This window comes from Pimephales promelas, chromosome 4, assembly GCF_988280905.1.
Source record: "Pimephales promelas chromosome 4, fPimPro1.hap1.1, whole genome shotgun sequence".
NCBI lineage: Eukaryota > Metazoa > Chordata > Actinopteri > Cypriniformes > Leuciscidae > Pimephales > Pimephales promelas.
In genome coordinates this window covers 3,893,864-3,965,952 of record NC_142772.1, presented here as the reverse complement: position 1 = coordinate 3,965,952, position 72,089 = coordinate 3,893,864, and the positions used below count along the sequence as shown (strand labels likewise).

General features: G+C 37.1%; 3 protein-coding genes across 6 annotated transcripts; 1 reads left to right on the top strand and 2 right to left on the bottom strand.

The window, feature by feature from the left end:
• The first annotated feature begins 37,310 nt into the window (after positions 1-37,310).
• mtif3 (mitochondrial translational initiation factor 3) lies at positions 37,311-41,207 on the top strand. 3 transcript variants are annotated; one of them, XM_039662302.2, is made up of 4 exons: positions 37,311-37,519; positions 38,124-38,587; positions 38,676-38,824; positions 40,028-41,207. In XM_039662302.2, the coding sequence occupies exons 2-4, from the start codon at positions 38,125-38,127 to the stop codon at positions 40,262-40,264; spliced, it is 849 nt and encodes a 282-aa protein (XP_039518236.2). In that variant the 5' UTR covers positions 37,311-37,519; position 38,124; the 3' UTR covers positions 40,265-41,207. The 3 variants fall into 3 exon arrangements, with proteins under 3 accessions (XP_039518236.2, XP_039518238.2, XP_039518237.2); XM_039662304.2 differs by having other exon boundaries at positions 37,311-37,642; XM_039662303.2 differs by lacking the exon at positions 37,311-37,519 and adding an exon at positions 37,527-37,631.
• gtf3aa (general transcription factor IIIAa) lies at positions 39,856-47,962 on the bottom strand. The gene is made up of 9 exons (XM_039662300.2): positions 47,764-47,962; positions 47,456-47,556; positions 47,285-47,381; positions 46,213-46,301; positions 45,975-46,048; positions 44,826-44,906; positions 43,297-43,526; positions 40,815-40,862; positions 39,856-40,701 (listed from the first exon to the last, which is right to left on the bottom strand). The coding sequence occupies exons 1-9, from the start codon at positions 47,884-47,886 to the stop codon at positions 40,363-40,365; spliced, it is 1,182 nt and encodes a 393-aa protein (XP_039518234.2). The 5' UTR covers positions 47,887-47,962; the 3' UTR covers positions 39,856-40,362.
• An 8,387-nt stretch (positions 47,963-56,349) lies between these two features.
• wasf3a (WASP family member 3a) lies at positions 56,350-69,499 on the bottom strand. 2 transcript variants are annotated; one of them, XM_039662548.2, is made up of 10 exons: positions 69,038-69,499; positions 68,226-68,424; positions 66,824-67,000; positions 64,547-64,681; positions 63,744-63,897; positions 61,632-61,749; positions 61,205-61,398; positions 60,044-60,307; positions 58,653-58,954; positions 56,350-57,070 (listed from the first exon to the last, which is right to left on the bottom strand). In XM_039662548.2, exons 3-10 carry the CDS (start codon positions 66,954-66,956, stop codon positions 56,913-56,915), a joined length of 1,458 nt encoding a protein of 485 aa, XP_039518482.2. In that variant the 5' UTR covers positions 66,957-67,000; positions 68,226-68,424; positions 69,038-69,499; the 3' UTR covers positions 56,350-56,912. The 2 variants fall into 2 exon arrangements, with proteins under 2 accessions (XP_039518482.2, XP_039518483.2); XM_039662549.2 differs by lacking the exon at positions 68,226-68,424 and having other exon boundaries at positions 69,038-69,498.
• Positions 69,500-72,089: the final 2,590 nt, after the last annotated feature.

Here is a 72,089-nt window from a genome sequence, read left to right as displayed (position 1 = left end):
AGTTCATTAAAATTGAAAAATTGATTGATTTAATAATTAAAAACTACAAATATTATATTATCTGAACCACATAAATTATCTAAGTTGATTTGACAGATGATATATAACAAATCGTGTGTTTTTTTTACAGTGCTGATCCTTGACTCTGTGCTAACTTCATCTATAATATGTTATCTTTTTAAAAAATGTATATTTAAGAAGCAAATGAGAATCGTTAAAATTACTGAATATGTTTTAAGACAAAGGTTTTGTTCAAGGTAATTAAAGCAACCGTTTTTGATGAATATGTAAAAGTATTGGTGTAAAAAGCGCCCCAAAGGTTCAAAAATTAACATAATACAATTTGTTGACATGCGTGGTTAGATTCAGATGATAAATAACATATATTAAGTTGGGTGTCCACTTTCGAGATATCACGGTATTTAGAATGAAACCATTATATTTAAAAACGGTAGCCTATAATAAAATGTAATTGTTGAAATATATATAACGAAATATATATTGTTACTACTGTAAATGTATATTCAATTATTATGGGTTTCAGTATATTTACTTTTTAAAATAAGTTTGTTTCTGTGTTTTTTTTAAATGTTTTAATGACAGTATATTTATTTAACAAAAAATGAATTGTTTTATTTATCAAAATACACAGAAAATAGTAAACACTTTGCTAAAGTGATTGATTTGTATGCATTAAGATTATTTTAGCTCAAGTATTAGTACACTCTAAACACTGCTGGGTTGTTTTAACCCAAATGTTGGGTTAAAAAAATGTAATTTAAAATTTGATCCCAACTTCAACTTTTCAACTGTACATTTTTTAATTACATTTTTAACCCAACATTTGGGTTTGTCTATGTTTGACCCAAATTTGGGTTGAACCAACCCAGCATTTTTTAGAGTGGATAAATAGGCTAATTTGTGTCTGGTGGGAAAAAAGTCTACCTCATACACTCAAATTTGGGTAAAATATAGACAAACCCAAATGTTGGCTTTAAAATGTAAATAAATAAAAAATTACAGTTGAAAGTGAAAGCTGAAGTTGGTTTAAAATTTTAAATGGCATTTTTAACCCAACATTTGGGTTTATCCATACACTGTAAAAACAATTCAACATATTTTCTTTTGTCAAATCAACTTAAATAATTTATTTAGTTGAGATAACTTATTATTTTGAGCTTCTGATGGTTAAATTAATCTCCTAATTGTATTAACTCACTTTTTCCAGTTCAATCAACTTAAAATTTTAAGGCAACCAGATTATACTTTAAATTAAACCAACAATATTTTTTTACAGTGTATTTGACCCAAATTTGGGTTAAAACAACCCAGCATTGTTTAGAGTTTAGATTTATTTTCACACACAATCTGTTGCTCATAAATATTCAAAACAAACATTTCTGCAATCATACACTGTGTAGTGCCCTTTGTAATCTAGCCCTATACTCTAAAATAGTTTCGCTTGTTTGAATTTGAGTCATTGCAGTTTCCATGGAGAAGCACCTGCGATCTCTTTATCAGCAGTGAGTGCTTCTGCTCAGGGAAGCTCATCCTCATTTGTACTCTCGACTGGAGACCGACAAATAAGTTTGACCTCCGGGGAGGAGACGCACACTGCCCTCCAGAGGCGCGCAGGGGAACTGCTGAGGGGGACAGCACGTCGCGCAACAAGGCATATTTCATTAATATACACTCATATCAATCGTGGATAGTGTGAAATAATCGGAACAGTATTCGTGATGATAGGCGTGGTTATTAAATAGCCTAATTTGGATTATTGTAGGCCTATTATTTGGCTATATCATCTGCAGAGAGCCGCAAAAAATTACCAACACATTAATTCAGTTTATGAGTTTATGATACGCCAACACTCTAAAAAATACTGGGTTGTTTCAACCCCAATTTTTGTCAAATATGGACAAATCCAGCCGTTGGGTTACATTTTTAAATTACATTTTTAACCCAACGTTTGGGTCTCTCCATATTTGACCCAAAATTGATTTACAACAACCCAGCATTTATAGAATGAACAAAGTAATCTTTGATTGCGCTTGTTTTAACCTAATTTGGGTCAAATATGGACAAACCCAGCCATTGGGTTAAATTTATAAATTGCGCTTTTTAATCCAACAATTGGGTTTGGCCATATTTGACCCAAAAATGGGTTGAAACAACCCAGCATTTTTTAGGGTGTAGTTTTTACATTTCTAAAAATTGTTTTTAGAAAGCTTCATTAACTGTGACCACTGAATCAAGAGAATAAATTATTAACACTTTAAGGTTTCATTGGTTAACAACAAGAATTAAAAATAGCCTAACTTCTACAGCATTTAGGCTAATGAGGTTTAATTAATTTCAACATTTACTATTACACTCTAAACAATGCTGGGTTGTTTCAACCCCAATTTGGATCAAATATGGACAAATCCAGCCGTTGGGTAAAATTTTTAAATTACATTTAACCCAACGTTTGTCCATATTTGACCCAAAATTGATTTACAACAACCCAGCATTTTTAGAATGAACAAAGTAATCTTTGAGCGCTTATAAGCACATGTTTTAACCCAATTTTGGGTCAAATATGGACAAACCCAGCTGTTGAATTAAATTTATAAATTGCATTTTTTTTTAATCCAACAATTGGGTTTGTCCATATTTGCCCCAAAAATGGATAAAAACAACCCATCATTTTTTACATTAGTTTTTAATGTTAGAGTGTAGTTTTTACATTTCTAAAAAATGTTTCTGAATCAAGAGAATACATTAGTAACACTTTACAACAAGAATTAAAAGTAGCTTAACTTCTACGGCACTTAATGAGTTACTATTACACTCTAAACAATGCTGGGTTGTTTTAACCCACATTTGGGTCAAATATGGACAAACCCAGATGTTGGGTTAAAAATGCCATTTCAAATTTTCAACTTTCACTTTCAACTGTATTTGTCTTAATTACATTTTTAATCCAACATTTGGGTTTGTCCATATTTGACCCAAATTTGGGTTGAAACAACCCAGCATTTTTTAGAGTGTAAAATCAAGTCATATAGTGCTTGTTAATTAATGCATGAACTGATGAACCTTATTGTCAAGTGTTACTATAATAACTCAAACAAAGCAAGAGAATAGTTATGTTCAATTGTTCAAACAATAGGCTAACCAACAAATAAATGTATCGTTGATAATCTCTCCCCTCATGAATTGACAAAAGTTGCAGATATCAATAATAAACCCCCTCTAGCTGCTCGAGTCATGCCTGGGGCTCTTCTGGGACGTTTTGTTCTGCAGGCCTGCAGCTGCCAGATTCACCCGGCTCCTTTTTCACACCATTTGTTTTCTCCCCTCTCAATTGTGAGTAATAAAATAAAATTAAGTGAGCATTAAGTTCATTGGGTTTGGGGGTCAATGGCTTCCGTATGGTGTGAATTATTCATGGTTGGAGACTGTATTGGTAAAGAGACAGGTTGAAGTGCATGCTGGTCCTGTTGCCCCCACTTGTCTGTGTGGAGGGATCTGTCGTGAGCTAACAGTGAAACAGGATTTAGAGTCCCACTGGGATTTGGCGGAGCCGGACGGGGCGCTGTGATGTCTGTGGTCCCCCTCCTGGATCCAGCCCTGGGGCTATGACACAGTCTGCAGGTTCCCCTGCTTTCATACGGGACGGGACGGCTGCTGAAAAGGTCTGAACGGTATCTTTCATGTGCTGCTCCTCCGCCACCAGCCCGAGAGACCGGTGTTATATTGTCATATCGCACTAGAATACATCCACAACCAAACGCCAGATGGTAAGAAAGACACGCGTTAACATCAGATGGAAATAATCTTGTTTTTGTGCATCCATGACATTATTTTAGTGTTTCAAAATATGTCTAGTTGCATTTCAAAATGCCCCAATAATGATCATTTAATGGTGATTAAAGCTTTAATTCTAAGCAAATTAAATTATGTTAATTTATGTAATATCAAATTGCAAGGTATGCTAAATGTATCACATGCGCACACAGTCGTGCATACAAGTATTTCGGACAACTTTTTTGACACTAAAAAAAGCATGTCCGTCGGTAAATAAAATAAACCAAGTGAGGTTTATTTACAAGAGGGATCTGACCACTTATGACCATTTCTTAAATTTAAACAATTCGATTATAATAATAAATTTGGTTTATTATTATGACCACTTATAACCATTTCTTAAATTTAAACAATTCAATTATAATAAAAAATTATAATAAAATTATATAATTATATTATATTATTATAAATTTTTCATATATATATATATATATATATATATATATATATATATATATATATACATATTATATATATATATATATATATATATATATATATATATATATATATATATATAACCCTATAGGGCTGTTACCAAATGAATGAAATCAGTACCAACAAAATACGTTATTGCGGCACAGAAGCATTTACACAAGCTGTTTAATGCAGTTTATGAAGACGTTTGCACAGCAATTAAAAAAAATGCATAAATAATAATATAATTATTAATAGACGATGAATAAGGGTCTTATCAAGCGATTTAAAAAAAAACGAGCGGTCGTTTCACTTGATAAGTCCCTTATTCATCGTCTGAAATCGTTTAAAGCCCTTTGAGCAGTTTGCACTGAAAGTGTCATTTGGACCTTGAACCGTTTGGTTCCCAATGAAGTCCATTATATGGAGAAAAATCCTGGAATGTTTTCATCAAAAACCTTAATTTCTTTTCGACTGAAGAAAGAAAGACATGGATATCTTGGATGACATGGGGGTGAGTAAATTGTCAGCAAAAGTTCTTTTAAAAGTGGACTACACTTTTAAGTAATTCGCTTAACCGGTTCATTCAAAACGCATATTCATTCAGTAACACCTATGTTGCCCGGAGACACATCGGTTCTGCTGCTTGGATTTTGATGCTATTTTTTGCCCCAAGCCCCTGTTCATTTCCAACCCTGACTCAAACACTTTTCGGACATGAAAAAAAATATAAACTGTCAAATGAAGACAAAAAGTATTTGTAAAAATGTCCACAGCTAGGACATCTGTGTGAACGTGAGAACTGACTTAATACATCCGCTGACAATCAGATTCAAAGCAAAAGCGAATATCAGACAGAAACCTAAAATTAGCTCTGAAAAAAGTTTTAGAATAATTAGTTTGCCAAGATGTTGCTTGGTTTTATATTTTGTATTTAATACAATAACATTTTGACGTGTGTCATAAATGTTCACACATTTGGGGCAATATATATATATATATATATATATATATATATATAAAGTAGACTAACACTCTAAAAAATGGGTTGTGTCAACCCAAATTTGGGTTAAATATGGACAAACACAAATGTTTGGGTTAAAAATATCATTCAAAAAATTAAAAAGTTGAAAGTGAAAGTTGAAGTTGGGTTAAAAATTTAAATGACATTTTTAACCCAACATTTGGGTTTGTCCATATTTGACCCAAATTTGGGTTTAAACAACCCGGCATTTTACAGAAATTAAGTGACATATTTTTAATACACTCTAAAAAATGTGGTGTTGTTTTAAAGCAATTTTGGGTCAATTATGGACAAACCCAAATGTTGGATTTAAAAAAAAACTGCAATTAATAAATTTAACCCAACAGCTGGGTTTGTTCATATTTGAATCAAAAGCATTTTTAATTTTTTCATTTTTAAAAATGAAACTGGTAATGTCCTGATATCCTTGCTAGTATACAACCAATATCAAATTAACTAGGGAGCCAACATTACTTTTTAAACTTCCATCGTATTAACAGATCATGCCAAAGATTTTAATATCTCATTGTGAATTTGAATTGCCATTTGATGTGAATCCATTTGTTCTGGTACAGCAAGGATTGAGAAGTCATCTTTCCCCCCCATTCTGTGTTAAAAGCTCTGACATATGCTTCAAAGGGGGTTTGTCTTTATCCATGGAAGTTAGTTTCCAATTCAGTGGACATTTGGTCCTTAAAAAAATGGTGGGTCAAACCAATGAATTTAATGAACTCTCCAACACAAAGAAAGTGTTTTGCCATTTGAACCCTCATAAAGGCGGATAGGCAGGTCAGCAAAGTTCTTTCAAGAGGTTTGTACACATATGTGACAATGTTGAGAATGCAGACCTCTTGAGTGTCTCCATTGACAAGACTGTTCAAAGTGTCGAGGACGGCAGTGATGGTCCTGTCATCCGAGGTTTGACTATTGTTCTCCCAATTTGAGCCAGTTCCTTTTTCACTACCCAAAAAACACTCCCGCACAACAAAAGTCAAGGAATGCAAACCACATTTTCCACTTCTCAAGAGTGACTGGCCAAGCAAAACCAGTCTGAGAAGCTCTTCAGATGGAGCGTACAGAAAACTGTGTTCGACTTTTCTCATCATTTCACTTTTTTTTTTATTTCCCCCTCCTCTGTTTTCTTCCCCTAAATCTTCCTTTAATGGCCTGTCCTGCTGCATCTTCCCTCTCTTGTTCTTTCCCTCTTTTGGGAAGAGATGGTGGGAGGAGTAGAGAGAGAGTGATCAAAAGGGAGGTACAGGAAAGGAATAAAGGATGACGGATGGGAGGGAGTTTGATTCGTATCACCTGCTATCTGATGTCCATGTTTAAAACAATAGATGTTTACTGTTTTTAACATGTGCTGTTGTTACTTTAAGAGCTGTTTCTGTTATTTCTAATACATATATTGTAATATATCAAGTTGATTTAATCTTTTTTTGATTTAATTTACCAGATTTAATTTACTTATTTTGACTACAAAAAAAATGTTAATTTTGATGCGTAACACGTTAAGTGTTACTCATGTGTCACTCAGTGTTACTAACGTGTTACGACTCAGTTACTCACGTCACTCAGTGTTACTCAGTGTTACTATACTGTGACTCAGTGTTACTGACATCACTCAGTGTTACTCAGTGTTACTATACTGTGACTCAGTGTTACTGACATCACTCAGTGTTACTCAGTGTTCCTATACTGTGATTCAGTGTAATTCACGTGTTACTCACGTCACTCAGTGTTACTATAGTGCGACTCAGTGTTACTCATATGTTACTCACATCCCTCAGTGTTACTCACGTCATTCAGTGTTACTATAGTGCGACTCAGTGTTACTCATGTCACTCAGTGTTACTCACGTCATTCAGTGTTACTATAGTGTGACTCAGTGTTACTCACGTCACTCAGTGTTACTCACGTCATTCAGTGTTACTATAGTGCGACTCAGTGTTACTCACGTCACTCAGTGTTACTCACGTCATTCAGTGTTACTATAGTGCGACTCAGTGTTACTCATGTCACTCAGTTTTACTCACGTCACTCAGTGTTACTATACTGTGACTCAGTGTTACTATAGTGCGACTCAGTGTTACTCACATCACTCAGTGTTACTATAGTGCGACTCAGTGTTACTCACATCACTCAGTGTTACTATAGTGCGACTCAGTGTTACTCATGTCACTCAGTTTTACTCACGTCATTCAGTGTTACTATAGTGCGACTCAGTGTTACTCATGTCACTCAGTTTTACTCACGTCATTCAGTGTTACTATAGTGCGACTCAGTGTTACTCATGTCACTCAGTGTTACTCACGTCATTCAGTGTTACTATAGTGCGACTCAGTGTTACTCACGTCACTCAGTGTTACTCATGTCACTCAGTGTTACTATAGTGCGACTCAGTGTTACTCACATCACTCAGTGTTACTATAGTGCGACTCAGTGTTACTCACATCACTCAGTGTTACTATAGTGCGACTCAGTGTTACTCATGTCACTCAGTTTTACTCACGTCATTCAGTGTTACTATAGTGCGACTCAGTGTTACTCATGTCACTCAGTTTTACTCACGTCATTCAGTGTTACTATAGTGCGACTCAGTGTTACTCATGTCACTCAGTGTTACTCACGTCATTCAGTGTTACTATAGTGCGACTCAGTGTTACTCACGTCACTCAGTGTTACTCACGTCATTCAGTGTTACTATAGTGCGACTCAGTGTTACTCATGTCACTCAGTTTTTCTCACGTCATTCAGTGTTACTATAGTGCGACTCAGTGTTACTCATGTCACTCAGTGTTACTCACGTCATTCAGTGTTACTATAGTGTGACTCAGTGTTACTCACGTCACTCAGTGTTACTATACTGTGACTCAGTGTTACTATAGTGCGACTCAGTGTTACTCACATCACTCAGTGTTACTATAGTGCGACTCAGTGTTACTCACATCACTCAGTGTTACTATAGTGCGACTCAGTGTTACTCATGTCACTCAGTTTTACTCACGTCATTCAGTGTTACTATAGTGCGACTCAGTGTTACTCATGTCACTCAGTTTTACTCACGTCATTCAGTGTTACTATAGTGCGACTCAGTGTTACTCATGTCACTCAGTGTTACTCACGTCATTCAGTGTTACTATAGTGCGACTCAGTGTTACTCACGTCACTCAGTGTTACTCACGTCATTCAGTGTTACTATAGTGCGACTCAGTGTTACTCATGTCACTCAGTTTTACTCACGTCATTCAGTGTTACTATAGTGCGACTCAGTGTTACTCATGTCACTCAGTGTTACTCACGTCATTCAGTGTTACTATAGTGTGACTCAGTGTTACTCATGTCACTCAGTGTTACTCACGTCATTCAGTGTTACTATAGTGTGACTCAGTGTTACTCATGTCACTCAGTTTTACTCACGTCATTCAGTGTTACTATAGTGCGACTCAGTGTTACTCATGTCACTCAGTGTTACTCACGTCATTCAGTGTTACTATAGTGTGACTCAGTGTTACTCACGTCACTCAGTGTTACTATACTGTGACTCAGTGTTACTATAGTGCGGCTCAGTGTTACTCACATCACTCAGTGTTACTATAGTGCGACTCAGTGTTACTCACATCACTCAGTGTTACTATAGTGCGACTCAGTGTTACTCATGTCACTCAGTTTTACTCACGTCATTCAGTGTTACTATAGTGCGACTCAGTGTTACTCATGTCACTCAGTTTTACTCACGTCATTCAGTGTTACTATAGTGCGACTCAGTGTTACTCATGTCACTCAGTGTTACTCACGTCATTCAGTGTTACTATAGTGCGACTCAGTGTTACTCATGTCACTCAGTGTTACTCACGTCATTCGGTGTTACTATAGTGCGACTCAGTGTTACTCATGTCACTCAGTTTTACTCACGTCATTCAGTGTTACTATAGTGCGACTCAGTGTTACTCATGTCACTCAGTGTTACTCACGTCATTCAGTGTTACTATACTGTGACTCAGTGTTACTATAGTGCGACTCAGTGTTACTCACATCCCTCAGTGTTACTCACGTCATTCAGTGTTACTATAGTGCGACTCAGTGTTACTCACATCCCTCAGTGTTACTCACGTCATTCAGTGTTACTATAGTGCGACTCAGTGTTACTCATGTCATTCAGTGTTACTATAGTGCGACTCAGTGTTACTCACGTCACTCAGTGTTACTATACTGTGACTCAGTGTTACTATAGTGCGACTCAGTGTTACTCACGTCACTCAGTGTTACTCACGTCACACAGTGTTAATGGAATGTTTTCATCAAAAACCTTAATTTCTTTTCGACTGAAGAAAGAATGACATGGATATCTTGGATGACATGGGGGTGAGTTTTTAAAAGTGAACTACTCCTTTAAGTCAATTTTACGTAATTTAAGTTGAAATGACCTAAACATCCAAGTTTATTGTACTTAATATAAGGCTGCAACTATTTTTAAACTACTTAATCTACTAACCTAAACATTAACACCTAACAATAACCTAACAGCCTACTAATACTCTAATGAGATGACATTGCCTAGTTACTTACAGTTAGTAGATTATGTAAAATGGGCCATTGAAATAATGTGCAACCCGTTTTATAATTTCCCAAAAAAATCAAATAGTTCACCCCTCACGTATGTTATCGCGTCCGTCAAAAGTTGGAATATTAGGACTAAAAATGCTTTCAACATGCTGTCTGTTATAACATACATATTACATAACACATTTGTTGTTCTCTCTCTGAAATTGAATCGGAATAATCAAGAAAGAAATACTTCACTGCATTCTGTAGAGAATTAACACCAATCTAATTAAAAAACTTTGCCAGATATTGAACATTGCTCAATGTTAGTCATTGCTCAATAAGCACAAACTATACTGATTCTGACATTCCCGATTTGAATATTTTCAATAATTTTCTGTTTTTGACTGATTTTTTTTTATTATAATTTTGGCAATAGATAAATTCATCCAATTTGACTCTCATATGCTGATGTAATAGGCTATATTATAACCTCGACAGCTTTTTTTCAAAATGTAGTTTAATCACTATATCTTCTCAGTGGTTTGAAAGGTTAAGGTAATTATCAAAGTTTGGTAAATCTTTTAATTTTCCAATAAAATATGATACATTTTTACATGGTTTGTTACAAGGGACAGTTCACCCAAAAAATGAAAATTCAGTCCTAATTTACACAACAGAAAAAAGAAAGTCATACAGGTTTTCATTTCATTTTAAGTTTACCTATCCTTTTTGAGTTATTCTTTTCATGCTATTCAACATGTTTTGCATGCACATTTTTGAAAAATATTAGTTAAAAAATTGAATTATTTACAACAAAACCAATCGTTAAAATGAACAGAAACATGAATCTTTTTTTTCCATTGTACCGTGAGCCGTGTTGTTTGCTTGACTAAATGTGAAAAAGTCCTAAAAGAAAGACTAAATATAAAAAAATCATTAGGAATCACTAAATAAAAGCGATGTTGTGGTGCCGTCCATCTCAGCGCAGTGCTATAGCTGGGTCGTGTATCGGAGTCTACACACGGACAGCGGGTTGAAAGCTTCTCTCTCAGGGTAATAAATGAGAAATCTAAAAAGCCCCATTTGCATGTGCAATAAAAGCACCCTGATTCATTTTCATAACCCAATATCCCCTTTTCTTCCCAAATCTCCATGGAGTGTTTTGTGTTTTAGGGCTGTCTTTTGTTTAAGTTTTCCTTTGATTTTTTTTCCTCCCTAGTTTCTTTCATTCCCGCATGTGACTTTTCCCCCTTTACTAATGACCAGGGCAACCGCTCTCTCTCTCTCTCTCTGTTGAGTTATGACAACAGGCGGTGTTGCAGAGAAGGCCTGTGCTTGGGGTATAAAATTTGTTGGGTGTGTTTTTGTGTGGCTGCGGTATGAACGGGTCAGTGGGCAAAAGCAGAGGCTCCCTGCCTTTCTGCAGATGCGCTCTATTGAGGGGTCGACACGCGGCGGGACGGCGGGCCGCTGACGACCCCCTCCTCCTCTCCATCACCCTGGAAACCAGCTTTCAGTGGACCAGAGCAGACCAGGGGTGCAATGACACAGACCCAGATCCAGATGAAACCCGAACGGACCTCTGTGTGCCAAATAATACCCCATTTGTACCCAGTTTGTCTGACATAACAAGAGCCGCCGGCATCGCCACGACAGCTCATCATGAGAACGTCAGACCTTATAAATGAGTATTGTATCGGGCGGCCACCGTTCTCATGCATAGACCACACCAGAGAAACAACACACAGAGAGTACTGTCCACTTCACAAACAAAACAAACGACCCTTTAACTGACCCTAAAACCATTAGTAAAAAAAAAGTTTTGGCAAAGCATAACATCTGAATGGAAGCAATAGAGTAATGTGAGTGAATCATATAATTCACTAGTATTGCACACAACACACCCCAGTGCCCCCTAAAACAGATTGTGTAATTGCATTGGAAACAAAATGACTTAAGGTGGTTAATAGTTTAAGTCTGTTCACAGGTATCCATAGCATCACATTAACTATAGAAATGTTCAGTTTTGACAACAAAACAGAGTCTATTTGTCTTACTTATGTGTAGAGTGTTGCAAGGATTATCCTGGAAACGAGTTAGCATTGTAGCACATCATCTTGAAGTCAATGGGTTTTTGGTTAAGAGCCTAAAATAAGGTTGTTTTTTGTTGTTTTTTTACATCATCTGTCTTGAAAAAGGTGGTTGCTAACAAGTGTCTAAATGAGACTACTTTAGAGGGGACATTAACAGGTAGACTCATACACACTCGCTTTCTCGGTCCATTGTGTTTATAATTCTGTTCTCGCAAACTATTATAACTCAAACGTTCAGAGAAAAAGTTTTTAAATACAGATGGTGGTGATGTTGAAGTCATGTGACAGTGGTTTAGTTTGCTTATTGCCTACTTTAAAGTCCCCCCTGTGGTGAAAATCAAGCTTTGAATGTTGTTTATATGTGTATGTGGTGTTTTTAATTTGCTTTGAGAAAAACATTGTGCAAATTCATGTCAACACCATTACTGAGTTTTTTTCCCCCTTAAAACTGCAGTGAACTATGGAAGCTTGTTTCCGCCACAGAATGAAAAATAAAAAAGGTAATTGTGACTTTGTATCTCACAATTCTGACTTTATTTCTCACAATTGCGAGTTTACATCTCGTAATTCTGACTTTATTTCTTAGAATTGCGATAAAAGTCGCAATTGCGTGATATAGAGTCAGAAATGCGTGATATAAAGTCAGAACTGCGAGATATAAAGTCAGAATTGCGAGATATAAAGTCAGAATTGCGAGATATAAAGTCAGAATTGCGTGAAAAAAGTCACAATTGCGTGTTATTAAGTCAGAATTGCGAGATTTAAAGTCGAAATTGCGAGATATAAAGTCAGAATTGCGTGAAAAAAAGTCGCAATTGGGTGTTAAGTCAGACTCAGAATTGTGTGATATAAAGTCAGAATTGCGTGAAAAAAGTTGCAATTGCGTGTTATAAAGTCAGAATTGCGAGATAGTCAGAACTGCAAGATATAAAGTCAGAATTGCGAGATATAAAGTCAGAATTGCGAGATATAAAGTCAGAATTGCGAGATATAAAGTCAGAATTGCGTGAAAAAAGTCGCAATTGCGTGTTATAGTCAGAATTGCGAGATAGTCAGAACTGCGAGATATAAAGTCAGAATTGCGAGATATAAAGTCAGAATTGAGTGATATAAAGTCAGAATTGAGTGATATAAAGTCAGAATTGAGTGATATAAAGTCAGAATTGCGTGAAAAAAGTCGCAATTGCGTGTTAGTCAGAATTGCGAGATAGTCAGAACTGCGAGATATAAAGTCAGAATTGTGAGATATAAAGTCAGAATTGTGTGTTATAAAGTCAGAATTGCGAGATTTAAAGTCAGAATTGTGTGTTATAAAATCAGAATTGCGAGGTTTAAAGTCGAAATTGCGAGATATAAAATCAGAATTGCGTGAAAAAAAGTTGCAATTGGGTGTTAAGTCAGAATTGTGTGATATAAAGTCAGAATTGCGTGAAAAAAGTCACAATTGCGTGTTATAAAGTCAGAATTGCGAGATATAAAGTCAGAATTGCGTAAAAAAAAGTCGCAATTGTGAGATATAAAGTCAGAATTGCGTAAAAAAAAGTCGCAATTGTGAGATATAAAGTCAGAATTGCGTTATATAAAGTCAGAATTGCGAGATATAAAGTCGAAATTGCATTTTATAAAGTCAGAATTGTGAGATATAAACTATTCTGAGGGGAAAAAAAGTTAGTCTTTTTCTCCCCTTAGAATTGGCCGGATAAGTCACAATTGCTAGTTTATATCTCACAATTCTGAGAAAAGAAGTCAGAATTTCGACATATAAACTCGCAATTATGTGTTATAAAGTCAGAATTGTGAGATAAAAAGTCTCAATTCTGTCTTTTTTTCTCGCATTTGCGACTTTATTTCTCACAATTCTGACTTCATATCTCGCAATAGTGAGATAAAAAGTCGCATTTATTATTATTTTTTTATTCAGTGGTGGAAACAAGCTTCCATATTGAACCAATCAGGTCAATGTGTGATGTCAACGAGTGGATCTCTGATCTCTCTGACTCATTTGCATATTCATAGAACTGCATGAGGCAATGGTGTAGAGTAACATTCAAGCTATTTTAAGGTATGAAGAAAAAAATATATTGAAATATGTAATTTTGATCAAAGATGCATTTTAAGGGATAAAATGATTGACTACAGGGGGACTTTCAGCTTTTTACTTCAGCTGATTGTATTTAGGCTTCAAAATTCATTAAATCTGTGTTCAGTTGCGAATATTATCATGATGGAAAAAAACATGTAAGAATCATAAGGTTTTTTTTGGTCACAAGTTATTTTCTGTGATAGTCCAAAAGCTAATGAAAAAAAAAAACCTATTAGGAAAACAAGCCATCACTGCAGATCTCTATTGTTTTTTATTAATATTTATTAAAAAAAAAACACTTGACAGTGTTTTTCAATAAAATTACATGTAATGTGATGTTAAACCATTCCCAGTTTTAAATATGATATGGCAAATACAATTAACCAATAGGCTCTATGCACGAACCCTGCTGACGTGTGTCCGAAAGAATCTCAGTCAGCGTCTTTACTTCCGGAAGCGCGTTCTGCAGGTCAAGTGTATAGCGGCAAAACTTTAATAAAATCCGTTTTCTCAGAAACGGAGACAACGATTTTAGAAACGCTGATTCGATAGTCTAATTTCGTACGATATGAGAGAATACTAACCCTCAAAGTTGTTGATGTAGCTCAAAATATATAATTTAAATAACTTCTCTTTTACTCTAGTGTGACAGCTAACCGCCTCACAGTGTTGTTAACATCATTCACGTTAACCGCGGGACGTTTTTATAAACAGCAAGTGTAATTTGACACTATCTCCACCTAACGCAAAACCGGCTTCTGACCACAGACTGACGCAGCACCGGATGTAACTGGGCGTGCTGAGACAAACCCGGAAGCGATCGTGCATAGAGGCTATTCACCTTTGGCTAAGCCACGCCCTAGAATGTAGATTGACCAATCACAGCGCAGACAAGAACGAGCTCCCACACACTTTTTCATAGCTCTCCATTGACTTTGAACACAGGCGTCTCATATTTTTGGTCTCGGCAGGCTATTACGTCGTAGTTTTATCAAAAATATGGTTAAACGTTGTGCCTCGGGCATTTGCAACACAGATACGCGTTTCCCAGAGAGGTCGGAGGGGGGTGTCCGTTTTTTCCCTTCGCAAAACCGAAGTAAAATCCTGACAGTGACAAGTGTCGTCTTTGGATTAACATTAAACTGTGTGGACGTCCTCAGTCAGCTAAACCCCGCAAAGATCAACAAGCACATCTTTTTTTACTTCTAACATTACTGTGAGTGTGAAGTTATACTAGTTAGACCGTTTTATAATGTTTAGGTTATGATTTCGGTTCTCATACCGGTTGTTGATACGCTAGCACACGCTGCTGCTAATAAATACAACGTCATACTCGTGTAACAACGTGTAATAACGATTATAGAAGTGAATAGAGACCTACCCAGCTTTGCATGAACAGTGTTGCTCCCTGATATTGTTAGTCCCAGCCTCCGTCTCCATTAGTAGGAAATGCAGTGGTTCATTTTTTGACTGTGACCGGTAACGTTATGCTTTTGCCTCTATTTTGGATGCCTTGTTGTTTCTTGCCTTTGTATGTCTTGAATATAGCCTTCGAACGCATATTGCAGACCCTTTTGCCTACTTCTATCGGACACTTTATTTGCTGCTTTGATAACATTTCAGCAGGAAGAGCTGTCACAGCATAAGCCATGCAGAGCGCAGATGAAGTTTAACGGATGTAGCAACAGTAACTAAGGGGGGGCGGGGCTTAGCCAAAGGTGAATTAACAGGTGTTCACTGTATCATTTTTTACAGTGAACCATGAGAGAAAACCATGCTTAAAAAGTGGATAACTTTTTAATTTAGTTTAATTGTATGTTAATGTGTTATTTTAATCTCACTTTTTTAAATAGCCTTAAAGGGTCAGTTCACCCAAAAATGAAAATTAAGTCATTAATTACTCACCCCCATGCTGTACCAACCCCGTAAGACCTTCGTTCGTCTTCGGAACACAAATGAAGATATTTTTGATTAAATTTGAGAGCTGTATAACTACCACATTGGCTCCTAAGGGACTGGCTCTTGACGGCCCAGAAAGTCAATGAAGAAAATGTTTAAATATCCCAAGTGACTACCGTGGCTCAGCTATATGTTTATCAAGCGACGCGAATACTTTTTGTGCGAAAAAACAAATTCGACTATTCGACTATTCCTTTTCTTCCTTGTAGGCCAGAAACGAGATTTCCACGACGCATGCGCAAGAATTGCTATCTGCTTACACTACTTCAGATCGCAATTCTCGCGCATGCGTCGTGGAAATCTAAGGAAATCTCGTTTCTGGCCTACAAGGAAGAAAAGAAATAGTCGAATAAACTCGTTATTTTTGTTTGTTTTTTCGCACAAAAAGTATTCGCGTCGCTTGATAAACATATAGTTGAGCCACGGTAGTCACTTGGGATATTTCAACATTTTCTTCATTGACTTTCTGGGCCGTCAAGAGCCAGTCCCTTAGGAGCCAATGTGGTAGTTATACAGCTCTCAAATTTAATAAAAAATATCTTCATTTGTGTTCCGAAGACGAACGAAGGTCTTACGCGGTTGGTACAGCATGGGGGTGAGTAATTAATGACTTAATTTTCATTTTTGGGTGAACTAACCCTTTAAATAACTTGAATTAAAGTAATGTAAAAGCATATGTTGTCATAACTTATTGACCATATATGATTTTTTAAGTTGCTACAGCGATTGGTTAATAATAAGCTAGTATGGCTAATGAAATATATTACTGAAGACTTTAATATTGTGATTTCTGTTATTTATACATGCAATTATTTTAAACATTGGTGTATTTTGTCATATTACTGATGCCTCCTTTTTAAAAAGCAATGAGCCATGAGATGATATGTTACAGTATTTAACCATGGGTTTTATGGATTTGCCACCTGTAAAATCACGTGGGTCAGTCTGTTACAGTTATATGCAGGGCAGGTTACCATTAGCAAGGCTCTGAGGTCAGTTGGTCAGAGTTCAGCTTTTCTCTCACCCTTCGCTTCAGACACACACACACACACTCTCTCTCTCTCTTTGGGCAGGTGCAGCCCCTGAGAGAGAGGGATGGAGGCCCTTTGCCTCTCCCACCTCTTCACGCTGCTCAACCGCAAAATAAGAGGGGTGTGAAAGGGTGCACTCCAAAAAGCCATCACCTGCTCCCTACAATTTGACCAAACACTCGCTTAAATATGCACAGACATACATCCACCAATCCCTACTCACCAAGAGCTGAGCAATCACACTTCAGATTGGCAAAACATTAACACACACACACACGGTCACGGACATGAGTTAAGGAGCGACAAACCAGGACAAACAAGAGGAATCTTGGTCCCAGTTCAGACGGACCTTTTCCAAGGTCATTTTACACAAGCAACTGTATAATAGCATGATATAACTTGGTAAAAGTTGGTTTAAATGTTTTTTGTTTGTTTTTTTACAGAAAAATCACCAAACTAAATCATTAAACCATAATTAAACTAAACTCAACAAACATTTTTTAAAGGGATAGTTCACCCAAAAATGAAAACTCTGTCTGTAATTACTCGCCCTCATGTTGTCCAACCCCATCAGACTTTCGTTCATCTTCAGAACACATATTAAGATATTTTTGATGAAATCTGAGAGCTGGATCACTCCTCCATAGGCTTCTTAAGGGATCGAAACTTGCCGGCCCAGAAAAGTAATTAAAGACATCGTTAAAATAGTCATTAAAAAGTTTATCAAGCGACGAGAATATTTTTTGTGCGCAAAAAAACAAACAAAAATAACGACTTTATTTCAACTATTCATGTCCTTCTCTGTGGACCTCAAGTCAGGTTTAACAGCGTATGATATGTTGTTGTACGTCACATGACCAGCGTCGGCCAATAGTGAGCCTATGTGTGACGTAGCTCTACGCAATTAAACTAGTTTAACTAACTAGAGGCCCAAAGGGAAGGAAATTAATGGTTGAAATAAAGTCGTTATTTTTGTTCGTTTTTTGCGCACAAAAAATGTTCTCGTCGCTTGATAAACTTAAGATTGAGCCACTGTAGTCACTCGGACTATTTTAACGACGACTTTAATAACTTTTCTGGCCCGGCAAGTTTCAATTCCTTAAGAAGCCTATGGAGGAGTAATCCAGATTTAATCTAAAATATCTTAATATGTGTTCTGAAGATGAACGAAGGTCTTACGGGGTTGAACAACATGAGGGTGAGTAAATACTGACAGAGTTTTCATTTTTGGGTGAACTATCCCTTTAAGAGCCCATTATTATTTGAGCATTTCCATGACCACTATACTCACATGTTTGTATTGTTATATTGCTGTTTTCTGTCTCTTTAAAGAAAAAAACATTTAATGTGACTCAACTCTGACTATTCTACCTGTTGTTCTTCATCCTGTATTATGATATGTAGTTTCATTATAGCACTGGTAATCCAGATTAGCTAAATTGCAAAAGTTTGTATCTGGATCAGCGTTTTTTCAATCTAATAGCACTATGAAAAACCAGCACAAAAGTATAGATGGATAACCTGATCTTGTATAGCAAAACATGAGATTTCCACTTTTTAAAAAACTGGGCCCAAGAGTTACAAACGAGAGAAATCAAAAAGATATATGAAATTTTCCTGTGTTGGTTCTACACACTCTAAACAATGCTGGGTTGTCTTAACCCAAAATTGGGTAAAATTAGGGTTGGGTATCGAGAATCGAGTATCGATTGGAACCGGAACTTTTCGTTTTTCCCGGAATCGTTCAAAAGTTAAAATTTCAATTCCTAGTTTCAATATTCACAGTCCGCCGAGCGGAAGAAGAAACCGCTGAACAACACCAACGAAGAAGCGTCTACCGGAAGTGTTGGCATAACCGCGCGAGTCGAACATGAGTAGCTTACGTCGGCGGTCCAAAGTGTGGCTTCACTTTTCTAAAAATGAACGAAATCTCAGCAAAATGCAAAATTTGTGACAAGTATTTGTGACAGAAGGAGTATTTCCTTCAGAAAGACCGTTGGTTAGCAAGGTTAGCTAAACTTTTTTGACCCTGCCTCTTAAAAGAATCAAAATCGAGAATCGTTAGGAACCGGAATCGAAACAAGGAATCGGAATCAGAATCGTTCAAATTCAAACGATACTCAACCCTAGGTAAAATATAGACAAACCCAAATGTTGGGTTAAAAATATCATTTAAAATTTTAACCCAACTTCAACTGTACACTTTTAAATTACAATTTTTTTAATTGACCCAAATTTGGGCTGAAATAATCCAGCATTTTTTTAGAGTGCAATAACAAAACACACTCTAAAAAATGCTGGGTTGTTTTTTTAACCCAATTTTGGGTCAAATATGGACAAACTCAAACATTGGGTTAAAAATGTAATTTAAAAAAAAAAAAATGTAACCCAATGGCTGGGTTTGTCCATATTTGACAAAAAAATGGGTTAAAACAGCCCAGCATTTTTTAGAGTGCATAATTTGCAAGACTCCTACAATGACTGGTTTTTAAGGTGAGGTTCTGTTGAAAAACTGGCAATCAAAACAAGCAGCAAAAAGTCAAACACCAAAGACTTCAAAGAGGCCATTGCCGGCAAGCACATCTGAATGTCTGAAATGGACTTCACTGTCATGTCTATAGTCTTAACCGAATGATGGGAGAGAGAAATCAGGACAAATGAGGTCGCAAATGCAACATTTGCAGATATGGGAAGTCATTCTTCAATTCTCCATCTAGAAAACACGCAAAGAGCCGCATAATACTGCGACAAACCTTTTTAAAAACTTGAAATCATCAAACCCCAATACAATTGACCAGAACGCTCACTTAAATATCAAAGTCTTCAAAGTCCTTGTCGCCAGTGTGCACGCTTCGAGCATCCTAAATTTACATTGGTCATGGCCATAGAGTTGGCTGAATCGGCTTTCCAAACGATGGACGGGAGCTAAAGAGAGCGAGACGAGGAGAAACGAGGAATCTCGGTTGCAAATGCGCCAGACGGAGAGATGGGAGGACGTTTTCCAAAAGGTACTTCTAAAATACACACAAACAGCCGCATAATAAGCACCGAGAGTCAGAATCTTCAGCAAAGACGGCCAAAAAGCCAAATATCAAAGTCTTCAAAGAGCCTATTGCTGGTATGCATGCTTTGAGCGTCTGAAATTTACATTGGTCATGGCCATAGAGTTGGCTGAATCGGCTGTGAGAAGAACAGAAAGCTAAAGAAGGAGGTGAGGGAGGTTGTGCTTTGACTCCTCGCTCCTCCCAGCTGCAGCCCAGCTGCCCCCCCTCCATTGTGGCAGTGAGTGAGTGTGTCCTCCCGTTTAACAGTGCTGGAATGTCGCTCCGCCACACCACTGATGGATGAGACCTTGTTTCACACTCCTCCGCCCCTCCCTCTGAATGCTTCTTTCTCTCTTTTGGACCCTCTCTCCTTTCATCAGACTCTTTTATTGCTGGACCAATAAAAGTCACCCATCCTTCACTTTTTTGCGTATTTGAGTGTGCGTGTTGTGTCTTGGAGATGAGGGCTGGACGGAGAGTGTGTCCTGTGCATACAAACACCTACACGAATTCATGAAACGAAAACTCAAGGATAGAAGCCCTGTTAAAGGGATAGTTCACTTTGAAATTCAGTTTTGGTATGTTTTAGGGTTCCCCTCAAGGGCATCCAAGATGTAGGTGTCTTTGTTTCCGCTGTATTTTCAATTTTGATATTTTTAGGTCAAACCGTTCTTGTCATATAATGGAGGTCTATGGTCACCACCTCAAAGAGCATGCACAGAGAAGTCCAAATTATACATGATTTAATGACTCGTAAATGTAAGTACACATTGATGGCATAAGACACGAAACGAGCGGTTTGTGTGAGAAAACGAACAGTATTTATATCGTTTTTACCTCTTGTAATCACAGTCACGTCCAAGTGATCTGAGGGCGCGGGAGCGTCGGTCTATGCATGCGCCGGAAGTGATCTCTCGCGCGTGTACATTACTCATTGTTTACAAAGAGATTTCGGAAGTCTTTCCTTTCACTGTGGAGATCTAAACATATTTAGATATACGGAAAATCGCAATGGAAGACGATTTCAATATATCGAATAAATAAGAGAATTTTTTTCACAACCGCGCGAGAGATCACTTCCGGCACTTTCCAGCGCTTACGCAGACCGATGCGCCCGCGCCCTCAGATCAGTTGGACGTGGCTGTGGTTACAACAAGAGGTGAAAACGATATAAATACTGTTCGTTTTCTCACAGAAACCGCTCGTTGCATCAATGTGTACTTACATTTCATTAAATCATGTTTAATTTGGACTTTTCTGTGCGTGCTCTTTGAGGTGGTGACCATAGACCTGCATTATATGACTGACAGACAAGAACGGATTGACCTAAAATGATCAAAAAAGAAACTACTGAAAAAAAAGACACCTACATCTTGGATGCCCTTGAGGTAAGCTAAAACATACCAAAAATTAATTTCAAAGTGAACTATCCCTTTAAGTATTTGGATACTTAACGATACTTGGATACTTGGATACCAAAAAAAATGTTGTGTAACACCGAAATGGTGTTAGATGTACCATCTATCGACGTGGATCAGCATGATTGTTGAGTTTTATACAGTAAATTACTTTTTTCCTTTACCAATTTAAAAAGATTCAACTTGGGCATCACTGCACATGACTTTCTCTGTCATCAAATCTTTCTACGCTGTGAATGTATACTGAACACTATAAAAAAATGGTGGGTTGATCTAACCAAATTTAGGGTCAAATATGGACAAACCCAGCTGTTGGGTTACATTTTTAAATTGCATTTTTAATTCAACGTTTCTAGAACGTTTAATCCAACGTTAGTAGAAAAGGAATAGTTTTGTAAAAAAAAAAAATAAAAAAAAATGTGTTTTTACATCATTACATTGTTTGTATTGTATACATAGTATACAAATGGCAAAAAAAATTAAATCCGATTTTTTTTTATTATTATAAATATATTATTATAGGACTTGGTTAACAAGAAAATGAAACCAAGACTCTAAAACTAAACAATGTTTATATATATATATATATATATATATATATATATATAAATATATTTAGCCTATTTAAATTTTTAGGTTTCAGTCAATTTTTCTATAACTTGTAAAAACAGATAAGAGAATAATGTTGGATAAAGATGCTTAGAAAATGTTTATATTTTGCATTTTGTATGCATACTAAAAGGTGTTTAGTGTAAATCAGGGTTTTCAGGACTTCAGCAGCTCCAGGAAACTTCCACCTGAATCAAACTATTGTACAAAGATTCTCAACTGTGGTATGAAAGAAATAGGGAATGGTTTGATATACTATTTACTTTTCACAATATGTGTTTAAACATGGCCAAAAAGGCATTTCCCCCACAGTGTATCTACAAATTGTCTCTAATTTGCGGGCAACTTAAAAATATTGAAGGTAAAGACATGGTAACATTGTCATAATATCCCATATTTCATAGAAGTATTGATATTTCTTTCCTTTTCACTTATTATGTCTACATAATATGTCCTGGTGTATGAAACTGATGAAAGTCTCATAACAGACAGTCATATTCTGACTTGTTGTTGATGTTACACAATAGGAAAATTAGCCAGATTTAAATAATCAGCAAAATATTTAATTTAGTCATTCAGTCATATTAAAAGACCAAGGAGAGGGAGATGTCATGTTGAAACCTCCAAACATTCGGTATCTCTGAAAAGCCCCGAATGTGCTCTTTACAGGACTTTAAACTGTGGCTTATATGGTCTCAAAGAAATGTTCAAAAATGTAATATCCCCACAGTAAAAAAAAAATATTTCTTGTCAAATCAACTTAGATCATTTATGTGGTTCAGATAACAAAATATTTTGAGTTTCTGATGATTAAATCAATCTCCTTCATTGTATTAACTTAATTTTTCAATTTCAATGAACTTAAAATTAAGGCAACCACGTTACTTATTTTTTTAAGTTAAACCAACAATATTTTTTTAGAGGAAAAAGAGGGTCACAGGAACCTTTTTGGCATTTAGGGTTTTATATAAAACAATTTTTTTTCCCTATAGGTGTACTTTTATGTTTTGTCAATTGGAATTTGTTTGTTCACAAAGTGCAAAATGCCTCAATAGTCAAATTTTCATTATCCGAATCATCTGCTCATGCATCCATCATTAAAATACTTCTTAGAAAACCATTACGAGTCTTCACTGTAAAAAAAACATATTTTAATGATTTGTAAATCACAACATTTTTTCTATTGTCATATCAACTTAAATAATTTTTGTAGTTCAGATAACATAATATTTTAAGTTTCTGATGATCAAATCAATCTACTCAATTTTTCCATTTCAATGAACTTAAATTTTTACGGCAACCATCATTTTTTAAGTTAAACCAACAATATTTTATTATAGTCCATCTCATGAGTGTATCATGCAACATATTTCTCAATCTGTACAAATTTTAACAGTAGCACAAACTACTGAATGCATTTTTTTTACTCGATTTGGTTAATAGCAAAAACGCTTAGGAAATGCTTTATGAGCAAATGTTACTTTTTTTTACCTAATGCATTGAAATTCATACATTTTAAGTGTGGCTTAAGTACTGTTTAGGGCCATAGAATACATCTATCTAAATATGAACCTTCATATACCCTGATTAATTCAAATTGTCACGCACAATTAAAAACGAGGTCTTATACCATTCAGTACAATCCACAAGAGTTTAAATCGTTTATGTAAAATCATCATAACATTCAAATCTAATGCTTTGGCCCGGTGGGCGACTAATATGCTGAATTCAGCTTTGCTGGGCTTTAATGTGGCACCGGCGTGACCCTCTGGATATAAACGGTGTTTTATTGAGCATCGGGTCGGTACTATTGGCTGACAGATCCGCTGGGAAGTTTAAAGAGAGTTGTTTAAAAAGTATTATTAGAGAGCGGTTACACAACACACAGCTCACAAGTGCACAACATTCCCACCAGAGTCAAAGCACTCGTATCAGTGAGTCACACTGAACCAACAGCCTCAGAGTGCACACACACACACACACACACAAAGACAAAAATACATTTGCAACATGACCACATGAAGCCATATAGAAACATTATAGACAAATGTAATGCTGAATGTTATATATTACATATGCACGCTATTCTATAACAAAAATGCCACTCTTATTAAATTATTAATAACATATTATTATTAATGAGTAATAATAGCAGGCACTTTGGCAGAATGTCTTCTGTTATCACACTCTAAAAATGCTGGGTTGTTTTAACCCAACTTTGGGTCAAATATGGACAAACCCAAACGTTGAGTTAAAAATGTAATTAAAAATGTAACCCAATGGCTGGGTTTGTCCATATTTGACCCAAAGTTGGGTTAAAACAACCCAGCATTTTGCCCTACGATTTTGAAAAACTGGCTTTTCAAAAGATGTTAAGCCTTTAGACATCTGTTAAATTAATAAATGTCTCATTTAGGCGTAAAATACAAATGCAAATGATTGATTTGGGATAGGTTTAAGTCGGCAGTGAATCAGTGCAGATTATTCCAAAATAAAAGTTTGTCTTTGTAATATTTCAAAATAAATCAACTTAAAACAAAAGTGTAAGAGTGAAAAAAAAATCATCACAGAATTCCTACAATCCACTGCTACTCGGTTTCTTGGATCTTTGTCACGTCTTTTTCTTTTATTTATTGTAATTGAAATCCTTTTATTACGTCTTTTATTTTATTTAAAGGAATATTATAAAAGACTAACAGGGTGGAACATGAAGTTAAGGACAAAAACATTCTTGATAACCAATTAAATATAGGAGTACTTGAGCAACTATTTACTTTACTCAAGTATTGATATTGAATACTCAAAAATATTGTATGTTATACTCAATAACATTTACAAGAGAGAATACCCTTTTAGTCTTAGCAATTTAAGACATTAAAAGTACAAAATTGCAAAAGTTAAATGCGAGTTTATTTTCATCAGATGTTTTTGCTGGACTATTGTAGTTCATCCCAAGTCAAACATGATTTAATAGTTTGTATCTGTACTTCCTATCCTTTCAGTACCTCTTCATTGCATCTTGATGGAGAAATAAAGCAAACTAGATTTATTTTTGATAGCTGCAGTCCGGATTCTCATATCTTCTTTAGTAAGTGAGATTAAAATAATTAGTGTGTAAAATCAATGGATTACTTTTTAAGAACGTTTGAAACAGTGACAAACGTGAGGTCAGAGTTGCTTTTAAATGTATGAGGTTTAATGCCATGGGTAAAAATTAAAGTATGAGTAATTTGAATATTATAGTTCAGTATATAAAGACTAACAGCATGTGATGAGACGTGTAAAAATGCACAGCATTATAGGAATTACTCACTATATTTGTGAACAAGTAAACAATTTTCCATGAGATTCATAATGCATTTAAGATCACAATGACAAGCATTCATAGTCTTTGACAACATTCAAAACACTGACGTGTGTGAGCATTCTTGAGAGAAAATTATAATAAGAAAAATTGAGAATTAAGTAGAGAATGAAGTAGATAATTTGAGTCTAATTAAGATAATTAGAACTATTACAACCCACTTTAAAATGTTGTGGGTTGGTAATTAGACTAAGCACTTTTTCATTTTACATTTTGTGTTGTATTTAAATGAAATGCAAAGAAAGGTGGGTGATAGATGATATTTTTAATGATATTAATGGAAAATATCTTCATTTAATTTCACCTTTTCATCTCTTTATTTAACCATTACTCGTGAAATACACAGTAACTTTTGAATTTGAATAAAGCTCATTTTCGTGCTAAAATCATCCTTGCCAATAATGATGAACCCTATGCATTATCAAAGATTTAATGATAACATTTGAACGGCTCCATTTAACCAGACGTTAGCCAACTACTTATATTACAAATATTTTTCTGTTATTAAAACAAACTACAATTCATATAGCCTATAGACAACATGTAAAACTGCAAAAAGATGCAATGTAAACTCCTCTAAATTAAATAAATCCTTTGTGAAGATCTGAACGCATGGAAACATTTTACAATGCGATTGTGTTTCTTTAATAATGTCTTTTATAAAAGTTAAACAAATGTGTGTGTTTGATTCAGTCAAACTGAATGCAACTACGTCGCCCCCTGTTGATAAACCAAAGCCACAGCAACAGCAGGTCCCGGATCGTGGGACTCTGTTGAAGCTAATAATGCTTGCAGTCATCTCCGCAGGACTGATTCACCATTAGGGCTACTTTGCTGTAATGTCATTTTAAATTATTGGGGGAAAGGTTCCAGCATCCCCGAAACAGCTGCATTAGTGCGCTAACAGCACTGAAATACACACTTGACAGTTCTCATCCACATCAACATCAGCAGCAGCAGCACCAAAGTAATCTGACAACATCTGCTACTACGAATATCGTAGTTTTGCGATAGTGTCTATGTGTCAGTATGCATATCTCTTCGTGAGTGAGTGAGTGAGTGCATGAGCGCATAACTGCACAAGAAGACATGCGCGCGCGCGCGCGTGAGCGTGTGTTTTTGTCTGTCAGTCAGTGCAATCCTTATAAAACCACTTGAAGCAGAGAGAAATGTGATTGGGCATTAGAAACATAAAGGGGAAACAAGGGCAGTAATGAATTTAGGGAAAATGAACCCTAATGGCACTGGCATTACTCGTGTTCCATATAACAAATTATTGGAAATTTGACAAGCACACCAATTTAACTCCTCATGTCTGCCGGGAGCTCGACGGACTCCTCTTCGCCTCGCCACAGCAAGACAATTTCGGCTCATTTTCCTATTTATAACAATAGAACCAGCCATTAAGACAAATTAATGTCATTATCAAGCCCCTATGAAAATGACAACTACCGGCGTTTCGAGCAGCTTTAGTGGCTATTCACGATAATGAAATCCGCTGTACAGCTACTGAAAAGAAACACTCCAAGTAATTATTTTCTAGTAGCTTGTTTGTCTGCCGGCCGTTCGTTTGCTTTCAGCTCAATTATCGGTGCGAGCGGTGGCGTGGAGGCGCGGAGAGAGCGGTACGGGCCGCCGAGAGAGAGGCCTAATTGGGCAATTACCGTCCCGTTCCAGGGCTTTTAGCTCGAGCTGAGTGGGGAGAGCGAGCGCGCGGCCCGCAGTACTCCACGGACCCACACACACACACACAGAGCGCGCGCGCACTCAGATACTCACACAGACAGACGCCAACAGAGAGTGAGACACGCGAACGCCATCATCATCATCACCATCATCACCACACCCACATAAATGTCTGCATAGGACGCTGATTATGAGAACCCGTGTCAGGCGAAGTAAACTTGCGTTTCACTTTCAAAAAAGCCGTTTTGCAACAATAATGTATATGAAGGAACTGTAGCCTATTACCTGACATTCACTGTAAAAAAACTGCAGTTAACTTAAAGGGTTAGTAAATGCCCCAAATGAAAATTATTCCATAATGTAGGCCTACTTACCATGAGGCGTATATGATTTTCTTCTTTCACCCCAAAACAATCGGAGTTAAAAAATAATATATATTGGCTCTTCCATGCTTTATAATGGGATGGGAGTAAATGGTACCTTAGATTAGCCCAACTTCTCTCTAAAGTAGGCCTATGTCGACTTCTACGCTCATTTGGTCATCATAAAAATTATTTTTTTAAAAAATTCTTAAAATTAGATCTGCCTCCACCCAATAAACAACAGATGGATCAAACCCTGATAGACTGCGTCATACTAATTTTCTTTTTCAATAAGGAGTAGTTCACTTTTAAAAATAACTTTTGCTGATAATTTACTCACGCCCATCATGTCATCCAAGAGGTCCATGTCTTTCTTTCTTCAGTGGAAAAGAAATTAAGGTTTTTGATGAAAACATTCCAGGATTTTTCTCCACATAATGGACTTCAATGGGAACCAAACGGTTTAAGGTCCAAAAGACACTTTCAGTGCAGCTCCAAAGGGCTTTAAACGATTCCAGACGATGAATAAGGGGCTTATCAAATGAAACGATCGCTCATTTAAAAAAATAAAAAATAACAAAGTTTAAGTTTTATAAGCTCAAACTAATCTTTTCCAGAGTCAATTCGTTCATTCCGTTCGTCGAATAAACAAATTTACATGAAAAAAGATTTGTTCATTTTGAACAGGAGAGTAACGAATGCGCATCACAGAACAGAGCAAGGCGACAATTTGAGCTTATAAAACTTAAACTTTGTTATTATTATTTTAAATGAGTGATCGTTTCACTTGATAAGACCCTTATTCATCGTCTGGAATCGTTACCACAGGAGGTCTGTAATAATAATTTGCACAAGATAAGAAATCTCAGTAAAACTAGCATGTATTAATTCAATTCAGATTGGATTATGTTGGTAATAGGCCTAACACTAAAAGAAGTTGACCGTCTTTTTGATCTGAATGGTATGTGGAAAACACCTGAGTTTTGCCACAGACTTGACGTACATCCCACCGCCTAGAAAAACGACGTACATCCCACCGTGGAAAACTACTTTTAAACAGGAAATGACGGAATATTTACGTACATCTTTACAGCGGTATGTAATTAGTATTACCTGAGGTCATTTTTCCTGACCTTTTTCCAGAAGGTTAAAGGAGAACTCCGGCGCAAAATGAACCTTTGGTCAAATAAAACATCGGTGCCTAGTCGACCGTTCTCTGAGATTTGTTTTCATGATAATCGAATGTAAAGAGTTTTATCTCTAAAAACTGTTTAGCATGTACGCTAGGGCATAGATGAAAAATAAAATCGCTAGTTTATAACACTAACAAGGCTCAAAATAGCCCCACACTAACACAGTAACATAATGAGGGTCGGGGTCCATACATGCAAACCGAAGCATTGAGAACGTTGTAAGTGTACAGACCGTTTAATAAGAAGATACTTTATAAAGACAGTCCACTTCGCGTATACAGACTGGAGCCATCTTTGCAAAACAGTCTCGACAAGTCAAACCATGAACGCCGTTCATACAGTTCAGAAGTTCGATGGCACAGCGTTCGTGGTTCGACTGGTCGAGACTGTTTTCCAAAGATGTATACGCGAGGTGAACTGTATTAATAAAGTATCTTCTTATTAAACGGTCTGTACACTTACAAAGTTCTCAATGCTTCGTTTTGCATGTATGGACCCTCATTACGTTACTGTGTTAGTGTGGGGCTATTTTGAGCCTTGTTAGTGGTATTAACTAGCGATTTCTTTTCACTTATTATATCCCCCTATATACTAGTGTCATATGCGAAACAGTTTTAGAGATAAAACTCTTTACATTCGATTAACATGAAAACAAATCTCAGAGAACGGTTGACGAGGCTACCAATGTGTGACCAAAGGTTCATTTTGCGCCGGAGTTCTCCTTTAAAGGAGTAGTTCACTTTGAAATAAACTTTTGCTGATAATTTACGCACCCCCATGTCATCCAAGATGTCCATGTCTTTCTTTCTTCAGTCGAAAAGAAATTAAGGTTTTTGATGAAAACATTCCAGGATTTTCTCCATATAATGGACTTCAATGGGAACCAAACGGTTCAAGGTCCAAATGAGAGTTTCAGTGCAGCTTCAAACTGTTCAAATGGCTTTAAACGATTCTAGATGATGAATAAGGGTCTTATCAAGCGAAACAATCGCTCATTTAAATAACAAAGTTTAAGTTTTATCAAGTCAAGTCAAATATATTTATATAACGCTTTTCACAATACAGATTGTATCAAAGCTGCTTCACCAATCAAGACAACATAACAGTGTTTGTTTATTCATGAAAAGACAATCAAGTTTGGTAGAGCTGATCAATGCTATAATGGGTCATTTAATTTGAATATCCCCAACTGAGCAAGCCAAAGGCAACAGTGGCAAGGAACCAAAAAACTCCATCAAGTGACCCGACGGTGTCCTAAAACTCCATCAGATCACCCAATGGAGAAAAAAAAAACCTTGGGAGAACGCATGGCTCAGTTTTATAAGCTCAAACGCTCACCTCGCTCTGTTCTGTGATGCGCATTTGTGACCCCCCTGTTCGAACTCGTTTATCAAAATGAACGAGTCTTTTTTCGTGTCATTTGGTTCATCAAGATTCGTTCATTTTGATTGGCTGCACTGAAACTCTCATTTGGACCTTGAACCGTTTGGTTCCCATTGAAGTCCATTAGATGGAGAAAAATCCTGGTATGTTTTCATCAACAACCTTAATTTCTTTTCGACTGAAGAAAGAATGACATCTTGGATGACATGCGGGTGAGTAAATTATCAGCAAAATCTTTCCTGACATTGTCCGCAATGATTACTGAGATGGCACATTCGGACGGGACTAAAATCACTGTGAAACTCTAGTTATAATTACTTTACCCCACCTCTCCATGTTAAACTAATAGGGCTTTAGGCAGCTGTCAATGTTTGGGAGTTTTGGTGTTGTCAATCATGTCCTATCTAAACTACCTCTATCCAAAACTGAACGTACAAGGGGTGGCACTCGCCCCTAAACTGATTAATACAGTGTATAATCTTACTGTCTACACAGTGTAAAGAACAAAAACACACCACCAAAACAGAACATATACATATACGTCAAACAAGCAACACAACAAAAGTTGGTCTCCTTAATTCATCATGTCTTTATTGTCTCTTTCTTTCATTCACGTTTAGATTTTGTATCCTTTCTTTGTATTTACTGGTTTTACATTTTCTCTCATCCTCTCGCTCTCCCTCGTTCTCTCTCTGGATCAGAGAGCATGTGTTAATTAAACACTCTTTCAGATCATTCGCTGTCTAAAGTGGCTCCAGAGGCAGAAGCCATTAAGTAGAAAGCCCTGCTATCTGCATCTCCCACATTTATTAAAGTGAAATTCATCCTGTAATTACCCGCCTCTGCGTTGCCCCCCGTTTGCCACTCACCTCCACCATCAACACCTGCTCGACGCGCCACCTTGTGCTATTTCCCATCATGCCACAGGGCCAATTAGACCTTGCGGACCCCACAAGCCGCTGAGAGCTGGCTAATTATGTTAATACACAAAAAAAAGGATCATTATGTAAAAATAACAGCTAATGAAACATTACCTTTGATTTTATTTGGATTAAAACAGTTAGAGGCACAATGGTGTAATGATAGTGACTGGCGAGGAAGAATTTCTTTCCCTTTTCTTTAGAATTTCAGCAGGGGATTCATTTTTTTTTCTCACTGTTTGTGTATAAGTGTTTTGGTTGATGAGGAGCAGCAACAATGTGCTTTTCATTTACATTGCATCGCGGGTCAGAGGTCACTCCTCCACTTGGGAAAGCCAGTTGTAAATATGGATATTTTTCTTACAAAAATGCATCGTTTTGCTTCAGAAGGCCTTTTTTAAACTCCTGGAGCCGTATGGATTACTTTTATGATGGATGGATGGACGCCCATCAAAATCATATGACCTTTTCACTCCTATTATAAAGCTTGATATGTTTATAATATAACTCTGTTTGTGTTTGGTTGAAAGAAGAAAGTCATATATGGCTTGAGGGTGAGAATGTGAATAGGGAAAGAAATTATAAATCAATATTCCTATGAGATATTAAAGTGGCAGTCCGCAGCTTTTTTGGGGTTAAAAATTATCCAAAATATTAAACTAGTAACCTGACTCGCGCAGAGGGAGAAATAAACGAATAGTTGAAATAAAGTCGTTATTTTTATTGTTTTTTTGCGCACAAAAGTGTTCTCGTCGTTTGATAAACTTCAGATTGAGCCCCTGTAGTCACTTGGACTATTTTAAAGATGTCTTTAATGACTTTGAGGACAGCAAGTCATTCCCTCAAGAAGCCTATGGACTGTATGCAGGAGTGATCTTAATATCTTAAATATCTTAATTTGTGTTCCGAAGATGAACGAAGGTCTTACGGGGTTGGAACAACATGAGGGTGAGTAAATACTGACAGAATTTTAATTTTTGGGTGAACTAACCCTTTAAGTCTAAGTCAGGCTAGCATTGGTTTGAAATTAGCACCATCCGACTGCAATAAAGTTGGTTTGACGTCGGAGGCATTGAACTTTGAGCTTTATAATTTTTCAGGTATTATTTATGCTCTAACAGCAACATTACACACTTACTGATGTTTGAAACATGGAATCGCGAAGAAGTCCTTTTAGTTTCGGTTTTCAATCCGGTCGAAGTGTTCGAGTGTCTCTCGATCGGATTTGAAAAAGTAGTAAACCACCGAAATTCCAGTAGGATTCACGGCTCAATCGGATCGATTTAGGTGTAACATTAAGTTTTTTTAGTCCGATTGAGCCGTGAATCCGAATATAAGGGTCCATGTAAACGCAGCGATGATGCTTTACAATCAATTCTGCTATACATCTGTTCAATAAAATACCTTACTTCCCTGTTGAGTAACTTAATTCTCTGGTAATACAAGCGCAATCTCCGCATCACTTTTACAACATTTCAAATCCCTCAGTTCTCGCCATTTATGTGGATTCTTGTTTTATTACGTTCTCTTTTTGCCAGCAGACTCTCCTCTGTTTGCTGTTATTTTGTAACACATGAGATTCACCAGAGGTTGGAGATTGATCTGTTTCGTATCAAACTTTCTCACTCGTTGTGAAACTCACCTCTCCCACTCTCACTGTAGGCTACGTTCACACCGCCACCGACTTGAGCTTCCAAAGCGGCCGGAAGTCATCCATTTCCAATGAAAGCTGGCTTCTCTCAGCTGCAAGGAGCGTCAATTCCATCGGCATCGCGTTTTCTGAGCGACAATCAGAAAGTTGAAAGAAGCTCAACTTTATGGTAATGAGCTGTGGCGCAGTTCACCTGCAAGCAGCGGCAAAACGCCAGCGACATCCTTCACGCTGGCTGAGTCCGGAGAAACATGAATGTAAACTTTCGTTCCTACCAAAACATTAGTTCCGAGTATATGGAAGAGAAGCTAATCGCCTTTGCTGTGATTCCTTTATGACATTATGACATTGTCTGCTTTTAGGGACCGCATGAACGCAACTTTTATTTGAAATATATACGAACGCTCGTTTTAAAGCGGTAATGCAATTAATTTGCTCATGTGGACACCGATTTGGCCGCAAATAATAATAATAATAGCTAACAATTTTTTTCCCGACCTAATGTGACCAAAACGGTTATAAAATGCTGTCAATATAAAAGGTTGCTTTATGTATTGCTTGTTTTTTTTCCGTTTATTACATTTCATGCTGTGACACTTCTATTCTCCCTGCAACGTCAGAGCGTTCAAAGCGTCAACAAGATTCCCCGTACTTTTTGACAGAGCGGCCAGAGCTTTTTTGACGCTCAAGTCGGCGGCGGTGTGAACGTACAGTCACACCACACACACTTCAAAGTAGCCGGAGATCTTTTCTCTATCTACGGATACGACGAGACACGCGCGTGCGAGTGACGCGTGTGTGCAATTTCCCATGAAAATCATTCCCGACGGGCCTAAAAACATTAACCACTATAGACCATTTCACAAGATGTAAACAACACTGGTCCAGAAACACTTCCTGTTTCAGTTTGTAATGTTTTCTTTATTTCACATGTAAAGAAAACATCTTAAAGATGTTTGTTTAACTTTTTGATTCAGTTTTATATGTTCTGTTGGTTGTATTTTATCCCAGCTTTTATCTAGTGTTAAAAAACTGAAACAGGGAGTGCTTCTGGACCAGTGTTGTTTACATCTTGTGAAATGGTCTATAAACATTATAAACACGTATAATGCCTTACCATAGTGAACCAAGACAAAAACATATTTTGGAAGAAGAATTGATTATGTATTGACTCATTTCTTTTATTATTTTGAACAAAAAAAAAGTTACATAGTTTACCTTGCTGTTTAATATCTTACGTTCTGGCTAACCTCAGTGGTCTGGGAACCACATTTTAATTTTCACGTATTTGAGGCGTGGTTTACGAATGCCCAGAGCAGTTTATTGGGTGCTACAAATGTCTATTAAATGCGCCTGTACGTAGATCATAGCCAATCAGTTCAATTATACCAGATGACGTATGTAGAGCGAAAAAATTAGACGAGGAAGAAGACGATGGGTCATTTATTTACGTTCTAAGCTACATAGAACAATATCTAAGGCTGCATCGAAAGGTAACTTCACGTCTGCCGCCATATTTGATCCATAGGTATAAACAAACTGCTTCGGTGTGACGCATAGACGTCATCATCGTCTTGCTGCTCCTTCCCCGTTCTGTGATTGGTCCCCTCGCTGAGGCGAAAATTTGAGAGTGGGATGAGGAAACCCAGGCTAGCTAAATTGCCAAAAATTACGTTTTTAGTTCTACATTTGATAGTTCAATCAACTTTTCAAAATACAATGTATAATTTGTTCAGAGAAATATCTGAGCCTCTTTAGCTTTAGACATGTCACTCAAAGTACTGTTAATAGTCAAACAAAGACGTGCTCCATGAGTAACAAACAAAGACTCCCTCACAGACACATATAGCATAGAGATGCTGAAAAGAAGGCCCTGTTTAGGGTAGTCAGATTCCCCTCCGAGAAGATACTGTGTAACTTCTGCATGGTAACATGCTTTTTGTTTGAAAGGTGTGCCACTATGCAGGGTGCCTGACAGAAGAAGTGGTATCCTTGTGCTAATTAGCAAACTAGCTCCCAAGTCTTGTTCATGAATGCTCTTTCTGCAAGCGCATCTTTCTCTAGGCGCAGTCAAGCGTGTACAATTATCCACCTGCTGCTCGCAGACGACACTTTTTTTTTTGTCAACAAAGTTCTTTCTCCGAACATTTGTGGTTCATGCCCTCGCGGCTTCCTTAATCTAGGGTCTCATTTGCTGAATAGCCTGGAGCTTCATCATTGTGCACTTTAGCTCTGTAATAAAGAGCGGCATTGTTCGTTTCTGTGCCAATCTAACTTTTGAAAATACCGTTAAAGAAGAGCATTACATCATATGTATCAAATGTACGCATAAGCAAATAAATCAAACAATGCAATTACTAATAAAATGCGGAGCGCCATACACAGTGACCCAACCCCCACAAAACAAGAAAAGAAATAGTCCTGTACCCTTTTAAATGAATTCAAACTCTTTCTTCTTCGCCTTTCTCTCCAGTCCTGCCTCTGCTCTTTGAAACTCAAACCTTGTTGATGGAAACATAACAACCGCCTCTGTGATGACCTTTGACCTCAGGCTCTGTGCACTTCCTGTGCCCGCTCTCTGATGGGAGGGATCTGTGGCTGCACCTGCGCTTGGGCAGGTGACGGAGGAATTCTGGGAGAAATGCGGTCTTAGAAACACAGCAGCTTCTCTCTGACACGAGGGTTATAGCCATTGAGAGCAGCAAAGATTAGAGGCTCTTTGTAGCCATCAGCGTTAAACAAATTAATCTATTGCTGCTCAGCTGACTGTAAAATCTCTAGATTTACTGTTTCAAGGCCTAAGCCACAGGGTCGACCCACGCTGCCTTTCCCACAATGTCTAAAACACATATTAGAAAGCCTTTACAAAGTTTTTGTCTGCTTTTTAGGAGTTAGTATATAAAAAGAGCTTATGTGTGTGGGTATTAAAGGAGGATTCACCCCCCCCCCCCCCCAATAAAAAAAAAAAAACATTTTTTAAAAGTGGTTTAACAACATATAGATTTTCAACAGTATTGTCCCATTTGGCATGCTATAAAAATGAATGCGCTTTATCTAGTAAAAACAATTGTGGCAACAGATTACAAGCAATATTATGAAATTTAACAATAGAATTGAGTAATAATTAATCAAATTAATTCATTAAAAGTTAACCATTTAAAATGAGTAAAACTTTTTTTTTTAAAAGTAAGTTTGTTTTAGGTTTGTTTTAAAATGACGGTTTTCTCCTTCAGTGATTCTGCTTGTTAACATCAGGTGTCTTCAATGTTGGCAATATAAAATAAAGATATTGTAAAATAATTAATCAGTTATTGTCTGTTATTCAGATATTTTTGTTTAATTTTTGGTGTAAACGTTACTCATTTTAAATGGATGACTTTTAAGCAATATTTTGATTAATTATTACTCAATTCTAATTTGTTCAATTTAATTAATAATACTGCTTGTTATCTGTTGCCGCAATTTTATTGATTAGATAAAGCATATTTTTACAGTGTATATTTAAAGCTGCAGTGCTGTTTTATCAAGTATAGGATATAATGTAGGACAAAGGTTATTACTTTTACATAGTTGATAGTTTTTTTGATTTAGCAAATTGAGGTTTGAAGGAGAGCAGTGTAAAGAGAAGCAGTGAGCGTTATGGTCCGGGTCAAATCGTGTCAACTCGAGTTAAGCACAGACGAGCGCACAGAAACTGACCCACGTGTCCTCTGAGCTCAGTCTTTTATTCAAAACTCTTTAAGAAGTCTTTATTAGTTTGTTAAAATGTAAATAAACACGTTAAAATGGAAAAACGGTTGTTATTATTATAATTATGCTATTATTATTATTTACATTTGATACATCTGGCGTGTCTAACCATGCGAATTAGGATTCACTTACAGTGCTGTTGTCTTACATTGCATTAGACTTTTAATTAACCTACACTTTTGTTTTGTTTATTGAAATGAAAAATTTCTTCCGTAATGCCATATTGAAAAAGCCCGCCTGTGAAATGCAGAGTACAATAATGCAACAAAGCATACAATTTTTAAAAAGAATTAAAAAGTGAAAAATAATCTCATTCTCATTCTACAAACACATTTATTATTTATTATATTAACATATTTTAAGGGTCATTCATGGGATTCGGTGCCTTTTGTGTTCCCAGTAAAGATCATGATGTTATTGCCTTAAAATGTTGAACATTATCCATTTTAAACCTGTCATAAATAACACCATTTGAACTCTAAGTATATAACTTGATAATTTTTTTTTAAAAAAAATATTTGACAGCATTTTTCCTATGTCCGTCCGAATTTCATGATAAATAAATAATAAATAATAAACACTTACTATACATGATTTTTACATGATTGTTGGATATATCAGTGATTCTCTTTAATTTGCTATTAAAGCTATGTTTTTCAAATTATAAAAATTATTTTAATAAATATAAGCAAAGTTTTTAGTTTGTCCCTCAATTTATAGTCCACCCTGTTATTTTTGACTACTTTCCCTTTGACTACTTTCCCTCATATCATTAAGAAGTCATGACGTCTTTGGAGGGAAAACAACTCGGGCAAGTGAGTGAGATCCTTGATTGATTATTTTGAGTGTGTGTGTCAGAGAGTGATATATGTATATCCCCTGTGATTTTTGTTCAAGAATAAAAAAGCAGCAGCGGCGCGTTTACCTGACGTCACATGTGTGCGCCAAGAATAAGATTCATTTATCAGTTACGAAAGTCACCTGGCTTTCTAGCTTACTGTCTATGCTTTCTAGTTGTAACGTTATTTATGTTGTGTTTATGACACAGATGTCTGTCTTGAAATATTTACCTGACAGATAGCGTACTGATCCACTTACTTCGTCCTCGACGTCGGTCCTGTGTCACTCTAACGTAAGTAACGTTAGCTTCAGCCAGTTTGGTGTTTGTCGAAGTTCTGAAGAAATCTGTCAAAAACCTTACAAACGGAGGGACAACCTCTGCTTTTTATCCGTTTTGAGTAAATGTTGAGTAAAAGTACGTGTTTTTTTCGTTTCACCAATGTTGTGCACATTCTTATTAAATTGCTCGTTGGTGTGAATGTGTGTGTACTGAGAGGTCCAAATGTCCCCTCAAAGATAGTCAAATGTGAAAATTTTGACATTGTTGGGCCATTTGGTAAAACAGCTTATAAATTATTATTAAAGTGATTTTTTTTTAAAAATGCAGGAAGTTTTCTGTGATGGTTGGGTTGGTTTGTACAATATAAAAACCATTACGTCTATGGAGAGCCCACGTAAAGATATAAAAACAAGTTTGTGTGTGTCTGTCCCAAGCCATGTAATGGGGAAGGGTTGGGGAAAGACATGGAGACCTAATATGAATGAAATGGTTAATGAATTAATGGTTAACATTATAATCATGAGTATGCTAAGTATTGGTATTTTAGCTGTACTTCAAAACATCATCATTACAGACTCAGACACATCTGTCTAACATCCATGACACTGTCTTCTAGGATGTCTCTGGGTTTCCTGAGCTTTGTTTTGAGCCGCAGTCTTCGTCGATCCATCAGCCGGGTCAGCTTTCCACTGGGAACAAAACCATCGACCCTCAGGCCAGCATGTTGTTGCCATATTGTCCCATCCTGGCTAAGTATGTCCTTCTCCACAGACACTGAGAGTGGGGGCACAGACATGACGGATATCCAGAAAGAGACGAAAAAGCTGGACCCGAAAGCACGAGTCACTTTTGGCAGCGTGGGTAGGAAGATTGGCCTGCGTCATATACAATTACTGGGTGAGGATGGTGAGGAATTGGGTACAATGCACCGTGCCGATGTGATACGACTGATGGACCAAACAGGGCTGAAGCTTGTTCCCATAAATGACAATTGTGATCCCCCATTATACAGACTGATGAAAGGGAAACAGATCCACGAAGAGCAGATGAAACTTAGAGATGCACAGAAAGCCAAGAAAGGTGCGTTTCATTCAGGCAAAAGCTCCTTCATACTAGTGATTGCATTTTGTGTTAAACCTAACCGTACACTGTTTTGGTCTACCTGCAGGGCCCGTCCAATCAAAGGAGCTCAGTTTCTCCTCAGATATTTCCCTTCATGATTTAGATACTAAACTGAGGCAGGTTGTGAGCTGGCTGGAAAAGAAGAACCACGTCAGACTCACTATCAAAGCAAGAACTGACAGTGGCACACCACTGGTATGGAAACAAATGATCTATTTCCTTTTAACTTGTTTGATTGGTAAATCCGTGTGTTGGTTGAATGCACATTCCTGTGCTTGTGTTGTCAAAAGTGAATAATGTTGGCAGTTTTGAGTTGTTCCAGGTTCAGAACAAGTTTAATGATTATTTTACCTGAGGTTGTAAATATAGTAATAACAGTAACATGCTTATGATGGATGTCTATGGGATCATTTACCAGACATCATTTATCATATTTACATTTAGCAGACACTTTTATCCAAAGTGACTAACAAATGAGGAACAGCGTGAACAATCTATAAGAGCCAACGACAATATATGCTAGGTTTTGGCATAAAGAATAACAGAGAGGGTGAAGGTCCTGGAAAATGTTTTACACCTCTATACCTGCTGTGTTTTATTATTGGCCAAAATAAGAAGCTCATAGTTTAATATTGCTTATATTAATTCTTCTATACAAAAATGTGTGATGTTTGAGCTGTGACACTACCACTCTGACTGATGTAAAGCAATACACTAGTTTATTAGTTTAGTTAATCATTTAGTTATACTAGTATGTGTAGAGCTTGGCGATATGGCCAAAAAATAATATCTCTGTATTTTTTTTTTTTGTCAATTTGGTTCAAAAACCAATTCCTCTCTTTGTATATCAATATAACTAAAATATTTTTGTCTGTTCCGACAGTACTCCAAATGTACAAAAAAAATTAGCTCATTGTTAAAATTAACCGGAGTTCTCCTTTAAGACAATTTACATTATTAATTCCACTATTTTTCATATATCGATATTAACAGTATTGCATCAATTTTAGTTATATTATAAAATATGTTGTCAAAACTAGTGGCTAGAAATGCGTTTTAAACTTTTATCCACTATGTTGTCTTGCACCATAGAATTGTATTGTAATTTCATGATTTTTGCTTGCTTTTAACATCACAGATGTTGTCAGTAGAGCCTGGAACATTCCTTGAAAAATAGGAGACAGCCAGAGCTTAAATACTGGAAATATTGGGATTTGAAACCGTGATCCAAGTTTACACAATTAATTTATTTATACATGAATGTATACGTTTAAATGAACAAGCAACATAAGTTACATTTGCTTTTACTATAACACTAAAATGCTTTGAAAATGAGGATGGGTATAATTCACTGGTAGCTAGATTTCATGATTTTCTTCATTTTTTTTTTCTAAACAGGATAAAGTCTTAACTCGGATGGTGGAGAAGATATCAATTCCCATTGGCTTTGTATCAAAACCCTCTGTGGTTCGTGGGGGTCGTGGTGCCATGTGCGTCCTTCGGCTTGCCTCTGCTAAAGAACTGCAGAAAATGGAAGCAGAGACTTTGAAGAAGACTTTAAAACCGGATTTTGTGGTGGAGGTACCAGGAGATGTTGGGGTCTCAGAGGAGCCAAAAGACTTAAAGCAACAGTAAACATCTATGCAACTTTCAATGCAAAAGTATATTTACATTGGAGCAAGCCGGTGGGGTGAAATTAAAACTATTGGGTTCACTGGGATTTAACTTGGACTCTACAGTAAGAGGGGCTCTAAAAGGTGGACCACTGGTTTTGCAGTGTTGTTGAACTCAGAATAAATGTTTTTTGATTGGCTGACAACACTCTCAGATTTAATGGTCTCAGATTTTAAACTCTGGGAGCAGGTTTCTGGGATGTCTGCTTTTAGGATTGTCAAACTTTGAGAGCTGAGTGATTGCAGCTGACCTATTAATTGAGGATTTGTAGTTGACTCGGACTGGCTAATGTGTGGCATTGAAGGTTCATCTGAATTTGAATTTTTTGCTTGACGTTTTGTTTTTGGTTTGTGACCACTCAAACGGGATGCCAGGGAACGTTTTGGACGAGGCTTGAGCTGAAAGAGACAAAGAGGGCCGTTATCCTCAACTCATTTTGTTTCCCTAAATATCAACCACTCGGTTACAACATAAAGACCAAGTCATTAATAAAAAAAAAAAAAGTAGTTACCTGTTTCTTTTCAGGGTCATGAACCACACCGTGGCGCTGTAAACTTTGCTGTGGCAAAGAAACAAAAAAACAAATAATTATGCGTATTTTAGGAAAGTTCTTAAAGGTACACTGATCTAAATATTTTACATCCCAGATGTCCACAATAAGACAACTGAAATTGGCCAGCTTACTATTTAATATGATTAAATTAGAAGGTACTAAGAAATATGAAATGGAGCAGGTGCAGGATATGGTGAAATAGTAACAATCGTATTTAATGCACTTCATAACCCATGCAGTCAAGCCAGACATGCCTGAGAAAGGCTGCCCTGAAATGACTTGGCTCATTCAACTGTAATATCACTGTTGGGTGAATGGACTTTTTGTTCATAAATAATTTGGCACCCTTTATGTCTATCTGTGCATATATTTAACCAATGAAAAGCATTACAAAGAGCTAGTGACTAAACCCTGTAACTCCATTGGATCCTCAAACTGTCAGTCAAACCTCATAACTCCACCCACACAGTTTTGATCGTCATCTCTGCTTGATTGCAATGCAAGGACACAAAAACTGGTTGTTTGAATAAGTACAGCCTTTTCTTTACTCAGGATACACGGCCTCCTGGTAGGTTTAGTTTAAAGGCCATTGCACACTTTTTTCGTACGCGTTTTTTCGTATTCGTAATTTGTTGGCTCTGAATTGTCAAAACTACATTCAAACTACTTGCCACGGATGCGAAAAACGTAGAAAATCGAACCCTATTCGATTTTTTTTTTTATGACGGACGAAAGTTTCGGAGGCAGTGTGCAAGCGTGATTGACATAACGTGAGGTCGTATTTATTGTGTGAAAATGTCGGACGCGAATTTTGGACTCAATGTGCAAGGGCCTTAAGCCTAAATTTAGTTCTTGAGTATCTCTAGTCTTCCTCCAGGAAATCATCTTTTTAGACTCTGGACTATACCAAGTCTATGACCATTTAAAACCATGACAAAGAAAGCAAATTTCTGTTCGGTTTAAAAGGCCATTTTAGTCTAAGGACTAGGCTTTTAGTCCGGGAAACTACCCCATGACCCAGTTTCACAGACAGACCTTAAATTAAGCCATGATTAGGCCTTAGTTCAATTAGGACATTTAAGCAGCTTTTATAAACGTGCCTTAGAAAAGAGACAAAATAATGGAAATGACATTAAGATATATCAGTGCGCAAATTACTTTGTTAAAACGGCTCAAACATGCATTTTAGTCTAGGACTAGACTTAAGCCTGGTCTGTAAAACCAGGGCTAAACGTATAAATGTCAGTCTGTCTTAAATAGCTCTTCATCTTTTATAACATGAGATTGACCAAAATTACTAGGGCTGTCAAACGATTAATCACATCCAAATTAAAAGTTTGTGTTTACATAATATATGTGCGTGCACTGTGTATAATTATTTTGTATATATAAATACACACACATGTATGTATATTTAAGAAAAAAAAATTATTTATCTATAAAATATTGATATTTATATATAATATAAATTATATATAAATCTATATACAGTATATAAATTATACTATTTCTTAAATATATACAAGCATGTGTGTGTATTTATATATATAAAATAATTATACACAGTGCAGTGCACAGAGCACAATAGGAAAGTGTCCCAAGTTTTGACTGGTACTATAATAAACAAATAATATTTCTACTGTATTAATATACACAAAAAAATATTGGCCGATATATCGGTATTTTACGCCCTAATATCGATATCGGCACCCAAAAATCCATATCGGTCGGTCTCAAATTGCATTTGAACCAAAATCAAGCTAAAATTGAGGGGTTTTTTTACCACAAAATGTCGGAGATTTGTGTTTTGTCCATCATTACAACAGCACCTTCTGAGGCAGTAAGTGCATCACATTACGTTTTCATATAAAGTTCAATTCAAGCTCTTCCATTTAGTATAGTCAAAAAATTGTGAACTACTGTATGAGGTTTTGCTGACAGTTTGAGGATCCGCTGGAGTTATGAAGTTTATCCACAAGTTCTTAGCATTTCCATTAGAGCCCGACCGATAAAGGATTTTGAAGGCCGATACAAATATTTTTGGGTTTTAAAATCCGATATTCCGATATATCGGCCGATATTTTATTTATTTATTTATTTTTTAAACTGGACAGTCACAAACTGATAGTCACAAATTTTGTCAAGCTTATTTGAGTTAAGAGAACTGATGTGGATATTCTTTTAATTGTTATTCAAGCAATGTATGTATCGTGACCAACTCAACGAGTGTTGCCAACAGGAACGGTGTAGAGTGCCCTCTGGTGGACAAACTATACAACTCCAACACTCATGACATGGTTCAATTTTTTAAATTTTCATTTATCGGCCATTACAACTGCCGGTACCGATAGTTTGGAAAATGCCTAATATCGGCCGATAATATCGGTCTGCCGATATATCGGTCTGGCTCTAATTTCCATCAGCGATAGGAAAGTGTTACCTTCATGGAAAAGGACTTGCCACAGCCAGGGTGAGTGCAGGTGAAGAAGCGCTGCTCTTCATGGAAGGAGAGTATGTGGCTCTGCAGGTTGAACGCAGTGGTGTATGAGCGGGAACATCCGTCTCTGGGGCAGTGGAAGACCAGGCGCTCTTTAGAGTGAACATGTAGATGCTGCTTCAGGAACCAGCTATCCCTGAATGTTTTCTTACACTGATCACACTGTACCCGGACTGAACACACACACACACACACCAAGTTATATATTTTGTAACTTTCTTTGAGGTAGCATGCTAGTATAGGGCCCTATGAAATCTGTTTTATTTCTTCCCAAATTCCGTTTTTTTCCATTTTAATTTTTGGGAATTCGTTTTTTTACCCTTGACTGTTATTTTAGCCGTAAAAAATCTGTGTGTGCTTTTAAAGTCGGCGTGAAACGCAAGTTGAGATTGTCATTTTTTCCTTGACGTGACGTATATCCGAGTGAAACGGTTTCTGAAATTAGAAAAAAAAAAAAAAGTAGGCCAGGGCTTGATTTCATTCTTTGGGATATGATTGGATCGTTGCAAACAAAATGGAGGCAGATTTGAACAGGTGGACCGATAGCTGCACTCTTTCACTATTCCACGTGACCAAAAGAGAAGAGAGATCTTTTTGATGGGGGAGGGAAGGGTACTGTATTTGATTTAAGATTATAAGGGTACATGAATTTTTAAAAAGTGCACAGATAAATCATTTATAATAAACACTACAATATTACATATAAAAAGAAGATTTGTCAAATTTGATTTCATGCCGACTTTAAAGTTAATGATTAAAATGTATTAAAAATACAAATAAATTAGGAATGACCTCAAATTTATTGAGGTAATACAGACATTTACTCAGTAGCCTTTTCAGGACAAATACAGCATGATGCAGATAACAACAAAATATGGTTATGAGCTTTAAACTGTCCAGTAATATAAATTATATTAGTTTATATAAGTTTAAATAAAGTCACACTCTGTCTCTCTCTCGCCCAGTGTCGCTCACAGAGTTCGCTTTTGTCCAGTCCGGCGCCTCATAGTACGATTGTGGTGTGCACGTTGTGTGTGTGTGTGTGAGAGAGAGAGACGGAGGGAGAGCGGGGAAATACAACTGAAAGAATACGCTGCGTGTTTTACATAGTGTTAAAAAATGAAACGCAGTATGTGGCGGCGAATTAGTTTATGTGTGGGAAACACTGCATAAGTCACGTGCGAACTTCTCGGCTCGGCACTGACGGCTTATAGCTTTGAGTTTCTTAACTTTTTGCTGTGGAGAGCCGCTTCACCATGCTTTCATTGTTTTGATTTCGTTATTGTAGCTGAAATGACGGGTTGGGGGAGTTGTGTCGCTCAGATCTGCATTTTCCCCAGACACCCACACAAAAACAGAATTTCAAACCAAATATGTAAAAATCCACGAAATTCCGCGTTAATTGGCCAATTTCGCGATTCCGTGATCGCAGAAATCATAGGGCCCTACTATTTTTAGGCTATTAGGCTTACCTATATGAACTTTGTTGTGGTTTGTCATCTCGGTCCAGTTCTTTCCCACAAATGAGCAGCCCGCAGCCGTGCAGGAATAGCCTGGATCGGGATTTAACACATGAAAGGTCGGGTGATGCACATCCAATGATTTAAAGAGCCACAAAAAAACACATTTACGTTGTTTTGATTCAAATATGCTAAGGTTTTTACTTGTTACAACAGCATCAAACCTGAGTTTCAACCTGTTCATCTCATAAAGCTCCTGTCTATTGGGTGACTCCTGTCTACACTTTTTTTGCAATGTAGAAATAGGCCATTTCCTCTGGATCTGATTCTTTAGCCACAATAGATAAAGAACTAGAAGAATAACTAACAAAATTAGGGATGCACCGATATGAAAATTTTGGCCGATACCGATAACCGATAATTCTTTATATTTGAAAGCCGATAACCGATATATCGGCCGATAAACTTAAATCCAAATTTTTATCTAATTTTGAGAGCCTGATTACAAATACAAAAGTCTCACAATTAATTCCATGACCCAAGCGCACAATTATAATGATGTTCCCATTATAGTGTTGTATAGCCGATATGACAGATTTGCGCTTCACATGTTGTACCGAACCGTATTTTCTATTTTTTTTTAATCATATTTCAAGAAATTCAAAAACATAAACAGTGCTCAACAAGCGTCTCAGCTGAAGGGAATAATACATTATTTATCGGCTTTAATATATCGGCCACATTTTCTTACCAGGCCGATAACGATAACATTAAAAATGAACATATATCGGCCGATGCCGATATATCGTGAATCCCTAAACAAAATCCAGTAAATTGTCAACTTATTTGTGATACAAACCAAAAAATCAGTGCGTTTGATTACTATAATAAGATAGATACCAGCCCAGTTTGCAATATCAAGCAACAAAATTAACTGTCTTTGTAGAACTAAAATTAAGTGGAAGTGAATGACACTGGAAGCCTCGCACATTAAAGTTAAATACAGCTTGCTTTACTTTACTTTACTTTAAAATAAAGTGGATAACCATGTTATGGTTTATTTCTGGAGAGGCCAGGGTATTCTTCAAAAACTCACCTCACGTTCAAAATCAACATTTGACATTAAACACTTATGACCAACAGAACAAGCAGAGGACATACCTTTGTGTACCTTCTCATGGCGCTTCAGTTTACCACGCTGTGAGAAACGTCTCCCGCAGCCTTCATACGAGCACCTGATGATCAGAGCAATGCAGGAGATACACAACATCAACTGAAGGGAGTCGGACACGTCTCAGTTTCTAAATCATCAGGCATTATGTCAGTTTACTGAGAAAGACTTCAATTAATTACAAAAAAAAAACAAGGAGACAAGACAAACCAGTGGGAAAAGTCTTACAAGAACGGTAGCAGCTGTGTGTGTGTACACTCATGGGTTTTCAGCTGGTTATTCTTCTTGAATGCTTTGCCACATCCTTCAAATATGCACTAAAAAAAATCAAAAATAAATATTTAAACAACACAAATTCACATATAAAACATATACTGAACAGTACAAATGGTTAGTTTACCCAAATAGGAACATTTCATTAATCTCCGGTACGCTTCAAAAAGTTTCAGATCATAAATATAATCCATATGAATTGAGCGGTTTAGTCCAAATTTTCTGAAGAGACTTGATCACTTTATATGATGAACAGATTTAAAATTAGGCTTTTATTCACATAAACACACATCAGTTGTGGTAAACGGAAACTTAAAGATGTTCGCTTGACCTGTGAGAACCAATGAGGTTCATTCTCATGTTACGCATCACGTTTGAGCTTCAGAAAGAACCAATGAGGTTTGTTCTCGCGCATCAAGCTATTCGTTTGAGCTTCTGTTTATGTTCACTGATCAATGTTTTTCTGTGAATAAAAGCCTACATTAAATCTGTTCATCATAAAGCGATAGTCTTCAGAAAATTTGGACTGAACCTCTCAATTCATATGGATTAGTTTTACAATCTCTTTATGAACTTTTTGAAGCGTTAAAGTAGTCGTTGCGTAGCTGTCATTGGAGTGACACAAATCTTTCATCAAAAAGATCTTCATTTGTGTTCTGAAAATGAACAAACTTCATCCAGATTTGGAACGACATGATGAGGGTGAGTAATTAACGGCAGAATTTTCATTTTTGGGTGAACTTTCCCTTTAACATTAATAGTATTATGATACACTACAGTGAAGGTAATGTAAAAGTAATTTAACGGTACTGAATGATTTTATTTATACACAATAATTTAATATTTATATGGCAGTGCTCAATAAAAGTGTGAGAGACTGGGGCTAGAACTGTCACTTGCTATTTCACATAACAGTATATTACAGATTTGTGCATTATACCGTTTTCCAGCAAAAGTGTTTAAATATAACTGAATATAGCCAACAACATACATTTTTGACATCTTAAATACGTTTACTTTTACTTACTATGTACTGTTTTGTCTCCTGTCTGTGAATACGTGAAATATGTTTCTTTAGGTTGGTGTTTGTGGTGAATCCTTCTTTGCATCCGTCCTCCGTGCATCTGTTAACAGACACGGCACGAGTAAATGACAGCTTGCCATCCTATTAAACTTAATCTTAAGAAAGGTCACTCACTTGTACGGTCTTTCTCCGGTATGCGTCAGCGTGTGACGAGCAAGGTGATATTTCGTGCAGAAAGATTTGCTGCAATCGTCATCTTCGCACTTAAATGGCCTCTGCGAAAGAAAATGTAGGATACACTTTAACATTAAACTGCATAGAGTCGTGTTGACAAATCGACTGAGCACGTTTCAATTGATAAACATTTATTCAATTGAAAACAGCTTTCAGAACGCGCCTTCACACCTGCAAACACTTACTAACGTTCTCTGAGGACGTTTCCGTTTCATTTCACTCATATGTTGGCCCTGTGCATTACTTACCTCCCCTGTATGTTTGCAGAGATGCGCTTCTAGCTTCCATGCTTTGTTGTATGACGCTTGACAGTCAGGAAAGGAACAAATAAATATTGCGCTGGATGAAACATTATTTTCATGCTTTGTCATTTTTCGGCTCTGAGTTAACACGTGTGCGCCTTCATTTTGATCGTCAACGAAACTGCTGACGTCACAACAAACGTCAACACTACCACGAACCATCCAGTATGGAACGCCATTGAGGCCAAAAGCAAAGACAAATGCATAAAACACGAATGGTTGCTATTAAGGACCGCGGGAAGTGCCAAAAAAGGGGTTAGTGCTAGGGGGGCATACCTAAAGTGGTTTGCAGAACTTGGCACACTGGATGAGAAGCACCACATCTTTAAAATAAGAACAAAATGTCAGATTCCTGCATTATAATTGCCCCCAAATTACTGTTTATGTACATAACTTCATCATACTCTATTTTTTTTAAAATAAAAATTTATAGTGCCACTAAAAAAGTTATAGTGCTGCATATTAACCCGAATTAGCATGCTAAATTACTAGCCCTGGGCCGGCAGGTGTCATAATACCAGTTTCGGCCATGGGAGGCGGTATGCGGACGGGCAACATAACCACCAGCCAAACTGCAATACACGAGTAAATCGCACGGCTTGTGGGTGTACTTGAACCTGATGTCAGTCGTGTGGAAAGTTCATCCCACTACTACATTTCAGTTCAGGGAAGAGTTCAAAAACATTATTGGTCGATATTATGCATGAGGAACAGTGTTCGTGTTCTTTTACCATTAGCTCGTAGAGATGATCAGTTCATGTGCGCTAGGGATCTGTCGTGTAACATGTACAAGCGCCAAAACGATATTTATTGTTTGAATTGCTTAATAAAATTGACAGAATCTGAGCTGAGATTTTTTTTATATATCATAACTAACCTGCTCTGTCTAGTCTGTCGGTCTCTGTGTCCTTTTCTGTGCGTGACAAAATTGATGTGTGGCGTGAGAGTGTGTGAAAATTGTCAATTGCGTGTCTCACGGTGAATTCGTGAGAGTTGGCAACTCTGAATGGTGCTATCGTGACAATTGATTTGATTAATATGCGTGAGGAAGAGAGAGCAACACGCTCGCTCGTGTTGTTTGAAGACGTGAGAGTGCGCGCGGCCGCGGAACAACTCACTTTCTGGAGGTATACTGCCCCCATCTGGTATGGAATATGGAGTATGATTTGATTTTTTTTGACTGATGGCACCTTTAAATTAATCCAATAAAAATATGGATTAATTTAAATACATATATTGTGTTAAGAATCGTTTGTAATTACTGAATGAAGACTTGTTTCATCCAGAGTTTTTATAGGACTGATGGAGAAGGCACACAAGAGGCAATTCATATTTTGGCATTGTCGACCACTTATGTTCTAGAGCAGGGCTGCTCAATCCGGTTCCTGGAGATTTACCTTCCTGCAAAGTTCAGTTCCAACTCTGATCAAACACAACTGAAGCAGCAAATGGGCTCTATGCACAGCACAGGTATTTCCGGTGAAGGTCTAAGGATGCTCGTTAACTTCTGCCGATCGTAGAGTCCAATGCAATACCGAGAATTTATATTGTTTTTTATACTCAATGGTAGCCTGGATGCCAGCCCGAACTCCGCCCACAACATTTTTTGGTCGTGAAGTTCGGTCTGGACTCGATCCATTGAGGAGTAATTATGATCAGGCAAAAAAATGATCGGGCCAATCAAATTGCCAGGACGGGCTTTATACGGTGATGGACAGATGATCTGCAGGGACGTAATCATCACGTTATCAAAGAGCGCTTGTCAAAGATGACTGCAGCTCAAGTAATTGAAGTAACTTTTGTCAAGTAATTTGAAAGTTGCATTCAAAAGGAAGGGCTAAGATAATACACTCAGCTGAAAATTGCATTTTTAAGTTCACTTATCTGTTCTAAAAATCTGTTAAAAAATGTGATGATGTCACACAATAGCAGAATGCTAGCGCGTTCCGGCCAACAACGGCCTAACCTGTAAGAAATCGAAAGGACATAAGTACTCGTTTATTCAACTTTTGGCCTATAATCTATATTGAACTTGCAGAATCGACAATAAAATCTATGTTGATTCAACGACAAGCAGGAGAAAGAGACACATTTAGCCGTTAACTTCCATTCATTCCGCACTTGCCCGTGATCACCTCCAGTGGAATTCTAATGGAACTGCAACCAAGATGATACACAATGGGGCTAATAGGAAGTGCCAAGGCTCTCCGTTAGACGGGCTCTGGCTATGCGTTGGTTTTCATTTATACTTCTGCTGATTAGCCTTGGCTGATTCTGCAGCCAATGAACTTGTTTGCTCAACATTTAAATATTCAGCTTCAGTGTTCGCAATAAGCTGGTCCTGCAGATGTCCTGTCCTCAGAAACCATCCACCTCCCCCAGCTCCACCTGTCACCTGGGATTTATGCCTATTCATCCAGCAGCAGCATATCTTACATGCTCACATCAGCGTGTATGTGTATTATTAGCAGTAGCATGTCCACTGCTCTGCAGCAGCAGAGTAGTAGAAGAAAAAAGTCCGCAAAGACCAAATTGCCCACATCAGGGGTAGGCAAGTTCGGTCCTAGAGAGCCACTGTCCTGTAGAGTTTGGCTCGTTTACATGCAGCCATTTTTCGGGTTATGGTCGGGTTAAGATCACTATTCGGGTTTCTGAAACATTCGGAATAACCCGTTTACATGCGTGAGCAGAGAGAGTTTCTCCTGTATACATGGAATTGGAATATCCCGATGTAAACGGCAATGCGCGGTTAGCGTCATACGGACAACCTTAAGACGCGATACGTGTCATTTCCGATTCTTCTTCCTGTATCCAAAGACAACAACAACAGCAGCACGCGGATAATGAATAGTTCGGGGCAGATAGCGACCGCCTTTGTTTGCGCTTTGATTCTGGTAACGTTACTGACTTTGCTCCAAAAGTATGCTGTGCTGTGTCTCGCCATGTTTACTTCCGGTATACTGCGTTCGGATTTTTGTATGTGCCGAGAAGTTTCTTTACTCAAAACCCAAGATTCCTTGCGAATAGAACAAGCAGAACACAAATCACTACGGGGATATGCCGATACGCGTTTACATGACCAAAAATTCGGGTTAGAAAAGGGGTACCCCAGGTATATTAAAATCCGGGATATGAGCATATTCAGGTTTTTGCCGGTGTTTACATGGCCGTTCGCGACCGGGTTATTGCTAATATCCCGGTTTTGAATGGGTTATTGGCTGCATGTAAAAAAATCTCTCTTGCCTGTAGCCTTAGTAATCCTGAAGACATTATCCGCTTTACGACCAAGTAGTTACAGGAACTTAGTTATAGGAACTGTCCACTTCTAAACAGTTCTAAGAACTACTCTCCCCCAAACTCGGTTTTGCTGCTTGCGTTCGCACTGGCCAAGTGGCCATATGAACTGGTAGGAGGGGTAACGCAACCACGGCGACGGGCTTTATCGCGTCATCACTTGACGTAGCGCGAGCTGTTCTGCCTTGCCGGGACCTTAATAACGGAGAACGAACGACGGCGTTTAAAGATTATGCTTGAGTTCTGTACAGAGAAACACAGATGAAGGCTCCAGCGTGATATGATGGAAGAAGATAAAAGAGCAGAGCGCAGGAGGCAAACAAAACGACGGGAAAGTTTAGCTAGCATTAGCAATTAGCTGGTTGAATGACTGATTGAATGGCGTTATGTTTGTCTTAATCCTTAGTTGTAATGTTTTGCAAAAACACACCGCGTATGGCAGACAGCGCGCTACAAGTTCCGTGTTGACAGTAGGCATGACTTATAAGTTGAACCAATCAACGTAAGCCGCTTTCCGACCGGAGGGACTTTTGCAGTTCCTAGAACCTAACGTTCCTATAACCCTTTTTTTCTCGTGTTCCGACCGGACTAAATTGGGGATTTTTTAGTTCCTCAGACCGTTGTTCCTATAACTCTTTCAGTACCTAGTCTAGAGCGAGGACTTTTTTAGTTCCCTTTCCCGAGGTCTACGTTGATTGGTTAAACTTATAAGTCATGCCCAGTGTCAACACGGAACTTGTAGCGCGCTGTCTACCATACGCGGTGTGTTTTTGCAAAACATTACAACGAGGATTAAGAAAAACATAACGCATTCAACCAGCTGATTGCTAATAATAGCTAAACTTACCCGTCGTTTTGTTTGCCTCCTGCGCTCTGCTCTTTTATCTTCTTTTAACATATTACTTAATATCATATTACGCTGGAGCTTTCGTCTGTGTTTCTCTGTACAGAACTCAAGCATAATCTTTAAACGCTGCCGTTCGTTCTCCGTTGGTCCCGGCAAGGCAGAACAGGAACATTGCAATAGCCGCGTTATGCGCTACGTCTAGTGATGACGCTATAAAGCCCGTCGCCGTGCTTGCGTTACCCCTCCTACCAGTTCCTATAGCCACTTGGCCAGTGCGAACGCAAGCAGCAAAACCGAGTTTGGGGGAAAGTAGTTCTTAGAACTGTTTAGAAGTGGACAGTTCCTATAACTAAGTTCCTGTAACTACTTGGTCGGAAAGCGGCTGTAGACCTCGGGAAAGGGAACTAAAAAAGTCCTCGCTCTAGACTAGGTACTGAAAGAGTTATAGGAACAACGGTCTGAGGAACTAAAAAATCCCCAATTTAGTCCGGTCGGAACACGAGAAAAAAAGGGTTATAGGAACGTTAGGTTCTAGGAACTGCAAAAGTCCCTCTGGTCGGATAGCGGCTATTGATTAGCTTGTTCAGGTGTGTTTGATTAGGGTTGGAAATAAATTCTGCAGGACAGCTCTGGCCTTCATAAACATAGTCATTTTCATTAGTATGCAAAAACTGTTCCCGTGATTGAATTCGGTTATTGTGTCTTGTGTACTAAATGTAAACATGTGTCATGTGAACCAGCTTATTCAGGACAGAACTAAAAAACAAGTAATTTTTATGACCCCCTAATTAGCTAAAGGTAAAAGTATGGCCACAACTGTTCAGACATACTCCGCACACTAACAATAATGTTGAATTTATTTTACCTTGACATGAAGCACGTGGATGTGCAATAACGTAGGTCATTAGATCTTCAGACTGCACAGTATGCGTAAGAGTTTGTTCAAGGCATGGAAGCATAGTGCAATGCCACCATGTCTTCCTCTGACTAAGATGGCATCTAAATTGTGCCCAACAGGTCTCCGTCATTAACACCACCACCGCAAGAGAATTTGGGTGGTGTTAATGGAGGGGGGGGGGGGTTCTGTGAGGCACCGTGAATGTGCAACTGAAGAGGAGTCCCTCGTCCTTCTGCTTGGACCACAGGGACTGGGATAATCACATTAGCGGAAGATGGGAAGTAGACAGTGGCGTGAAAGCCGCGAGAGCAATGGCACGACTAATCCCGTTACTGCTGAGAGAGAAAAGAGCGACGCTGGCTCTCTGCGGAGGCTGAGAAAAACCCTACTTTCCCAGGAGTGAGTTCACCTGTATGGTAACACACAGAAGTTGGTCTTTTGATGCCTATTACAAGGAGACAATCGGCACTTGGCACGTACCAGTGCTTTTTTTCCCTTTCTTAACACCATCTCGCAACATCCCACCCTCCCCATCTCCCCACAGTTAGGCACTGTCAATGTATTAACAAAACAAAACTAAACATAGGCATTCCACAAGACCCTCTTTGACTCCCCACTGGCGAAGACGTCCTCTACAGTAGGAGCTGCTCTGTGTGAATCGGATAGAGAGGGGGCAGTGCTTCCAAAAACATAGGACTAGCTTTATCTGTGATTTGTTCCTGCACCCGAGTTCAACCTTAATGCAACCTTAATACAAGAACAGGACAATAGGATGCGCTCAATGAAGCCGATGCCCTGCTGAATTCCCTGGCAGATGGCCACGATCAAGGACAGCCCTAGATTGACACGGCGTTTCACGGGGCGGATGGGAGGACACGTCCCGCATCCCCGCGTTTTTCCTCGAGAGAAGTGCACAGAAGCAAGATTCCTTGCACTCCCTGGCAACGGTGGGAAAACAAAACGTCAGATCTGATCCGTCAAGTCTCTAAGCCCTCTTCTTCTCTCTTGTCTTTCTGGATTGTACTGTTGTATTGGTATAGGGATTAAGCTTAAGTGGTAAAATAGTGATTTAATGAACTTTGCTGCACTTCAACCACCATCGCAAATGAGCAGGGCCAGTGGGAGATCGCTATGGGAACTTTTCTGAGCCATATGGAAACAGGGGCCAAGGCTTTTGAGGCTATGGGTTTTTAATTCCACCAAAAACAATTTCGGATACTCGAAAACAACAGTCCCGAGTGTGAGAAAGAATGTTCTCAGCCCACCAGGTGCTCCGTGTGCCTGATGCAGACAGTAAACAAAACAATGTAAGAAAGGGATGCATCCGCTCACCAGACTGCTTTTCACTTTGCCATGTATTAACCTTTCATCACAATAATGCTCAGCTTTAAATCAATTAGACTGCGGATGACCGCATCATCCAATCTAAATCGTTAGATTTAGAGTCGCTTGTTTCAGTTTGTATAATTGAACTCTCCTCTGGTGATCAGGATTAAAAGACATTCTTTAAGGCATTTAATGAACAATTATTCTTTTGTTAATGTGAGAAGGACATCCAATTTGAACAGTTGACAGGTAAAACCTGTGCTTGCAAAAGGTCAAACTCAAACGTAAAATGTCATTCCATCATATTCAGATGTACAACACCAAAAGTAAGTGAAGCATGTTACATTTCTGGAATACAGTAATGCCATTATTGTGATTTGTTAACCTATCCCATTCATGAGGCTTAATGCAGAGGTTTGAATCGTTAAAAGATTGTAATCCCCCACCATTTTGTTCAAACAATGCTGCGTTTTAGGTTTCAAAACAGCAAGTTCTTCAATGACCTCTTATTGTGTCATTTTAATTAAATAGGTAGTCCTTAAAGGACAACTCCAGCGCAAAATGAACCTTTGGTCTAATTACACATTGTTACCTAGTCAACCGTTATCTGAGATTTGTTTTCATGATTTCCGAATGTAAATAGTTTTATCTCTAAAAAACAGTTTAGCCTATAACGCTAGTATAACGCTAGTATATAGGGCATAGAGTAAGGACAAATAAAAATCGCTTGTTATTACCACTAACAAGGCTCAAAATAGCCCCACACCAACACTACAGCATAATAAGGGTCCCTACGTTCAAACCGAAGCATTGACAACGTTGTTAGTGTCCATACAGTTTAATAAGAAGATATTTTATACACACAGTCAACTTTGCGAATACAGGAAGAAGCCATCTTGGAAAAATAGTCTCTACCAGTCGATCTACGAACGCCGATCCAAGTGCGCTGAACTGTGCAGAATCTCATATGGTCCGTTGTTTCCAGAAGAAACACAAACACAAACCGTTTACTTATCTTCAATATGTACATGTAGCCTACTGTTCGCGCTCACTTTATCATCTTATTCACATCTCACCAGCGCACTTGGATCGGCGTTCGTAGATCGACTGGTAGAGACTATTTTTCCAAGATGGCTTCTTTCTGTATTCGCGAAGTTGACTGTGTGTATAAAATATCTTCTTATTAAACTGTCTGGACACTGGCAAAGCTCTCAATGCTTCGGTTTGAATGTAGGGACCCTTATTATGCTGTCGTGTTGGTGTGGGGCTATTTTGAGCCTTGTTAGTGGTAATAACAAGCGATTTTTATTTGTCATTACTCTACGCCCCATATACTAGCGTTATAGGCTAAACTGTTTTTAGAGATAAAACTATTTACATTCGGCAATCATGAAAACAAATCTCTGATAACGGTTGACTAGGTAACAATGTATAATTAGACTAAATGTTCATTTTGCGCCGGAGTTCTCCTTTAACTAAGTAAAAAGGCACAATATGTAATTTTCGCCACTAGAGGTCGCTTATTCAAAACAATGACGAAAGTACAAAAGTAATCCGCGGGACTCAGTCATAAATCATATTCATGGATGAGCTGATGTTTTACAGTTTTATTAACGTATGAGTCGTGGAGCAAAACGAGGCAGCTGGATCGAATGCTAATGTCTTGGTTCCAGCGGGGCTTTTATTATGCTTACGACGTTGTCTATGTGGGGTAGCGCAGCCTGTTTTACATGGTTAAAACAATCATACTAAATACATTGGAGTGTGTTGAAAGTTGTTACTCTGTGCGTTCGCTCGGTGCGTATGAGACGCACTTGTTGCACTTTGCAGAGATCTAGATCAATATTACAATATCATATATACAGAGAGAGAGGGAGAGAGAGAGAGAGAAAGAGAGAGAGAGGGAGAGAGAGAGAGAGAGAGAAGAGAGAAAGAGAGAGAGAGAGAGAGAGAGAGAGAGAAGAGAGAAAGAGAGAGAGAGAGAGAGAGAGAGAGAGAGAGAGAGAGAGAGAGAGAGAGAGAGAGATTCAAACAGCTTTTCCCACACACACATTTTTTGGTACAAGAGGTAACAGAAAAGTAATATATAATAAACATAAACATAAATAACATTTGCAGATCGTTCAATTGAAATAAAACTGAAATAATAAATATAGAAAATACTACCTTGATTTGCTAATAGTTTAATTAATAGAATAATTTATATTTTCTGTACAAAAAAATGTGCTTCCCTCTATATTATATAGCATTCTTTAAGAAATTGACATCATTCTTAACTCTTTCCCCGCCAGGTTGTTTTAAAAAGAAAAGTTGCCAGGAATTTTTGATAATTTTCACAAAATGTTGACGGCCTCCAGAATATTTTATTGTATGTCTATACAATCTATCTAAAAAAAAAGCTGAGAAAATGATCAAAAAAATTATCGAGTCCATCTACACCCCCAAAGCTTCACACTATACCTCATCCTGGGTCGAAATTATGCAGTTTAATGTTTGATGATCGCTTTATCTTTTTTATTGTTTCTGCTTTTTGTTCATCTGTGTTTTGATTCAGATATTTTGTAATAGCGCCCTGTATGGACTGCTGTAAAATTCAGTCATTGGCAAGGAAGCGTCGTGTCATTGGCGGGGAAAGAGTTAATAATCAACTATATGTGGGTGTCTGAAGGTGAACGTATTTATTTACAAGGAAGGTCTCTATTCAGCCATTGTGTGTGTGGCTGACCATAATCAGTCAGACCATTCATTCTCATCAAGCTCTGAGTCGTCTTCTGAGTCGCTGTACTCCACGGCTATGCGGCGAGAGAGTATAGTGGCCACGTCATTCCCCACCGGCTCTCTTTTAGCCTGCTGTTCCTGTTGCTCCTGTACTTTCTTTAGTTGGATTCCTGAACACACACACACACACAAACATGTACAGTAGCCTATACAGTACACAGGGCCAACTTGTTTTGTGCATAGCATTGACACTCTTAAAATCTTATAGTAGCTGCTGAGTTTGGACTAAAAAAAATAGACCTCCATATTTACATCCGAGCTACAGGAATATTACAATATTAATGGTTGGTTAATCCAATTCCAATTCTGTACTGTATTGTTTGTTTTGTACTTCAAATCTAACAAGTATTTTATTAAAAAAGGATAAATTATGATATTTTGTAAAGAGAAAACAGTAGCCGTTTCAAATCTAGATTTGTAAAAGGGGAAGGTAAAAATAAGTTAGCTTCTTCCTTCTCCTTTTTTTTCCTATATTCTTTTTCTTCTCTTTTTAACATGCTGAGATTTTGTTTTTATTATTTTTTGTTTAAATATGCTCTGTTATCAATGACCATGTTCTGAAGAGGAAAAGAAAAATTAAAAGAAATAAAATTATTCATTCATTCATTCATTCATTCATTCATTCATTAAAATGATCTGTAATTGCGAATCATATATGGACTTTGAAGCCCAATTTGTGCACAATGCACATCAGGGAGCTTGTGTTTTACTTTCAAATTGGTCACACACGTCAGCCGCGTCACTGAACGTGGATCCACAACAGAACCGGAAGACAATACAATGCTGAATAAAGTTGTAGTTTTTGTTATTTTTTTTAACCAAAATGTATTTTCGATGCTTCAAAATATTGCAACTAACCCACTGATGTCACATGGACTACTTTGATGATGTCTTTATTAACTTTCTGGACAAGGACAGTATACCGTACACACATTTACAATGAAGCTCTAGGACTAAATCTAAAATATCTTAAACTGAGTTTTGAAGATGAACGGAGGTCTGACGGGCTCGGGACGACATGAGGGAGAGTCATTAATGACATCATTTTCATTTTTGGCTGAACTAACCCTTTAAAGGGTCAACTATATGTTTATCAAGCAACGAGAATACTTTTTGTGCGAAAATCAAACAAAAATAACGACTTTATTCGACTATTCCTTTTCTTCCTTGTTGGCCTGAAACGAGACTTCCTTAGATTTCCACGACGCATGCGCAAGAATTGCGATCTCCTTCAACTACTTCACTTCAGTTCTCGCGCATGCGTCGTGGAAATCTAAGGAAGTCTCGTTTCAGGCCAACAAGGAAGAAAAGGAATAGTCGAATAAAGTCGTTATTTTTGTTTGTTTTTTCGCACAAAAAAGTAGTCTCGTCGCTTGATAAACTTATAGTTGAGCCACTGTAGTCACATGGAATATTTAAGCATTTTCTTCATCGACTTTCTGGGCCGTCAAGAGCCAGTCCCTTAGGAGCCTATGTGGTAGTTATACAGCTCTCAAATTTAATCAAAAATATCTTCATTTGTGTTCCGAAGACGAACGAAGGTCTTACGGGGTTGGTACAGCATGGGGGTGAGTAATTAATGACTTAATTTTCATTTTTGGGTGAACTAACTCTTTAAGTATATTATTTCCTTACGCATCCTACGCATGTTCTTCTTTTCCACAAGTGTACTGTAGTGTGTACAGCACTCACCCATGCGTATTGCTGAGAGCAGGTCACTGCGAGCGTCTGCGACGGGCTTCAGACTGCGTCTCCGTCCCTCTCCGAGTGCACCGGGATGAGGAGGCGGCGCTGGAGGAGGAGGAGGACCTGAAGGAGCCGAAGCTGAAACCGGTCCGGGAGGTGGGACAGGTGGAAGAGGACACCGTAGGGATGATGTGATTGGTCCAGGATGAGGAGTAGCTGGAGGCGAGGCAAACGCCGTCTGTGCAGAGGGAATGAGGAGAGCCAGTGGAGGCGGCGGTGGGCCTGAACTGGCATAATACTCCATCATACTACAAGAGACACAGAGAGAAGGCGAAAAACAGAGTATTTGGAAATGACCCATCGTTTCGCTAGATAAGACCCTTATTCATCGTCTGGTGTCGTTTAAAGCCCTCTGAAGCTGCACTGAAACTCTCATTTGCACCTTGAACCGATTGGTTCCCATTGAAGTCCATTATATGGAGAAAAATCCTGGAATGTTTTCATCAAAAACCTTAATTTCTTTTCGACTGAAGAAAGAAAGACGTGGACATCTTGGATGACACGGGGGTGAGTAAATTATCAGCAAAAGTTTTTTTTTCAAAAGTGAACTACTCCTTTAACCCCTTATGGGCATTTTTGTCTTTTTAAGCTTTTTTGTTGATAATTTTGCATGTGTTTATGCCAAAAGCATACATTTTGGCACAAGTGTTTATTTTGTTCACCCCTATCACCCATTTAATAAATCTAGTTTACACTAGTAACACAAAATAGTTACACCCCATTGAAACCCATTAAAATGGCAATTTTTAATCCCAGAGCCATTTAACTATACAACTATGCAGTCTTTCATTCTGTTGGCGAGGCCTCAAAAAAATTAAATTGTACTATTTTTATTTTTTTATTTTTTAAGGTTTGGCCTATAAAGCAAATACCCACTTTAGTCCTGTTTAATGCAATAGTTGTGTGGGTGTGTTGGTATGTATGTTAGAGTGTGCTGTATGTGTGTGATACACCAAAAAATGTGTATATAAGTACAGTTATTTGAAATATATTCGTAATATCTGAAGTGCACTTCTTTTACACAAGCAGCAGAACAAAACCATAAAAGCATTTAACCAATTTGTTTTTTTTTAATTGAACAAAAAACTGCAACAAAAAGTTTTGCACTAGAAATAGTCGTAGAGTAGACTATATTGATCAAATAAGCTATGTTATATGGCTTAACATGGTTACATGGTGTGTGTGTGTGTGTGTGTGGGAGGCAGGACTATGCTGGCAATTGTAAACGAAAGCATGTGACGGGTAACTTTTTTTCCAGCATTCTTACAAATTCAGAAACAGAAAACGACAATATCTTGTTTATTTAAAATAGCCGAGTCATGCGTGTTTGCTGTTACCCGTAGTCTGTTGGTGGAAGCATGTGGGCTCCATTGACCCCGTTTTCCCGGGGCAGGGACTGTGGAGGAGCCGGATGTGTTCGAGCGAGTAAAGCCCCTCTGTAACCTCCATCAGCAGCCACAGTTACCCCTGCAGGCCCGCCGATGCTGTGGTACTCGTGCTCCACCCCTCCATTAGCACTCCATGATGCTGTGTCCACGGGATGAGCTCGGGCTGGAGCGTGGCATGCTGGGACTGGGTAGTCGGAGTTGTTTGGATGTTGTCTGGTGAAAGGAACCGAATCATAAGAAATCTAGTTTGCTTCATTAAAAGAATTACTACGTACTTTATATAAATAAATATACACTTAACAGGTCAAAAGTTTAGAATAATTCCTTCACGATCCTTCAGAAATCATTCTAATATACTTATTTGGTGCTCAATAATTAATGATGGTTCTTAAATGTATTAATGTTGGAAGTTTTGGCTGCTTAATATTTTTGTGGAAACTATGATAGATGTATTTTACTGTCACTTTAATTTAATGTGTCCTTTATTATTATTCAAATTATTTTTTTTAAATTTTACTTACCCCAAACCTTTGATTGGTAATGTATTATGGTCTCCACAAAAAAATAAAAATAAACAAATAAATATATATATATATATATATATATATATATAAAGAAGGAAAAATCAGCATATTAGAAAGATTTCTGAAGGATCATGCGACACTGAAAATTCAGCTTTGAACACAATAACCTAAAATATTCACAGAAAAAGGTTATTTTAAATTTTAATAATATTTCACAATATTTTTGTGTTTTTGCTTAAATAAATGCAGCCTTGATGAGCACAATAAACGTCTTTCAAAAACGTATGAACATTTTTATATATAAATAATATATATTATTTGCATTTATAATAACCACTGTAATATTCAATAAAAAAAATCAGAATTGTTCATTTTGATTTTATTATGCCTTTAAATGAATGCCTTAAAACTCTTGTATCATATCCTTGTGCATTGCATTGTCCCATTCACTTATTATATTACTAAGTACATCACTGTAACCATTAATATTAATATTATTATTATTTTTTTAAACTGAGTGATGAGTTGAAATAATTTTGTAGCAAATGTGATTATTATGGCATAAATACGGTATAAAATATCAGACCTGTACTCTGGAGACAGCGAGCCCTCAGACGATACACCCCTGCGAAGTGTATGATGATGATGATGATGATGACGATGGTCCGGCCGTAGCTCTTTATCAAAAGCCATCATGTTCCATTCCTGTCTGCGGTTATGAGCCTTACGAACCTTCTTCACCTCACGAGGCAACGTCCCATCGACTCCCCGCTTCTGCTCCTGTGCCAGAAGATGTAAATGATCTGAGCTCTCAGCTTCCAAAAACTCGTTCATTCTGTGCAATATGATTTTCCTCTGGGAGAGGATCCATGGGAGTGAGTTTTTACTCAAAGGAACTGTGTGTGATTAGTGTCAAATAAGAAGAACTCATTCTGCTGCAAACCCAACTACATTTGCAAAAACGTTAACAGATTTATACTCATTCAAAACATTCAATGGAGTGATTATTTTACCCTATATTTCCTCTTCTCTTTTCTCTTGTCTTCTGTGTCTTGAAGCATTTTCTCCTTCCACAAGTCAAAGAAATATGAGGGGTCTGTGTAGAACTTAATTCCATCAATATGGTCATCCCTGGATCAAACAAACAAACACAACTCATTTGTACACAATGAGCATCTTAAAGGTATAGTTCACTTAAACATTTAAATTCTGTCATTAAAAGAGTAGTTCTCTTTTCAAAAAACGTTTGCCGGTAATCTACTCACCCTCTTTCTTTCTTCAGTCGAAAAGAAATTAAGATTTTTGATGAAAACATTCCAGGATTTTCTCCATATAATGGACTTCAATGGGAAATAAACGGTACAAGGTCCAAAAGACATTTTCAGTGCAAACTGCAAACTGTTCAAAGGGCTTTAAACGATTCCAGACGATGAATAAGGGTCTTATCAAGCGAAACGATCGCTCATTTAATAAATAAATAACAAAGTTTAAGTTTTATAAGCTCAAATGCTCGCCTTGCTCTGTACTGTGATGCGTGTTCGTGACTCTCCTGTTCGAACTCGTTCATCAAAATGAACGAATCTTTTCCCGAGTCAAATCGTTTGAATGAACCAAATGACTCGGAAAAAGATTCGTTCATTTTGATGAACGAGTTTGAACAGGAGAGTCACGAACACGCATCACAGAACAGAGCAAGGCGAGCATTTGAGCATATAAAAATTAAAATTTGTTATTTATTTATTTATTTATTTATTAAATGAGCGATTGTTTCGCTTGATAAGACCCTTATTCATCGTCTGGAATCGTTTAAAGTCCTTTGAAGCTGCACTGAAAGTGTCTTTTGGAACTTGAACCGTTTGGTTCCCATTGAAGTCCATTATATGGAGAAAAACCTGGAATGTTTTCATCAAAAACCTTAATTTCTTTTCAACTGAAGAAAGAAAGACATGGACATCTTGGATGACATGGGGGTGAGTAAATTATCAGCAAAAGTTTTTTTTTAAATGAACTACTCCTTTAATTCCTCTCCCTCATGTTGTTCCAAACCCGTAAGACTTTCGTTCATCTTCAGAACACACAAAGATCTCTTTAAGGAAATCTGAGAGATTTCAGTCCCTCCATTGACAGATACGCAACTACAACTGTGACGCTTCAAAAGGAGATCGTAAAACTAATCCATATGAATTGAGCGGTTTAGTCCACTTTTTCTGACGAGACTCGATCACTTTATATGATGAACAGACCGAATTTAGGCTTTTATTCACATATAAACGTTCATCAACTCACACATCAGTGGTAAACAGAAGCTCAAACATGTTCGCATCACGTAAAATTCTGTAAGAACCAATGAGGTTTGGTTTAGCTTCTGTTTATGTTCACCGATCAATGTTTAAATGTGAATAAAAGCCTAAATTCACTCTGTTCATCTCTTCAGAAAATGTGGACTAAACCGCTCAATTCATATGGATTCGTTTTATGATCTCCTTTTGAATCGTCAAAGTGGTAGTTGCGTATCTCTCAATGGAGGGACAGAAATCTCTCAGATTTCCTCAAAAAGATCTTCATGTGACTCCCGGACGAAGTGTTTTTAGTGTTGATTATGACCAAGCCATAGAAATAAAGGCTTTTTAACTTTTCTAAAGAGAGTGCCTTGGATTTTCCTGTTGATTTCTTTGAGTTTCTTCCTGGACTGTTTGAATCCAGGAAGAGCTTCTCTACAGACATTTGTTTAGATCTTCATGTGTGTTCTGAAGATGAACGAAAGTCTTACAGGTTTGGAATAACATGAGGGAGAGGAATTAATGACAGAATTTTAATATTTCTTTTTAATATTTCTATTTTTTTTTAAATGGTTTTAATTTACTGTATTTTATTTTTATCATAATTTTTATTTTTCATTATTTCTTATTTTTGATTCTAAACTGTTTTAATTATTCTGATTTCTTTTGATTATTTTAATTTCTTCTATGTAAAGCACTTTGAATTGCCATCGTGTATGAAATGTGCTATATAAATAAACGTGCCTTGCCTTGCCTATTTGGGTGAATCAACCTTTTAATATACAGTATATATATATATATATATATAAAAAGGATGAAAGCACACACACACACACACACACACACCTGTAGGCAGACAGTATGTTCAGAGGTGGTGGTTTGTCGCTGGTGTTGTACATCTCTGTGATGGGGTTTGGAGTGCTGCTCTTTGTCACCGCCTGCTGGTCTTGAACAGTAGAACTCTTGAAGGCTTTCCGCATGTTAATGTCCTGAAGTGATACTGTGGCAAAAAGGAGACAGAGAGATCTTTACACAAAGTACATCAGTTATCCCTAGGCACACAATATCTGCTCTCCACAGAATTAGAAAACACACCATTTGCAAAGTTCTATACACATCAATTACCATCAATATTACAGATTTTCTAAAAATGAATAGCGTTAAAATGTTTAAAAATAAATTGATAATCTACAGAGCGTGCCCATCATTCAAGTATGATGCTATTAATATTTCACCGGTACTGGTTTAATCATTTGGTTAACCTTACTTTGACATTTTAAGCAATGTGTCTTGTGGTTACTTACCACACAGATAATAATTTATATGCATATGCAGTCGTGAGACACTGGTACGAATTTTGTTCTAATTTAAAAAGCAACTAATTAAATGAGAAACGTAGTGATTAAAGTCGAATGAAGTGTAAGTTGAGAGAGTTCTTTTGTCCCTTTATTATGACATATGGAAAAAAATCACATCAGTAAACACAACATGATAATTATAATAATGTGCACGGATAAATCATTTAGAATAAATTCTGTGCTATTTCATTAAAAAGAATTGTCATTTTAATTTCATTGTGACATTAATTGGGTAAATACACCCAAAAAAAGCACCCCTTAAGTGCATGTGAACCTTGACCTTTGACTGACCTTCCTCCACACTAGAGTCCAACTCAGTGACCTTGATTGCAAGTCGGTCTACGCGGTCCTGTAGAGAATTAGCACGCAGGTAGAATGTATTGGCTTCATTAAAGAGCTCACCAAACACGTCCTCGGCATGTTTACCTGTAGAAGATGAGCACGACAGACAGAAGATCGGACATCTTGAGCTTTGAAATGCAGAAACCATCAGGAACATGAGGCTAAGCTACACCTTTTATTTACAATCGTCAACATTACAGTATATCCACTCCTATATAATTATAGTGCATGATCTAATATATTGGTGAACTGCAGCACATACGTACGTATTCACTCCAAATCAACTGACTCACACACACACACACAGGATATTGCAGGCAACATGAATTCAGGATTCAGGACATGCAGGATCTTTGACCCCACAGAACATGCATACACTCGGCATCCACATCTGTCGATCTCTCTCTGCACTTGATGGGATTAAGCTTTAGAGCATTTGCTGGAAGCCAGCGGACAAAAAGCATTGTTATCTCATCTCATTCCGTCTATTGATTTATAGTGTGTTTGTGTAAAGCAGAACTACTTGCATATAGATTCAACTATATCATGATTTTAACCAGAACGCTAAACTGTGTTCTCAGAGCAAGGCTGTCTTGAATAAATGTCAGGCTCCGCTGCATGTGTATTTATTTATTTATTTACTTATAAATGTATATAATTAATCATTTATATTACTTCTAATATTTAAAAAAAAAAAATCTTCTCAAATTAGTGTCAATGTTGAACATTGTGACTTTTTGTTATTGTTTTTAGGCAATATTGGTAGAAATGATTAATTGGTATTTTTTGTTTTGCTTTGTTTTGCTTGGGTTTTAGTTTAGTTTTGCTTGTTTTGTTTTACTTTGTTTTGCTTGGGTTTTTGTTTAGTTTTGTTTGTTTTGTTTTACTTTATTTCGCTTGTTTTTTGTTTAGTTTTGCTTGTTTTGTTTGGGTTTTTTATTTAGTTTTGCTTGTTTTGCTTGGGTTAATTGTTTAGTTTTGCTTGTTTTGTTTTGCTTGGGTTATTTGTTTAGTTTTGCCTGTTTTGTTTTGCTTTGTTTTGCTTGGGTTTTAGTTTAGTTTTGCTTGTTTTGTTTTACTTTGTTTTGATTGTTTTTTGTTTAGTTTTGCTTGTTTTGTTTTACTTTGTTTTGCTTGGGTTTTTGTTTAGTTTTACTTGTTTTGTTTTACTTTGTTTTGCTTGTTTTTGTTTAGTTGTGCTTGTTTTGTTTTACTTTGTTTTGTTTGGGTTTTTATTTAGTTTTGCTTGTTTTGCTTGGGTTATTTGTTTAGTTTTGCTTGTTTTGTTTTACTTTGTTGTGCTTGTTTTTGTTTAGTTTTGCTTGTTTTGTTTTACTTTGTTTTTTTGGGTTTTTTAAATTTAGTTTTGCTTGTTTTGTTTTACTTTGTTTTGTTTTGCTTGTTTTGTTTGGTTTTTTGTTTAGATTTGCTTGTTTTGTTATGTTTTGCTTGGGTTTTTGTTTAGTTTTGCTTTTTTGTTTTGCTTTGTTTTGCTTGGGTTTTTGTTTAGTTTAGTTTTTTTTGTTTTGCTTTGTTTTGCTTGGGTTTTTTTAAGTTTAGATTTTTTGTTTTGCTTTGGTTTTTGTTTTTGTTTAATTTAGCTTTTTTGTTTTGCTTGGGTTTTTTTAGTTTAGTTTATCTTTTTTGTTTTACTTTGTTTTGCTTGGGTTTTTGTGTAGTTTTGCTTGTTTTCTTTTGCTTGGGTTTTTTGTTTAGATTTGCTTGTTATGTTTTGCTTGGGTTTTTGTTTAGTTTTGCTTGTTGTTTTGCTTTGTTTTGCTTGGGTTTTTGTTTAGTTTAGCTTTTTTGTTTTGCTTGGTTTTTTTTTAGTTTAGTTTAGCTTTTTTGTTTTACTTTGTTTTGCTTGGGTTTTTTAGTTTTGCTTGTTTTCTTTTGCTTGGGTTTTTTGTTTAGATTTGCTTGTTATGTTTTGCTTGGGTTTTTGTTTAGTTTTGCTTTTTTGTTTTGCTTGGGTTTTTGTTAAGTTTTGTTTGTTTTGTTTTGCCTGGTTTTGCTTGTTTTTTGTTTTGTTTTGCTTGGGTTTTTTGCTTAGATTTGCTTGTTTTTTTGTTTTATTGTCTAGCTGTCTGGGTAAATTGTCAAATGATTTTTGAAAACATATTGACATCAAGAAAATAAGCGTACATATTACATGGTGGTATTGTAAAGGCAGCTAAAAATTCAAAATCTATTTGAGCACATCTAACATGATAGAGTAGGTCTTACTGAGGCTGCTGAGTTGGCGTATGATGGAAGAGAGTGTATTGTTGGTCACACACTCCAGCTCATTGCTGATGGTCTCAGGTAAAGCTCCTCTGCTCAGATGCTTTGGCTCGATGTTTCTCTTGACCAGCGGCATGGCTTCACCTCACCACACACACACACAGCAACAAACCTCAGCACCTGGAAGTACACAAACACAGTCAGTTAGACCAAACATCCTCACAATGTCACTTAATGAAGACTAAAATATGAACCTGACAGATTGAAAGTTTAATATAATTTGTTAAAAACGAATCAATTTAAGGTAATAATAATCACACACACAGAGAGAGACACACACACACACACTTTATAGTTTTAAAAAGAATACTACTTGTGGGAATAATATACTTTTAAAAAAAGGGCTTAAGTAAAAATTGAATGTAATGTTTTTGGACCCTTAATTGCATGTAATATATTCCTTTCTATTGAAACTTGTATGACATCTGTAATGATGACATTTTAAAACACTACCGTTAAATTATAATCAAGTACTTTACATGTACTTCAGTATGTTAATGTTAATCAACACATTAAAATAACTAAAAAAATTAAAACACATTGGTAAAACTTTTATTTTGACATTATTACAAAAGTGCACTCAAGTTTGGTCAACAGTTATAAACACCTCACCAGTTCATTTCAAAGCTTGCATGTGTAATGTTAGTTTCATTCTGTGGCCAGCTATCCAGAAACAAGTAAGGTAACTGTGTGTCACCAGAAGATTATACAGGGGATTAAGTTATTAGATGCGCACACGCACACACACACACTGCTCACTGGATTACACTCGCTGTCACATTAACTCCCAGTGACACATTTGAGAGAGAACACTGCAAAGGTTTTGACATTTGTTACACTTTAATGCATGAAACTAATAATGTGTGTAGAATAAAAGGAACGATCTTAATCTAAAACCATTAAATCCACAACACAGATTCACCTTCCTGGAGAACATATCAGTGCTGAGACATGGAGGTTCGTTTATTTCAATCCAAGGCTCAAGGTTTGATGTGCACTATTAGATATTTTATAAATAACAGGTTTGAAGTCACATTCTCATAATAGTTATATTTAGGTTTCATGTATCAGGAGAAGCTAACCACATGTAATTGCTCAGCATCTCTCTGTTAGCGACTAGTGGAAAGGTCCATTAACTCAAATGGAAATCAATGGCTCACTACTCAACAGTGCTCCATTTCACTATAGCAAAAGCACAGAACACACAATATAGCATTGTACTGCATGACACTAATTATCTGTTAATGACAAAACAAATAAGGACAAAATATTTATTTCATGTCAACTCTCAGAGAGATTGACATGGTTATGGATGTGGCAAAGTTCATGTATTTTGTATGATTACCCCGTAGTAGATCTATACAGGTGGAGCTGGGGAGGGTGGAGCAAGCAACAATGCTAAGTATATGAATGTTGAGCGGCGAACCTCAGCAACCAATCAGCTGCTCTATGTAGATAACGATGTCATCGCTTAGTTGCTAACCAATTGAGTTGAGGACCAATCAGCCTGTGCCATCGCCATTTCATGACAGAACTTTGTATTTCTGTTAAAATAATTGCAAGCTACGGTTAAAATGATTAAAGACTTTATGCCATTTGGGTGTAGAAATGTGACAAACAAGTAAAATACTAAATCAGCAATATACTATTGATTTGGTATAATTATAAGCCATCATCACCAAAGGCAAACAAAGAATATAGTTATACACATAGTATAAGAAATTACTTATTTTTTTAAAGTTATATTTAGTTATTTTAATGTGCCATGGTAGTAGCATGGTATTTTTGATGTGCTGTCCCATGTAAAAATCAACATGACAATAATGGTACAGACTGATATGAGTATCATGGCATCACTAACATCCCTACCATCATTACCAGTACTTTTAGTAAACGGAATTGGAGTTGGCAAAGCGCTCTCAACTCAAAACGCTGATAGATAGCAAAGTTTAGGACTTACTAAATAAATAAACGTAGCGTCCGGCATTAATAATGACGCGCTGCTTCACTGAATACACACGAGTCGCGTCGACGCTGACAACTACAAGTTATATAGATGCCCTAAATAAACTGTGTACACATGTAATATTAGTTATATTATAATAAAGAAGCACTTCACAAAGTTTTGAGTATGTATTTCAAAACATGTTCGCTTACCCAAAGTGTGTTGAATGCAGACGCACGTCAGATGAGACTGAGGTCTGTCACTCTTCCATCAAGGCATCGCGCATTAGGGCGGGATTATTATGTTGATTGACAGCTCTGTGCACCAATCGCATTTCACGATCGGGAAGCTTCTTTAGAGATTACAACTGTGATGACCAATCAAGCAGTCGCGTGTGGATGAAGAGAAGATGAGATAGTTTTAGGATAGGAATTAGGAAAGGTGAGCTATATCATTTATTTTTTTTTAGATTTAATTAAAATCTGTATCAAATGGTAGGCTAAATAATTGTTGTTGTTGTTTTTTGTGCGAGTGTGAATTATATCCTCCACACTCGCAGAGATGTCACTGAAGAACCAAGTCTAGAGAAAAACTGAAAAAAAGAAAAGAATTAAAATAAAATAAATAATGATAATAATAATTAGATTAAAATAAACGAGTAAAACAATAAATGAGATCTAAATAAATAAATAATGTGATAAAAAATGTGATTAGTTATTAATCTAGTAAAATTAAATAAGTAAAAATTTGTTTAATATTAGATTCATATTAAATAACGATATTAAAATAATACATAGAACATTATATATATAAACAAATTTAAGATTTACAATATTCATTTTTAATATGTATAAACTGAGGGTTTATGAAAGCCAGATGCCTTATACATTTTAGGATGGTGGCCCTTCACAGGGATGATCAAAATTGGGGGTCCGTGAAATCTAAAAGGCAGAAAACTATAAAATATTTTCACTATAAAGAACCTTTTGTCCATTGAAAAGGTTCAATAGATGTTAAAGGTTCTTTATGGAACCGTTAAAGGGATAGTTCACCCAAAAAATGAAATTTCTGTCTTACTCACCCTCATGTTGTTCCAAACCCAAAAGAGCCACAAGAGCACAGATGCATGCGTGTAGACATTGCGTGCTGTGAACGCGTCAATTATATCAACTTTTGTAAAAACTAATCACAATGAAAGCATTTAAACTGCAATATTTAACATACACTCACCTAAAGGATTATTAGGAACAGCATACTAATACTGTTCGACCCCCTTTCGCCTTCAGAACTGCCTTAATTCTACGTGGCATTGATTCAACGAGGTGCTGAAAGCATTCTTTAGAAATGTTGGCCCATATTGATAGGAAAACATCTTGCAGTTGATGGAGATTTGTGGGATGCACATCCAGGGCACGAAGCCCTGTTTAGTTTGGAGTTCAGGAGATTGTCTTGACCAGGACCACACCCCTAAATGCATCGCACCGTTACGGGTTTGGAAAGACATGACGGAGAAAATGAATGACACATATTTTCCATTTTTAGGTGAACTATCCCTTTAAATGCCAATAAAGAACCTTTATTTTTAAGAGTGCAATCTCAAACCCCAATAGCATAATATTTTTGTAATAGCTCTTGAGTAAACACGTTAACAGACTATGCTGCAGGTTGTCTCGTTTGTTTTGAGTGCTCTGTGATTATATGCAGTATTAATCATGTCTTTGAGCCAAAACAATAGGCTAATTATCATACCGTTCACAGTTTGCTGTTGGACATCTTCCCACAAAAGGTCATTGTGGGTTACATGAATGTATTCCTAGGGAACTTTGTAAATGTTTAAATAGCTTATTTGTTAAATAATCCTACCCTTAAAAGTATTGCATGGGCAAAAAAAGAGTAACAACTATTCAGCTCTTGACTTGACAGATAGTATTAGTTTAATTGTCTTAGAGCTGCTTTATAATCACTATGATTGCTGTTGTCATTTTGCCCATTGTATTATTTATGCAGGTCTTTTGATTCGCTCACTATTGTTTTACATGCGGATCCATCATCTGCCATCTGTATATTAGCCTGCGGTAATCACACAGAAGTCCAGATCAATATGTCAATGTCATTCAAATGTCGGGCAGAACTAAATATTAACAACAGGCTGTTGACCTTTCAGGAAATAGCTGTTAATATTCATATAAAAATGTATACTATATAGCTAAATAATGCTGCCACATGCATTAATTGTCACATGTCGGTCCTGTCTTGTATTGCACATGGGTGTTATGTTGTGCCATGTGTTTCTGTGATTGTTTGATTCTTCCCCCTCGTTACCTGATTAGTGTTTAGTTGTTCCACCTGTTCCCCTCTTGATTTGTTCCCTTTTTAAGTCTCCTCATGTTTGCAGTCTTTGTCGGTTCGTTGTCATTGTCATATGTTTCCCGGTTTTGTCTTTGTGTCTGAGTTGGTGATTGTTTTGAGTTTTCAGTTTTGTTCATGTTTCTTTGATTATGTTTTTCCCCCTAGTGGGTTTTTGCTTTGTATTTTGTTTCCTTTTGTAAATAAATCCTTATGCTGCATTTGAGTTCTCCCTTCCTGTTTGTATCGTGACCATGTTGTGCAAGTTACTTCCAAACTGTAATACATTAGGTATTACTTGTTACTGTTATTTAAAAGTAATTCGTTACCTTACAATATTACTGTCTCAGAATTGTAATGCGTTACATTACTGATGTATTACTTTTGAGTTACTTTCACCAAAATAACTAAGTAGAACTTAACTTTTGGGCTGTAACGATATGCAATATGAAACCGAAATCGCGATTCGCCACACGACTCAGATCCACGAACCTACAGAATCGTGACACACCTCTTCCGACTCCAGCTTTATTCTCCTTACCGTCCAGATCCAATGCTGCCTTATCTTTAAATTAGGCTATTAGTATTATTTGAAGTTAACATTATAAAAAACGTAGACCTACACCACAAAACTAGTTGAGGATAAATTATTTAAAATTGGGGAAGTCCAGCATTATGGACATGATGACATTTGCACTCAAAACTTTCTCAGAAAATACATGTATTGAAACGTATATAGGCTACTTCCTTAAAGGACTCCAGACATTAGACAAATATCAGTCTATGTTTTATTTTTAATATTAGGGAAAAGACACACATTCATGCGTGACAAAAAAATAGGAGGCAAAATCGATTTTTTGTAATTCCGTTAATTACACTGCGCAAATCGGATGAGGAAGGGTTGGCTCTCCAGTCTCC

Coding starts and splice junctions, on each gene's coding strand:
- wasf3a (XM_039662548.2), bottom strand. CDS start 66,956: ATGCCGCTGGTCAAGAGAAACATCGAGCCAAAGCATCTGAGCAGAGGA. Junction 61,750..63,743: donor AACATACTGTCTGCCTACAG/GTGTGTGTGTGT, acceptor TGTTTGATCCAG/GGATGACCATATTGATGGAA. Junction 58,955..60,043: donor CTTCCACCAACAGACTACGG/GTAACAGCAAAC, acceptor TGTCTCTTGTAG/TATGATGGAGTATTATGCCA.
- gtf3aa (XM_039662300.2), bottom strand. CDS start 47,886: ATGACAAAGCATGAAAATAATGTTTCATCCAGCGCAATATTTATTTGT. Junction 47,382..47,455: donor ACCGGAGAAAGACCGTACAA/GTGAGTGACCTT, acceptor GTCTGTTAACAG/ATGCACGGAGGACGGATGCA. Junction 43,527..44,825: donor CCACAACAAAGTTCATATAG/GTAAGCCTAATA, acceptor GTGTGTGTTCAG/TCCGGGTACAGTGTGATCAG.
- mtif3 (XM_039662303.2), top strand. Junction 38,588..38,675: donor TGCACAGAAAGCCAAGAAAG/GTGCGTTTCATT, acceptor GTCTACCTGCAG/GGCCCGTCCAATCAAAGGAG. Junction 38,825..40,027: donor CTGACAGTGGCACACCACTG/GTATGGAAACAA, acceptor TTTTCTAAACAG/GATAAAGTCTTAACTCGGAT.